Genomic DNA, 65,618 nt, shown 5'->3' with positions numbered 1-65,618 from the left:
TAACTTTACCCAAGTAGCTCCTGAACTGAAGGTCTATTTATTTTACAATCGACAATGGGCTTGTAAATGTTTTCTAGCTAAGCCACAATGCTCCACAGTTGTTTTCTGATTCCTGCAAGGCCGAAAAAAAAAAACAAAGAAAATGGGTTGAAATGTCATCAAGGGAAATCCATCTTACATATGAAAAAATTTCTGGATTGAGCATAATTAAAAACTTCAACAGGTGACCAAGGGATATTATGGTCTTTCCACCACTCAAGATGTGTGCGTATGTATGTATACATCTATAGGTGTGAAGTTATGGGTGTGTATATGTGTCTACATAGACAAATAGTTGGATAAATTAAGAACTCTCAGTCTTGATCAAGAACAGGTACCATGAGACTTAGCTCATTTTCTTTTTTGAGAGCACGACTAAACCAGTGGATGAGGGGAATGCTGCAAATGTAGTTTAACTTTGATTTTAGTGTCACTTATGATGAAGGATTTCTAACTAGAATATGGAGAGATATGAACTAGATGATGCAAATCAGATGGATTCAGATATAGATATTTGCCTTCTATGTAGGTAGTATAGAAATATCCTAATTGGATTCCAGATGACCAGACTCCAAGAGCAATTGATAATGTTTCATTGCCCATGCGACAAGAAGCGACTTGCAGATTTGTGCTTGGCCCCGTGATTCCTAGCATTTTGATCAATATCTTGGATAAAAGCATAGATGGTAAGCTTATTAATTTTCAGATGACTCAAAGCTGGAAGGGATAGCAAACACACTAGAAGACAGAGTCAGATCCAGAAGGATACAGCACTGGGCTAAATCTCATAGAATGAAATTCAATATAGATAAATGTTAAGTCTTGTCCTTGGATACAAAAAAATCAGCACCACTAGCATAAAATGGGGGAAGCATGAATAGACCACACTTGCTCTGAAAGATATCTGGGGGTTTAGTGGACTGGAAGCTCCAGGTGAATCAGCAGTGTGATGTGGCAACCAGAAAAGCAAAGGCCATCTTGGGTTGTTTTAAGAGGAGCAGGGCACAGCTTCCAGCAATAGGGAGATGATGCTCCCACTGTGGGCAGCTAGGTGTCTGGAGTCAGGAAGATCTAAGTTCAAATCCAGCCCTGGACACTTATTAGATGTATCATGCTGGACAAGATATTTACCCCTATTTGCCTCAGTTTCCTCATCTGTAAAATGAGCTAGAGAAGCAAATGGTAAACCACTCCAGTATCTTTGCCAAGAAAACCCCAAATGGTATCACAAAGAGTTGGGCATGACTGAGAACAACTGAACAACAACATATGTCCACTGTACTTTGCCCTCATTCAACTTCATTTGAAATATTGTTCTCAGTTTGGAGCACTATGGTTTAAGAAAGACATTGAGAAGCTGGAGGATATCTAGAGGAGGGCACCAGAATGTTGATGGGCCTTGACTCCATGAGTATCAGTTGAAGGAACTAGGTATGTTTAGCCTGAGAAAGAGAAGACTCCAGGGGGAAATGACAGCTGTCTTCAGCTATCAGAAGGATTGTCATGTTGCAAAGGGATTAGACGCATCCTGTTCTGCTTTGGGGGGCAGACTCGGTAGCAATCAGTGGAAATTGTAGAGACCAATTTCGGCTTGATGTAAAAAGAAAAAAATGCTTCTTCACACTGATAAATGCCTCAAAGTAGAATGGGCCGCTTCGAGAGATGCTGGTTTCCTCCTCCTCATAGGTCTTTAAGTGAAGACTGAATAATCACTCATCAAATATGTTATGATGGAGATTCCTTCTGTGTATTAGTTGGACAAGGTGGATATGGAGATCCTTTCCAACTCTGATGTTCTAGAATTCTAGGATCTCTTGATTTTGTCCACATGATGGCCTCCAAATAAATCAAAGGTAGAAAGACCAGTCAGAAAAAGGAGCCACAACCCCCAGAGGAAGGATCCAGAGACTAAAGGGATACCACGTTAACACCAGGGAGCACTGGAGAAAGGTTGTTTGTGCTTTAAGCCTGGCCAAAGTTTACTGAGGAATGTCATGCTGCCCCTGTGAATTACTGTATGTGGAGCTTTTGCCCCTGAAATTCTATTACACTCAATAAAGTTTGGCTGTACAGCTGAACAGACTTCGTATATGTGATTGAAGTGGGCCAGATGCAAGAAAGGACCTGTGCCTGAGACATGACAGTAGGGAAACACCAGGAGTCTTTGATAGGAAAGATGATCGAATAAGGTCTCTGCTAAGTGACCTGAGTTTGAATCCTGCCTCAGGCAAGATACTAGGAGATGTATGATCCTGGCCAAGTTGCTTTAATCCCTCTGAACCTCAGTTTCTTGATCTGTAAAACAGGAATAAACATAGCACCTACCTTGTTGTTGTTGTGAGAATCAAATGGGATAGATAACATGTATAGAGCACTTTATAAACCTTGAAGTATTATCATATAAATGTTATCAGCATCCATCATCATCATCGTCATCCAGGTCAACGCTGGCATTTTGCAGATGGGGAAAATGAAGTCCAGAGAGGTAGAAGAAGCAAAACTTTGCCATGTTTTGCTCAAGGAATTATAGCATCTCAAACTCTGAAGGTGCATTAAAGGTCATCTACTAGATGGCACAAACTGAGAAAAACACTGGGGCTTCCAAGAAGCAGAGTTAGGAAGGAGAACATTGCAGGCTGGGGAAGAGCTCACGCAAAGGCACAAAGCAGGAGATGGAATAATGTGTGTGGGGAATGATAATTAGGAAATTTGACAGGAATTCAGAACATGTGTGGGGAGGAGCAACATGTAATTAAGCTGGGAAGATAGGTTAGAACCAGATTGGAATGAGTTTTAAAGTAGTGAACTAAACACTTTGTATTTTATCTGTCACAATTGCAATTTAACAAAAGAGTAAACTGAGGCAGATCTCCAGGCAAGATAACAATTTATTAGCAGGGGCATGCTACCTGTCGATAAATGGATCAATGACTTGCCTCCATTTATAGCAAAGACTCCCTAGTAAGAGCACACTTCTCCTTATATAGGCTTTGGGGAGTACTGAACAAAGAACAGAACAGAGTAGATGATGTCATGGACTTAAGCACAACATGACTGGTTACAGAACTGAGATGAGGGGAACAACCTAATTGTTTGGAAGTTCGGTAATGGGGGCCAACAACAACTCCCCTTCTCTCATGAGACTAAGAAGTGGTTATTATTTGAGTCCAGGTGCAAGATAGCATCCCAGACTTTTGGACAGCAAACCAGACATCCTTAAGGATAGCTCAGTGGAGTAAAGATATCAGGCCTGGCTCTCTTTCTGTAACACATATTCCCCAAGGACAGCAAAATTCCTTGAGGCAAGAAGGGCTGAATTTTTAAACTTAACTCATTGGAGGCCAGCTAAACTCTAAACTAAATTCAAAGACAAAGAATTATGACTTAAGCAGTTACAGGACAAAATCGATTAATTATAAGTATGATTAATAAGAAAATGATACTGGATCAATCTTAATCTTTGCATATCCTAGAGGCAATAGGGAGCTATCAAAATTTCTTGATCAGAAGAGTTACATGGTCAGGTCTATGCTTTAGTAATATCAGTCTGGCAGTTGTAGAGAATGTAGAATGGATGGATAAATGATATAGAAAGGAAGAAGCTGGATAAAGAGAGACTGGTTAGGAGGCTGCTTCAAAAGTACATAGGTGAGAACTATTTAAGGCCTGAACTTAAGCTGTGTAAACAGGAGGAAGGTGACAATTTGAGAGATGATGTAGAAGTAAAATCAACAAGTCTTGATGCCTGGATTTAGGGGAATGATGGGGAGGGAGGAGTTAAAGATGGCTTAGAGATTATAGACCAAGGTGCTGGGAAGAATGGTGGCACCTTCAACAGAAATAAGAAAGTTAGAAAAAGAGTAGTTTTAGGGGGAAATATGAGTTCTTTTTGAAAAAAAAAACATTGAATTTGAAATGCCTCTGGAATATCCAGATGGAGATGTCTGGCAGGCAATTGGTGAGGAAACATAGTACAGCAGAAGGATCTCCAGATTTGGAGTCAGAGGACATGGGTTTGAATCCTAACTTTGCTACTTACCATCTGTGTGGTCTTGAGTAAATTACTCCCATTGGGCCTCAATTCCTCTAAATTAGAAAGTTGGGCCATATGGCCACCAAGGTCCCTTCCATGACTATGATTTGGGACAATAGCTCAGGAAAGATGGTAACTGAATATGTAGATTTAGGAGTCATCTGTATAAAGATGATAGTGGGATCCATAGGAGCTGATGTGATCACCAAAAAGAGAGTGACTACAGAAAGAGAAAAGGGTCCAGGAGAGAGCCTTGGTATGCACTCACACGTAGGCCAGGGCATGGATAACAATTCTGTAAAGGAGATTGAGAAGGATTGGTCAGACAGAGTGCAGTCACGAAAACCAAAGGAGAAGAGAATATTCAGAAGGAAGAGGTAGTCAGTGGTTTCAACAGCATCAAACAAAGGAGTGAGGTCAAGAAGACCAAGATTCCACTTTTGTCATCATCTTCCAATCCTGGCCTACTTCCTATCTCATCTGCACTTGAACCTATGACAAGGCCCTTCAGTTTTCCAGACCATGAGGTCACTAGGTAACATATATTAAGGTGCATCTAGATGGCCTATGATTGGGTTGGGGACCCAGGTCTCTGAAATCAAGCTTGTTCATTATAATTACAACATTCATGTTTTTTTACATGAAATTATAGTTTTGTGTTTTTTCTTTGTTTTTCCCATTTACATCGCCATAGTCATTGCTTTATTTTCTTTATTCTGATATTTTACTCTGTATCTATTTATAGAAGACTTCTCATACCATACTTCTTATTTTTTCATATTCCTTATTTCTTTTTCTTTTTTAAAATCTCTACCAATGTGTCTATTTTCCTAGATTATCAAGAAGAAGGTCTAGTTCAAAGCAAAAGACATTCAGTCTAATTTAGTTGTTCAGTCATGTCTGAACCCTTGTAACCCCATTTAGGGTTTTCTTGGCTAAGATACTAGAGTAGTTTGCCATTTCCTTTTCTAACTCACTTTACAGGTGAGGAAACTGAGGCAAACAGGTTAAGTGACTTGCCCAGGGTCACATAGCTAGTAATATCTGAGGCCAGATTTAAACTCATAAAGTGGAATCTTCCTTACTCCAGGTCTAGCACTCTATCCACTGCACCACACAGCTGCCCTATCAATCTAATAGCATAGCAAAATAAGTGACAGGAGTGTTCTCTCCCCCTGCCCATAAAAAAATGGGAAACACTTTCCCACAGATTACCAAATGACCGATGGGAGAGGGGACACATCCAAGGAACATGCCACACTAAGTAACATACACATAGAAGGACACTCAGAAATGTGGCCAGGGAGTATGTATTGCTGGCTAGTTCGTGCTGCTGATGCTGCAGAGATGCAGAAGTCCTGGAGGCATGTCATTGCACTGTCCTCTTTGGGGTATCTCCAGTCAGCTACTCTCCTTAAGGCGTCTCCTTCTTTGGGGGACATCTTCCCTGAGTTGATGCTGCTCTCTGATGCCACCTGCTGATGTTCAGTTATATTGTGGCTTCCCCAGGGGAAGGACCCGCCAGCTTTTAAAATGCAGGTTTTAATTTCAGAGAAATCTTAGGGGTATAGACTTCAGCTGGCTAGTTCAAGAAGCCCATAAGCATCTTAATCCATCTTATTTCTATTCTATTTTTATTTTTCTCCTGCTTCCCCTTCAAATCTTTAAATCTAAATGCTTGTTTGACTTCGGGCGAGAAAATCTCCTTGTTACCTTTGGCTGTTAAGGACGAAGACTTTAAGAGGCTAACATAATTATCCTACTCCCCCTCTGCCAACAAAATCGCTACTACACTCCCTACACTTTCTGCACGCCACGAAATGTATATAGAATTAGCTCTGTTACAACTGTTAAATAAAATAACCCTAAACTCTGTTCATTCAACTACAACTTCAATTGGTGGCAATCTACTCTGTTTTCAAAAATTAAATGGAATTTTGACCTTCAGTAGACTGTTATATGACCTCCTGTTTTCAATGTAAGCTTTGTAAAACAAAACTGAATTCTGTGTAACGACAATGACCAAGCTTGGTTCTAGAAAAGGCTCCTCATTTCTGGTGAGTGGGGAAGAGAGGATATGGGTGCAGAACAGTGCAGATACACTCAGGCTTGGTTGGTGTCAGTTTCCCTGAGATGTTTTTTTTTCCTTCCTTTTTTTGTTACAAGTTGTTGTTGCTCGTCCAATGACATCACGAAGGTGATGTCTTGACTTGCACATGAAATGGATATGAGTGGGGTAGAGCTACACACTCTCTCCTCCAAAGTCATCTAAGGCCAGTGGCAAAAGAAAGGATAAGATGACTTGGTGATGGCCCAGGATGCAGTGGGTGACCTTGGTCTTTCTAAATTAAGGTCTTTCCCAGGTCTCAGTTTGTCTGAGGCCACACCTTGTCAATAGGAAGCGGTGAGAGATATTTTCAGAAATCAAGGTGATATAAAGGCAAAAGGTTTAAAATATATTTAGACCTGGCTACAAATATGTGGGCTCTGTACAGACGTTTCTCCTACTTTTTTGGATCAGTCAGTCAATAAGCACTTATTAAGCACCTGGGGATACAAAGAAAAGCAAAACAAATGAACAAACCCCTTGCTCCCCAGGAGCTCACCAGTTTGCTAACCAGTCCTTGCTCTCAAGGAGCTCACTGCTTAATGAGGAAGACAACAGGCAAACAACTATACACATCAAGATATATATGGGATAAACTGGGGGTAGATGTTTAAGGGAAGTTTCTAAGACTAAGGAGACTGAGAAAGGCTTTTGCAGAATGTGGAATTTTAGCTAAGACTTGAAGGGAGCTAAAGAAGCTGGGAGGTGGAAATGAGGAAGGAGACAATCCCAGGCATGGGGCAGTCAGTGAAAACCTTCACAATCTGGAGATGGAGTGTCTTGTGTAAGGAACAGCAAGGTGGGGGTGGTGTTACTGGATCTCAATGTACATGGAGGGAGGAAAGGGAGAGAAGACTGGAAAGGCAAGAAGAGGCTAGGTTATGAAGTGCTTTGAATGCCTGAGGGTTTTATATTTGCTCCTGGAGGGAATCGGGAGCCACCGGAGTATTATTAACACTGGAATATTATTATTGAGTAGGTAGAACAACATGGTCAGATCTGAGATTTAGGAAAATGACTTAGGTGACTGAAGGGAGGCTGGACTGGAGTAGAGAGAGACTTTAGAGAGGCAGAGTCGCCAGAAAACTATCCCAATAGGAGGTTATTAGGGCTTGCACCAGAATGTTTCAGCATCAGAAGAGAAAAGGGGGCATGTCTGAAAGATGTCATGAAGGTAGAAAGAATAGGCCTTGACAACTGATCAGATGGGGGCAGGGCAGAGAGATCTGTGCTTGCATTGGTGTAAGGAACTCCAAGAGTGGAAATTCTCTTTACTAATGCAGCCATAACTCATCTGTCATTCACAGTCTTCGAAAACCTCCTGGTACCCTAGTTGATTGACTTACCCAGTAATCACATTCCTAGTATTTGTCTGAAGCAGGCCAGCCCTCTACCTACTACTCCTTGTGCTTAATATGCAAACTTGGGTGCTTTGTAGAAGTGATAAGACAAGAAGCATTGGGTGTAACCTGAACCCCTGTAGGTGAGGAATGGGACCTGAAGGACGTGTTCCAAGAACACCACCCCTGGGTGACATGAGTCAGCCCAATTGTATTAAACATTATAAATAATGACATCAAGGAAAGAAGAGAATAAAAATTCCTGGAAACAAATGAGTGTGGAACCAGGGGTATACAGGTGCAGGAAAAAATCATAGAGTCCTAGGGCAGGTGGGAAGGTAGAGGAGAGAAGTCCCCAGAGTCACAGTCCTGAAAGTGCTTCCAAAGAAAACTGAACTGCTATACCACCTAATGGGGCTTACAATCTCCACCCAGGAAAGCACCATGGGTGCTGCCACATGCGCAGCGTGCCAGTGGGCATGGGAACCTCCATGTTTACTTGCTCAAACAGCCCCTAACTTTCTCTGCAACATCCGTAACAACAGTTATCTTGCCAGCCTCCCCTTGACCTCTGGTGATAGAAGAAGGGGAAAGATATACACTCCACTGAGATGTTATTCCTATACATGAGAACACTGTTGTGATTTGTATAACATAAGCCAATAGAATGATTAGATTCATTTTTCATAAAGTCACTTTGACACAAACTTTTCCTATAATGCTGGACTTGGAGCTAGGAGGACCCGAGTTCAAATCCTGTCTCGGACACCTACTAGCTATGTGACCCTGGGCAAATCACTTTGTCTCTCTTAGCTTCAGTTTCCTCATCTGTAAAAATAAGGATTATAATAATACCTGCCTTGTGGGATTATTGTGAGGATCAAATGCGGTCATATATGTTGATCACATCAATTACTCCACCTAACTTAGCCCTCTGCAAACCTGAAAGCATTGCATAAATGCTAGCTATTAGTTTCCAGTGTAGATGCATGGAAATTAGAGGGTTTTAGAGTCAGAAGGGACCTTAGCTATTATTACCTGTTCTCCCATATCCCTCAACTTACCCCATTTTGGTAGCTCTTAGTTTCTGGAGCACTGTGATCAGTTGCTCTGATGTTTGTGTGTGTTGAAGGTTAGCTTTGTTCTCAATGAGCATAACTGCTCCCCATCCCCACCCCCACCCCCAAAAAGGAAAATATAAAATAAATTCAGGCCATCCACGTCAGGTTTAGTTTATTGAGTTAGTTGTTCAAGGAGGGAGGTATCTCCCTACAGCAGCAAAGTACAGGTGTTAACAGTGTGAGATCTGGAAGTGCAGGCAGATGTGGGGTGTGAAGGGGGCTTGTACTGAACCAAGGTCTCCTTTATGCCCCCGCTTGACCTTGGTGACTAGGTAGCATGCAGGAACCTCTTGGAGAAGCTGCGGGATCGGGATTCTGTCAGCCAAATGGTGGGGGAAACTCCACTCACACGATTTGATTTTCTCTGAGAAAAAGAGGGAGAGGAAAAATGTTCCTTGAGACAGTATTGATGAGTTCTCAGACAGCCCTGCAGATAACTAACTTCCTTTAACTGAGGAGGAACAAGTGAGTTCCCCTAGGCGAGATAGGGTTCCACTAACTGGGAAAGTGCTAAGCAACTTACAGCACAAGAAATAGTGGAATATTAGTGCACCCGAAGAATGGATCAATAGGAAGAATTCAGGGACACACGGGAGACTCACATATGAGCTGCTACGGAGTGAACTAAGTGACAGACGCAATGATTCCAAAACCCCAGCTGAACACTAGGTAATTAGAATGGCCAAGCCTGGCCTGGGAGAAAAGATGAGAAAATGCACTTAACTGTCCTTCTTTGCAGGTATATAATATTGCGCATGTTTTTAGGCTTATTGATGGGTCTATTGGTTTTTACTAACCTTCCTTTCCACCCCCACCCCACCCCCACCTTTTATACCCTATTCTTTGCTACAGGAGATGACTTTCTGGGGGGAGTTGGGGTGTGGGAATAATTCATCTGGAAGTGAAGGTAATGTAAACATTAATATATAGTATTATTAATAAAACATTTTAAAGAAAAATACATTAAAAAAGGAAAGTCTCTTTATGACTTTAGCTAGCAAGTAAAAGGGAAAAGGATGGTAAATTTTTCTTGGTTTCTAGATTGCGCTAAGGGACCTCCACAGAACAGCAAATCTCATAAATGGTGGTACCCCACTTTTGTCTGAGATGGCATGGTGGAGAGGAAAGGGCACTGGATTCAGAATCAGAGGTCCTGAGTCCAAATCTCAGTACTTACTACCTGTCTTGCCTTGGGCAAGTCACTCTTTGATCCTGTTTCCTCATCTCTAAAATTAAGGGATGGGACGAAGTGACCTCTTTCAACTCTAAATATATGGTGCTATGATCCAGGCTAACAACAGGCCATCAATGGCCACAGGAATGGTACCCTCTGACCACTTGACTCACAGATTCTTCTTTTTGTATTGCTTAAGGGCTTCATCCGCCACTATCTCCATGAACTTGGGGTCATCCCAGGAGATTTCCGCAGGCACAGTCAGCGTGATTGGTTCGGAGTCAAAGAGCTGCACAACCACTTCTGTGTCAGAGGGTTTGGACGGGTCCTCTGGGTTTGAAGATCTGGAGTACACCTAGGGAGAGGGAGAGTCCAAGGGAGAGCATTGGAAGCTTTTCATTTCTAAGGACAGAAGGATTTCCTGGAAGATCTCAGATCTAAAATGGGCCTTAGAGGTTGTCTGGTCCAGCCTCTACTGAAAGTATAAACTTGCTCTGCAACCTCCATGACAGCAGTTTTCTAACAAGGCTCTCCTTGACCTCTGGTGATAGGAGAAGGGGGGAAGAAAATAAGCATTGATAGTGTACCTACTATGTGCCAAGCACTGAGCTGAGCACTGGACAGATATCATCTCATGTGCTAACTCTCTACCTCCTGAAGCACCTCCTTTCATTTTGGGGGCAGCTCTAATCATTCAGAAGCTCTTTCTTTCATTGAGTCAAAAATCTGCCTTCCTCAATAATTTCCAGCCTCTGGTCCTCTAGGACTAAGCAGAGTAAGTCTCTTCCAAATTTAGCAGCACTTCAAATACTTAAAGACAGTAATCAAGCCCCTATGAAAACATTTAGGTAATTAGATGAAGAGGTGACTGGCATGAAGGGCTTGGAGTCAGGCAGACCTGAGTTCCAACACTGCCTCAGATGTTCCATACCTGTGTGACTCCAGGCAAGTCACTTAACCTCTCTGTGCCCCAGGGTTATTTTGGGGATCAAATGAGTAAGCATATTTAATAATCAATTATTGAATTAGAAAAAGGATTTTTTCAGATGCCTGTAGGTTGTTCAGTCTCTGAAGGACATTGTTAATGGATGATATTGCCCAAATCCCAAGGTACATGCCTTTCAATCCTAGGTGGGAGACTCCACTCAACTAGAGAACTTTTCAAAGAATTTAATCTAATCTGGGCAAAATCCAGCCCATTGTGTTCTAGCCAGACAGGTCTGAGTGATCAAAGTCACATCCTCCATGCCCTCATTAGAATATAGGTCCACCTCTCACTATAATATTCATTCTTTCATTACTTGTGAACCAATCAGAGTCAAATGCCACCCTGAGGAATACCCCTCTTCCAAGGGCATATAAGCATTGAGTGGGTTCTATGAGGGGTCTTGGCCATTTGAGAGTGCCACTGACCTCTTTTTATTAATTATCTGTTAGCATGATTAATAAAATGAATAATTACCCAGAAATTGTCTCTCGAACTCTTTAAACATAACAATATATAAAGCATTTTGCAAACCTTAAAATATTATGTAAATGCTAGCTATAATAATCAATATCAATAATTATATCTAATTATATTATATAAAATATGTCTAATAATTATACCTATATCATTAATTAGATAGTGTGCTTGTAAAAAAATAAGATCTTAGAGTGGTATCATAGATAACAGTCAGCTTTGGAATCAGAAGGAACTGGCTTCAAGTCCTGCCATATTGACTGTGTAATCCTGGTAAGTCACAGAACCTCTCAGCTTTGAGCCCTCTCCACCATCTTAACTGTCCTTCTCTGGACTCATTTCAGGTTGTCAGTGGCCCTCATGAAGGATGGCCCCAGGAGTGAAGCCAATGCTCCAGACTAGGTAGACTGAGGCAATTATTCAATGCATTGCTCTTCATCCCTCTCTAGGGTGCACTCCTGACTCATCTCCACAGGACTTTCTCTACTAAGCCATAGAAACCTCTTAACCCTAGAAGCTCATTCACTCCACTCCTGATCTACATCTCATGTTGGAGTCAGCAAGACTCATCTTCCTGAGTTCAAATACACTTATTCAGATACTTATTAGCTGTGTGACCCTGGGCAAGTCACTTAACCCTGTCTGCCTTGGTTTCCTCATCTGTAAAATGAGCTGGAGAAGGAAATGGCAAACCATTCCAATATCTTTGCCAAGAAAACCCCAAATGAGATTGTAAAGAGTTGGACACAACTGAAATGACCAAACAACAACAACACAACAACAGCAACTGTGCTGACTGACCATTGCAAGTTCTCCTAAGGGCCCCTAGCATCAGCACAGGAAATATATTTTATACCAGAAAATCCTCCATCCCCCATTCCCACCCGCTATCTGATTGAGGTTCAGAAAAATCTAGAGAGGGGGATAGGGTGGATCACAGTCTTATGAAAGGCTTAAAATATTCATCCTTTTCATTTGAGGAAACCAAAGCTGAAGAAAAAGGATCGAATTCTATTAAATTGACAAAACTATGACTAGGATGAACCTGGCCTTATTTACCAAATCCTAAAACCAAGGTGGTACCACCTGGAAATTGGAAAGAAACACATTTTGGATGACCCCAGCTCTGTCACTTGCTCCATATGTGACCTTGGGTAGATCAATTAAACTCCTGAGTAAATTCCTGGGCCTCAGTTTCCTCACCTGTTAAAAAATGAGGGCATTGAACTAAAAGACTTTGAGCTCAAAATCTTAGCATGATATTTAATCACTATTGACCTAGAACTGGAAGAGATCTCAGTGCAACCCCCTCATTTTACAGTGGAGGAAGTATAATCCCATGACAAATCTCAGGAAGCCCATAGCAATCTGTAAGTTTTGAAGCAGGTTGACTATAGAAAGAACATCACAAAAGGTTCTACTAAATAACCCAAATGAGCTCTCAGGAAAAAATAAATACTTGAGAAATATCCCCAAACTTTTAAGATTGTCATTAAAAACAATAAGAAGAAAAAGAAAAAAAAACACCTCTGCCCTTCTCCATCCTGGGCTGGGTGGAATACTGTCAGTTCTGAGCCATTGAAACATCCACTTAGAGACATCTCCCAAGCCAGTGGGAACTCTGGCTATTACAGATGTACCAATCAGCATATTGGAGAAATAGACAAAAATAGGGAGAACTCATCTAGTCTGAGGACACAAGGCTAGGACATGTGGCAAACACTTTATCTGTTTCATTTGCTCACGGAGAAGGAACTTACAGTGGAGACCTGGAGATAGTCACCGTTCTTGCTCTGGGTGAGGTTGGCCAGCCGGGACACCCAGCCAAACTGCTGGTTCAGTTGGTCCAGGAGGGAGGAGGTGTTCAGCATCTTCAGCTGGTACATCTGGAGGAGGTCTTCATACTCTCTGTCAAATTTTTCTACTATCCGAAGAGCATCTTCATACTTCTCCCTCAGCTGGCTCTGATTCGGGTCTGTGTCGGAGCAGTCTTTCCGCAGTGAAGAGAAAGGTACAGAACAGAGACATGAGGTGAATAGATGAGAATTCAGACTTGGGCCTCCATGGAACCAGAGGTCGGTTTGGGGGATTCAAGCTAGGAAGGATGATTTAGTGGCAAGAGCACTGGATTTCAAAAGACCAGGGGTTGAGCTCTGATCCCGATGTTTACCAATTGTAGGACTCCAAGCAAATCAATGACCCTCTTAGTCTCCTTGTCTTCATTTGTAAAATGATAATACCCGCACTACCTACCGCACAGGGTTCTTGTGTGGAAAGCACTTTGTAAGCTGTGCTCACGTATACGGGAACTATCACTGTCATTATTTTCATTACTATGCATTACTCGCTCCTTCAGCAGCTAGGTGGTCCAGCGGATAGAGCACCAGGCTTGGAATCAGGAAAACTCCTATTCATGACCCTGTGCTAGTTGCTTAACTTTGTTTGCCTCAGTTTCCTCATCTGTAAAATGAGCTGGAGAAGGAGATGACAAACCCCTCCAGTGCCCTTGCAAAGAAAACCTCAAATGGGGTCAGGAAGAGTCAGATTCAATAACAGCTACATTTTACTTCTTATTGAAAAGTCCCGGAAATTGCCTGAAAATTGGCTATTCTCTCTAGTCTCTTGAGTTTATACAAATGGTCCTGTGTTTTTTTCCACACTTGATCTTTGGGCATCAGAATCAGGGATTGGTTTTCCTACTTAGGTTAGCCATAGGCTAGTCCTTCAGAGGCAATACAGCAGCAAAAAGCGTGCAGGATATTCTATTCTTGCACTCATCAGTTGGTGTCCTTTGTCTATTCCCCTTTGATGAGTAACAAAATATGCCAGGAGAGTGATAAGAAGGATATGGATTTCAAGCACTCTGCTACCAGTGAATGTGAGCTCCTGGCTAGTGATGTCTTGGGGAGAGAATCACCATAAAACTCTGTTTTATGAGGGTGCCATTTTGTTCCATGGTGTCTTAAACTACTCAGAACAATAAAATACTTTGGATCCTTTTATTAAACCTCTGGCAAGAAACTAGGTTTTAAAAAAAATGTTTTCTAAAGCCTGTTGGGAGTTATTAAGCTAAGTTTTTGTTTTGGTAGAGAAAGGAAATGAAGCAAACTCAGGGTAGTTGAGAATGCTGCCAAGAGCAGGGGCTGATTCCCCTCATAAAAAGGTAATGCTTTCTACTGAAAAGGAACTAAAGAGATATTTTTTTAAAAAATCGCAGAGGCTACAAAGAGCTATGCCAAAGAAACAAATTAATAGCATTTTTGGTATAATATACAGTATCATTTATCTCTAAAAACACCATGTTGTTGAGTCACTTCAGTCATGTCTGATTTTTCAAGATCCCATTTGGGGTTTTCTTGGCAAAGATATTGGAGTGGCTTGCCATTTCCTTCTTCAGCTTATTTTACATATGAGGAAACTGAGGCAAATGGTATCAAGTGACTTGCCCAGGGTCACACAGCTAGTAGTAGCTGAGGCTGGATTTGAACTCAGGTCCTCCTGTCTCCAGGGCTGGTGCTTTATTCACTACACCACCTGGCTGCCCTTAAAAAATAAACAAACCAAAAACCCCATATATGTGAGAAAATGAAATTCTTTCCTTGAAGCAACAATTTAGTTAATTAGTGATTGATAACAGTTGAATTAGTTGGCAAAAGCCTTTGCCTGGGTGTTTGTATGTCTTTAAATCTTACTCGAACATATATCACTTTCTTATCTTTCAGTTCTACCAGGAGTTGTAATTTCAACAGTGTAGGGACTTCTCCCACCCATGAGGACTACAATCTCTTCACATTTTTACTCCCTGTAAAAACAGAAAGGCCAAAGACCTCTCACTGGATGGTCTTCATGAGCTATTATGGCAAAAAAAAAAAAATTCACTACCCAGTGACGAACCTTTTTCTGGCGATGAGCCACTTCAAAATGAATTAGGTTGGTCCTTTAACAGCAGACACAGTTCATTCCTAGGTCCACACTCAAATGTTTCCAGCAACCTCAAGGCTCTCCCCACTCTTCCTCCCCACCCCCCATTCACCTCATGCCAACTACTAGAATTGCAGGTGTGAAATCTAAGAGTAACCTGTTACAATGGGGCTAATTGTGCAGAACCTAAACCAGTGAAGCCACGTCAGTCACTGAACTGACAGACCTTGGAAAAGCCTTGGGCACCACTGAAAAGACTACTGTTTCAGGATTATCCACACAATGGGAAGAGGAAGAAAAGCAAGTTTCTAGATTCCTGGTGGACTTCACAGCACCCATGAAGGGAAAGATATTTCTTTTGCCTTTACAAAGAAAACAGTGGTAAAGTACTGAGATGTTATTTAAAGTGGCATTCTGACCCTAGAAGCCAATGGTTGTCAAACCTTCTTATTATCGTTCTATGCTTTCTGCATCTGGAAAGGAGAGAGAAAAATAGAACATGCTCTCTGTCCTTACCTCATAAAATCTCAAGTTTTGCTTTGTTAGGATCCCCATGCCAAGACCACCTCTCTCTTTCTACTCCTCTCTATTTACTATTAGAAGACACCCTATTTTCCAGAGCTAAGGTCCAGCAAATAAGCCGTGCCCCGAGCCTGGCATAACAACAATCCTTTGCGCTCAGCCTCTGGATGATCTCAGCCACAGCAAAATCATGGAATCGTTTCATACCAGCACCAGGTGGCCCCTGAGCTTGAACAAGCAGTGGTAGTACCCATGTTCTGGTCATGAAGTTCTGCTACAACTCAAACTTGTCTCATTGTTGCTGTCACCCCTCACTATCAGGGTTACAGCCCACTGAATAGAGATTGCAAGTATTGAGATTTGCCCACACTACAGTGGGTCTCCTAAGAGAGGGGACCCTGGCAAATATGTCTAGTTTCCCTCCTTCGTCAGAACAAAGAAAGCTTTTTTGCTTATGACCACTGTTCTTTCTTTGGTTTTATTTTTGTTTTATTTTATGTTTTAGAGTTAACTATGGTTTTGATGACCTATGTGAGCTCTTTGGTATTTTTAGAGTTAGCAGCAGTTGCAGAGCTTCTGTGGCTCTTTGGTCATTTGTTATTAGGGTTGATAGAGTCAAAGTCTAGTTTAAGTATTACTGAGGGCCTTCCTAATCCACCAGGTTACTTTTCATATGCTTTCCATCTACTTATCTGTGTACATGCCGTATCTCCCAAGTAGAATGGAAGTTCCTTGGGGGCAGAAAGGAAGCTTGAACCAAAGCAGCGTGTGGAGCAGGGAGCCCAGTGCTTGGGCTGAACCACTGCCTTCAAAGGAACAAACTGCCTGCTTGTTTCGAAGCCCTAACAGGTCAGCCCAGGGCCCCACCTCAACAGCAGGTTCATATAAAACTGTGACATAATGCAGAGACACTAAAAGTAAAAAGGTGTGGGTCTGGGTAAACAAACAGGGTTGATGGTGAATGATCATAGGATTGTAAATTTAAAGCTGGTAGAGACCTTAGAAGTCATCTTGTCCAATGCCCTCTCATTTTACAGATATGGAGACCAAGGCCCAGTTAGGTTAAGTGACTTATCCAAGGTCACACAGGAAGTAAATGACAGAGCTGGGCTTTGAATCTAGGTCTTCTGGTTCTAAATTCAGTGTTCTTTCCATGGTACTACTGGTATGGTGAATGGTATCAAAGGATACATATGCTCTTTGAGCAATTAGTCATTATGAATAATGTTGTACCCATGAAAAATACTTTCCCCATGCTTCCTTACCTACTGACAAAATCTCCCGGCACTTCTCACATTGATCCTTCATCTTCAAGCATCCTGCTGAGTTGCGGCGGATCTCCCGGCATACCATGCGATCATTAGTGCCATTGTCTAGGGACAAAGGAAGAAGAAAATTGCATCTTGTCACTGTTTGACTGTTGGTCAGCCATCAGAGGAAAGACTGTTCCTATCGTCCATATATATCCTTCTCCTCTGAAAACACATTTCTTCATTCCTACTTCTCTTCCTTACCTCCTCACCTTTCTAACCCAATGTTTTGTACAAATATAGAGACTGAAGTTTATAGGAAGAAACAAAATTGGTAACTAAAGCATCATTCTTCTAGGATAGAAACATAAGATTATAGAGCTTGAAGGCATCTTTGAAATCATTAAGGAACATATTCAAATACAGAGGCTACTTTCTCTTCACTCATTTAATTTATTCATATCCACTGGTGTTGCCTTGGAGGCTAGCCAAAAACCCAACTAGGAAAGGAATCAGATATTCAGTTCTGTATTAAGTACCTACTATGTGCCAGGCACTGTGCTGTATGTGAGGGATTGTGGTTGTGGTTTGTCCTTCGTTCTCGAAGAGGACCATGGCATCAGGGGAATGATGACATGACTCGCAGTTGATTTTGATTTGGGTGACGGAGGGCTGTGCAAGGTCACCAGCCTCACTTTCTCCTCCAGAGCCATCTGGGTCCAAGTGGCCTGATATTGATCAGGACAACTGGAGATGGCCCAGGATACAATGGGAGACCTTGCCCTTTTAGTCTAAAATCTTTTCAGGTTCTCACCTTGAATGAGGCAAAGACCATTCAGTGAACAGGCCTCTTTAAGAAGTGAGTCAAGGGATGGCCTCTTTAATAAAAACAAAAATCAAATTTGGAGGGTAAGACCCTCATGGTTTCTGGCCAAAAGAGAAACAGTTACTATTTACATTCACTCTGAGTTAGGAGAGCCCAAAAAATAACCATTAAATGATGTTTAGGCAGGGATCATTGTCCAAACCACAGGATCCAGAGTAAATTGGGTTTAAGGCTAGGTCTTTGAGAAAGAAATAATCCTTGATTTTAAGGCATTTCCATTCATGATAACCAGCAAAGTGGAAACCAGTACAGAACCCCAGCTTTCCCTCACCTTTAACCTCCAGCTCCAGAAAAGGGGAATCACTACAATTAAGCTGGGGAAGGAGACAGGAAATCTGTCTAACTGTCAAGGTCCAAGAAAAATCCAGGGCTCTGGCATTGGGGAAACTAGAACAGGGTTACGTGGGCAAAGAAAGCTGGGGACGGTCACAATGCCGGGTGCCCATAGCGCCAGTCTGTCCTCACCCTCTGCTGTTTCCTATCTGTGTGACACTGAGCGGGGCGCTTTATTTCATTTTCTCAGCTTTAAAATAAGGGGGTTGGACTGAGAGGCCTCTGAGGTGCCAGCTGGCTTTAAATCTATGACCTTATCTATTCAGCCCTGCTGGGATTTATAATGGGAATGGTTTGAAGAGAAAGGTATGATGTATCCAAAACTACCGCTGCTGTTGTTATCTCTCCCTAGACACCTAAGTAACCCTGACAGCAGACAAAGCCAAAAGCTTCCATTCTAAGCTCCAAAGAGTCCTGCCCTTCTTGACAATGATACTTTCCTGCCACCCACTGGAAAAGGCTCTCCCAAGGCAGAGCTCTGCCAAACACTTCACCCTGACCAAATTTATTTTGCTTAAAAAATATAGATTCCTGGATCCCTCTCCGACTCTAACAAGTGAGCAGTAGTCTTTGGTACAAAACAGAAAAAAAAAAAGACTATAGATTTAGCATAGGTTCCCAAAATGGGTGGTACCCCCCAGAGGGCACTGGAAAGATGGAAGCAGGGCGGTACTAGCCTCATGAGTAATTGGAGGACACTGAATAAAAATAAGGGGGCTGTGGAAACATAAGGAAAGAAGAGAAGAAAATTTTGAAAAACTGTTCATACATATTTTATCTGTTGTGTAACAGAGTTAGAGTCGCAGTGATTATGTTATTTTCCACATAAACACACAAAATGCAAGTTATAATCAATCAGTGGTCAAGTCTGCCAACGGGTCTTAACAAGCAAGTGTTGGCAGGCAAGTATGTGTATTGTCAGGAAGTCCAGCATGTATCAGCAGGAATACATGCATGTAATGACTTGTATACAATACTATGTGGCTATATGATACAATATTGCATCATCAAAATTTCTATATGGAAAAAACCCCACAAATTTACAATAAATTATTAAATTTAAGATGCGCCATTTCAAAAAATATATTTTATATATTTTTCGAATTGACACAAATTTGTAAAAAAGAATTATTAAAGGGTAAAGAAAGCAGATTTACAGGAGGGCACTGAGTAAATTTTTTTTAAAGGGGGCAGTAAGCCAAATAAGTTTGGGAACTTCTGATTTAGAGCCAGAGGGGAACTTAGGGGCCATTTTACATTCTCGTTGTACAGATAAAGAAACTGAGGTCCCTAAAGGTTAAGTGACTTGCCCAAGGTCACATGAGTGACTGAGGCAATATTTGAAGCTAGGTCCTCTGACTCCAAATCCAGTGTTCTCTTTCTCTGCAGTGGAATCCATTTTAGCTTAACCTCATCACATGGCTTCAGCACAAAAACATGCTTTTGCTGGTGATCTTGTACAGACCTATGTTTTTGGGGGAAAAAAGTATTCTGAACTTAAGCACACACACATGCACAAAGAGCAATTTCCACAAAGCAGAAGACACACGATTCTTGTTGTATCTATTCATGTAGAAATTCTTTCCCCAATTAGAGCTCCTTGAAGGCCAGCATGGTTTTTCCTTTTTCTTTGTAGCCCTAGTGTTCATTACAGTGTCTGGCACGTAGAAAGTACCTAATAAATGCTTGCTGATTGATCAATCCTAGCTCCCTTATCTATAATAAGAATGAGATGATCTCATTTGTTCTGAATACGTAGACATGTGGGTTTTAGGCACAAGGCACTCTAAGTTCCTGGGAAAAATGTTAGGAGCAGGGAAGAAGAGGAGGCGAAGGAAAAGAAAGGAAGGAAGGAAGGAAGGAAGGAAGAAAGGAAGGAAGGAAGGAAGGAAGGAAGGAAGGAAGGAAGGAAGGAAGGAAAGAAAGAAAGAAAGAAAGAAAGAAAGAAAGAAAGAAAGAAAGAAAGAAAGAAAGAAAGAAAGAAAGAAAGGAAGAGAAGGAAGGAAGGAAAAAAAGAAAGAATTAACTAATCTAAGAAAAAAGAATGAATGAATAGTTCTGATTTACTGAGTACCTACCTGAAGAGTGATAGGCGCTGAGATTCCAGTGTTTTTCCCTTTCCATAGCCCTGTGGGCACTCTCTATAAGCCTCTGGGACATTTCAAAGAGGGGCTGGAACAGATGCTGGAAACCTACTGGATGTTGGGAGAAGAATGGTGGAATGTCTCGGACCACCCTCTGCTTCTGGAGAAACCATGGTCTGAATGGGGGCCTTGGAGAGTCGTCGAATACCCCCCTAAAGGGGCTGAGGAGGAAAGGGTGCGGGTTCTCAGGGAACAGGAGGCTGCCCTGGAATAATTCATCAATGTTGTGCTGAACCAAGCTGTAATTCTCTTCCAGGTTCATCAGCCTCCGTTTTTGTTCCTGATCATCTTTCAACAGGGTGTCCATGCGGTCCCCATTTATCCAGATAGAGAAAGGTGAGGACTGGTTCAGGAACTCCTCTAACTGGGAAAGTAAAGAAGCCACACCTGAGTGCCAAACTCCCCTGCATCATTCACTCTTTGTGTCGGAGCTGAGCCAAACTGGGGGTGTAGTTATTCTACAGGCCAAGTGCCGATGGGGGTGAGTGCTAAAGGTATCATTGTAGGGAACGGTTTTTATTTGTTTTAATAAGTATAAAGGAATCTCAGTGGGATTCTAGTTAAAAGTATTTTTAAAAACATCTCCTCCCACCCCCACACTAAAATGCCTTAAGTATTGGGTTTATACTGGATTTGCAAGGGGCTTACGTTTCTTAGAACCAATAAGGTTTATATACCCAAGTATTTTTGTTTATTTCAATTTACTAAAAACTCATCATTTCCATATATTCCCTCATCTATAGCCATTGATAGGCCTTGCTGCTGGGATGACTCATCCAGCTGGGCTTTCCCTTTCACACAATGGGAAACTATATTTGAACGCCAATCACTCCTCAGAATCAGACATAATGAGGAAAGGTTAAAAGTCATCATTTCAGGGGAGGGAACTGGCTATTTTTAAGTAAGAGCAATTTTCTCTCTCGGATCCCACATATGACTTTTTCCTCAATTTTGTTGTCTTGACTCTTGACTCTTATTGGATCTTTTTGGGGTTTTCTTAACAAAAATACTTAAGTGGTTTGCCATTTCCTTCTCCAGTTCATTTTACATATGAGGAAACTGAGGCAAATAGGATTAAGTGACTTGCCTAGGGTCACACAGCTAGTAAGGGTCTGAAGCCAGATTTAATTCAGGAAGATGACTATTCCTGACTCCAGGTCCCACACTTCATCCATCGTACCACCTCTGCCCTCTATATTCCAATGCAATTTTTATGTGTCATAGTTGTCTGTATCTTGTGTTGTATTCAAGGCCTGATGAATTTTAAGTTCCATGAGGGCAAGGATCATGGATTATCTAAATATTTGCTGACGTGTTCAGCAAGGCAGACTCCACGGATCTCTGTATTAGCTCCCAATCAATTGTTGGCTGAAAATAGGCTAGACCATTGGCCTCCATTCCCTAGTCAAAAACAGGCAAACACAGAGCAGAGAAACTGAGAACAGGGAAGCTTTTCAGGTGAGGGAAATGAAGAAGGAAACCTGGGTCTAGAAGTACCTCCCATATACCCCTCACCACCCAAAGATCCAGAAATTCATCACCAATTCTGAAGAGGTAGTTGCCCCCATCCCCATCATTCACTTCAGTCTGGATTTTTTGGGGACAAGAAAAGAGAAAAATAAGAAAAGGGGCTCCACATAGCTTTAAGATAAAAGGGCTATTTTTGGTAATGTGCAAATCCTTGTTGTAGGTAGGTGTTTTTGGCTTTTGGTGGGTTTTTGGTTTTTTATTTTATTTTATTTTTGAAGCACTATCTATCTTAGCTTCTTCTCAGGCTTTAGGGTTTCAAAATCCTATAGAATTCCAATCTAGATCATGGGGAGGAAAGATAGGGAATCATTGGCCTAAAACCAGAACGGGTTTTTTTGGTACTCAGGAAATACTCCATACATTTCCCTGGGCATATCTGCTTGGGTTTGACTCACCAAAGAAGCAATGATCTGTGATTACATCAGTGTAAGCATTCCCTCTAACTGTGCATGACTGCCCATTCCATAAATATGCCATAGGGACAACCACCCAGCCATGCTAGGGACCCTCTCCCATTCTCTTGACATTAACAATTTCACTAAAGCACATGGGCTGTCCATTAGTTACCTCGTGCCCTTATTGAATGACCAGTCCATCTTTCCCATCGCCCCCAGTCGTATATTTTTCTGTGCTTAGCTCACAGAAGGAAACATCTCCTTATTCTTTATCTAGAATGTAGCCAAGTGGATAATAGGTAGGAGTGGTAGACACAGTGGCTACAAAAATAACTTTGGCAAAAAAAGGCAAAGCTATGGAAGCAGCCTTCTCAACAGAAAGAGCCTAGTTTGGAAGTCTTAAGTCTAAGGCTGGCTTAATTAGGAGAATTAGCATCCTAGAAGCTTAGGGTGCTATTATGACCATTTTTCCTAGTTGGACTATGATGTCAGCAGGCCCTTCTGCTTTTGCTTTATTTCTAGCCTGAGTTTACCACTCCTAAAAATAAGAATTTTCAGCCCTCATCAGTTTGGGCTACCAACCACCTACTGGCCTGAGACTCTGGTCAGCTCACGAAGTCCATTTATCTGTGATTCATGGCTACTGCTACCTTAACAAGTCCCCTTTCTTAAGTCCCTGTGGGATAAAGGAGGAGGCTGCTGTTTCCTCACCTGGCGGCCCACAAGGCCCGAGCCACTTCTGCAGACCTTTGTGTAGAACTTCATGCAGGTTTGTTTCAGACAAGGCTTGCACTCCTCCCACAGAGCCAGCATGGTATCGTTGCACACCTCTGGCTTCTCAACCATCTGCTTCTCTAGGTTCTTGGCCTCTCGGATGGCTTCCTAAAGATGAGGCAAAGCAATACCAACAAATCATCCACAGAGCCACTGCATGCTTGATGCCTCAGGCTTATTCCTGATTCTGACATGGGAGTCTGATCACCACCTCATCCCCAAACCTGTGCTTTCATGTCCCCAGAAAAGCCTATGTGGTTCCTTCCTGATGGCTTTCCTTGGAGGAGTACCAAGGTGGCACATGCATCTGATCCCACCCTGTCCTGCTCCCTATGCCCCAACTACAAGGGATATTCAAGCATCTGGATTTTTTTTGCGTTGGTATCACCACAGGTATATAACAGTAATTCTTTCAGCCCCCAAGGAGAGTCAATTCTCATTCTCAGGGAGTAGGGTCCCTCCAGATCATGCTCTGAGAGCCCAGAGCAACTCCATTCCTTTATACTAAACCTGAGCAGGCCCAAGGGAACTATAGCCCCCAAGAATATACACTTTCATGACCCCTGGATAGACAGCCCAGGTCAAGGCTTCCCTTGCCCACCCTCTTGGAGTATTTTTTCATTGGAAGACAAGGGGAAGATAATGAAAATTCCTCCACAGGTCACTAGGAAATGTCAGGAGGGTTCTGGATACTACCTACTACTTGGTACTTTAGTAGAAAGCCTAGAAAAGACATCCATGGATCCCCAAGATCATCCCATGATGAGTCTTATGTTCCTAGGATGATTTCAGCAGGAGCAGGAAGGTTCAGGTGAATGGGTCCTATCAGAAAGAGGGTGCCCTTGGGTCCATGCCATATAAGTTGTCACTCTCTCAGCCAAGGCCACCCTTGTTCCTTTTTTTTAGAGGGGGGAAGGCAGGACAATTGAGGTTAAGTGACTTGCCCAAGGTCACACAGCTAGTAAGTGTATCAAGTGTCCGAGGCCGGATTGTGAACTCAGGTCCTCCAGACACTAGGGCTAGTGTTCTACTCACTGTGCCACCTAGCTGCCCCGAACTTTCAGTTTCAAAAAGCTTCATGTGATGTAGTCAGAGTCCCTACAGTGGCAGCCGAGCCCACAGGGCTTCCAACCTTTCCATCTAGAAGCAGTCATGTCACAGCAACTATAAAGAGGTTTCTTTTGTGGTAGTGACCTTAGCAGCTCCCTCCAAAGGGCATAAAAGAAACCTAGCAGGGACTTGTACTTTCCTAGGTTTGGCAAGTTTGTCAAAGAATTACATTCTAGTAATTGCTAGTATTTATATACTATTTTTATATTTTATTTTTATATTATATTTTATATACTATATTTATATACTATTACTATGTGCCAGGCACTGGTTAAGCACTTTCCAACTATTTCCTCATGTGATCCTAACACCCACCCTGGGAGGTTGGTACTATTATGATCTCCATTTCACCAATGATGAAATCAAAGCAAACAGAGATTAGGTGATTTGCTCAGGGTCACACTAGCACTAGTAAGTGTCTGAGGCCGGATTTGAACTCAGATCCTCCAGACCCGGTGCTCTATCCACTGCTCCACCCAGCTGTACAAAAGTGCCTCTGAATGGGGAAAGTACAATTAAGTTCGTATTTGAGCCAAGGTACTCTACCCCAGCTATGGCTGGTGACCAAGTCTATGTTGTTAGCATGAGTGTTTCCTGCCAGGATACCTAGAAAAATACAGGTCCTGGCTAGCTCTGTGTATGTCCGCTGGAGGAGGCTGCTAAAACGTAAGTGTGCCTATGGATGCTCATGTTGCCAGGACAATGACCAGTGATGAGAACTCTGGGTAGACTAGTAACTAAAACTGTAGCCATGAGGCCCAATTAACAGGAGGGGTGGTGCTTGAACAGGGAAAGGATACTCACAACAGTGGCCTGCCCTTTGGTACACTTATTCCCCAACATACACCTCATTTAGCCTCCAAGGGTCAAGTAGAGGAAGGGGATTCTAAAATATTAGACAAGTCTTTTTATGAGACTGTATGGCCTACAGGATCCAGCTAAGGCCTTGGAACTAGAAGTGCCAAGTTCAAATCACAGCTCTGTCAGCATCTCTGGGTAGAGTACAAGAGAATAACTATCCCCTCATTTGCCCCATTAGCAAAATGGGCATCATAAAATGTCAAGTCTAATAAAATCTCGTGTGATCAGCTTGCAGTTACCCATGCTAATGTGACACCAAAATGCTACAATGCCAGGAACTGCTCAGAAAAATTTACTGTGGAGAGTCCAAAACTCATTTCTACTTGATTCCTCCTACCCAATGGCCTTAGGAGACTCAGCAAATGGAAAAGGAAAGGGATCACCAGACTCTTGACTACCAATCCACCATTGGCTCTGGCATTCCAGGCTTGTCTCATAATGAAGAATCTTCAATAAACTGTAGGCTTCAAGAAGGCAGAGACTACATTTTCTGTTTTCATCCCCATTTCCACCCACGCTCTCTCCAGCTCAGTTTGCTACGCATGTTAGAGACCAATAAATATTTGCTGAAAAAAAATCAATGAAAGACGGTGGATGTAGTAGAAAGGTCTAGACTCTAGCAATTTGGAAATATCCCCTGGACCAGGATCAGTACCACAAACTGGAGTCCAAAAGGCTTGACAGATCCTCTTGGCTAATCCTAGCAGGCCTCAAAACAAACAGACCTTCCCTGTGACTCACTGCTTACTCAACTACTACATTTTTAAAGAAAAATAATAACAACCAAAAACCCTTAAAAAACAAAAACAAAAAACCCCCACAACAGCTAGTTAAGACACTCTCCTGGGAGAATTAGAGGCTGCAGTATTAATTGAACCAAGAAAATCAGAGTTCTGGCTCAGTGGCCAGCGAAGGCAAGATTGATTACTCTTCTCTCATCTTCATGGCAGAGTCCACCAGAGGCACTGGGGCATGGGGCTGTCCATTCTCACCTCCTTCTGTTTCTTGGTTTCTTCTAGGTTGTCAAGCAGCATTCTGCGGTCCTTTCCTGTCTTGTCCATTAGGCTTTTCATCTGTTTTACGCCATTGAGAGCATTTTCAAATTCGTTGCCTATGTATTTACTCCCCTGGGCAGACAAGTCTGCAACAGAAGGAAAGAGTGAGGCCAAGAGACAATCACAGAACATTAGCGCTGGTGGGGACCCCAGGGACCATGGAGTCCAAGCCCCTGCAGCCTAGCAATGCCCCACCCCACCCCACCCCCCCACCTCCAGCACCAGTGCATAAACCGCTCCCACCCTCATTTTACAAATGAGTCAAGGGAAGCCTTAAATAAGAGTTTGGAAGCCACAGCTCATAGTCAGTATTTACAAAAAGGGAATTTAGGGTGGAGAAAGCCTACACCTAAATCCTAAGCTTGGTTTGGTAGTCTAGAAAGATGTGGCTGATCCAGCTAGTGATAAGGTGAGACAAATGTGTCTCCTGTTTGTGGTGACTCAGTGTTGTGAGACATGGCCAGATTTCTTCACTCACCACTCAGACCATTAAATCTACCCACCTTCTTTGGTGCTGAAAAAGGCATTCATTCGTCCATCTACCCATCCATCCATCCATCCATCCACCCATCCATCCATTCACTCCTTCATTCAACAAGCTTTCATTAAGCACTTAGGTGGTATAGTAGATAGAGTACTGGACCTGGAGTCAGGAAGACTCCTTCATGAGTTCAAATCCAGCCTCAGACATTTACCAGCTGCATGACCCTGGGCAAGTCACTTAACTGTTTGCCTCAGTTCCTCATCTATAAAATGAGCTGGAGAAGGAAATTCCAAGGTGAATAAAAACCAGTCAACAACAAAAGCTTTAGGCACTGAGGAACACAAAGACAGAATTGAAACCATTCCTGCCCTCAAAAAGGCCTATATTCTATCCAGAGGAAAAAAAACATAAGGAAATATGTTAAGCACTTATGTAAGTGGCAAAGAATGTAAATAAATATAAAACACACACAAAGCAAGTACAAAGGCATCACAGGAGGAGCACAGTGGCAGCAGGTGTTAAGGTGACTCTAGACAGGCCTTATGTAGGAGGTGGCACTTTTGAATTGAGCCTTGGTGGGGGGTGGTGTGTAGAAAAAGCTCACTTGAGATTTTAAGGAAGCAGAAGTAAAGAAGGAGTGCATTCCAGGCAGGGGGAACAGCCTGGGCAAAGGCATGAAGGCAAGAGATGGAACACCATGTACAGAAAACAGCAAGTAGTCATTTCCTTTTTGGGTGTAAAAGTCTGGGTAGAGGTAATTGTTATTATGATGCAGAAAAAACACTTTATAACTCTTTTTAAAACTGCCATTAAGCTCAGTTTAGGAGTGTTGTTGTGGTTGTTGTGGCTGTGGTTGTTGTGGTTGTGGTTGTTATTTTTAAACGATGTTCAGGGAAGATGTTTTTATTTTTGGTGACTCTCACAGCCTTAAAGAAAAGCAGCCACTCCCTAGGTCATTTGCCCTCTTCTCCTGCCCTTGGAGTTGGCTGATGAGCGGACTAAGTGGCTAGAAGTGAGGCAGAAAACAATTCAGAGAAGCAGCCATGGCCACCTTTCTGTCCATCCTTTCCTCCCCTATCTGGGAGTTGTTGTTATTCTGTCATTCAGTCATGTCCAACTCTTCATGAACCCATGGACTTATCCATGGGATTTCCTTAGCAAAGATATTGGAGTGCTTGCCATTTCCCTCTCCAGGGTGTCCCCATTTTACAGAAGAGGAACTGAGACAAGTAGGGGTTAAGTGACTTGCCCAGGGTCACACAGCTAGTAAGTGTCTGAGACCAGATTTGAACTCAGATGTTCCTAATTCCAGGTGGGGTGCACCCCCTCAATGACCCTAGGTAGGGGTGGTTGCCATTGTGTTGTTTCAGTCATGCCTGACTCTTCATGACCCCATTTAGGGTTTTCTTGACAAAGATACCGGAGTGGTTTGCCATTTCCTTCTCCAGTTCATTTTACAGACGAGGAAACAGAAGCAAACAGGGTTAAGTGACTTGCCCAGGGTCATATAGCTAGTAAGTGTCTGAGGTCATATTTGAACTCAGTAAGATGAGTCTTCCTGATTCTAGGCCTGGCACTCTATCTACTGCCCCACCTAGTTGCCCAGGTTGGGGTTGCATACCAGCAATAGTGGATGGATAGACATGCACTCTCTTTTTCTTCCACATAATCAGAAAAGATCCAGCAACTGTTTGTGCCAAGAAAACTGGTCCAAAATGAGGTGAAGGCAATCTAAAGCTCTTTCTGGGACTTACAGGAAACAATCATAAGACTCAGAAGGTAGCCGCTAAGGAAGCTGGTGGGGAAGGGTACAGGCTCTGAGCATTTCATGAGAGCCCCTCCTTGGTGCCACCTTCTGGTCCGCTCAGTGTCCTTTTGGGTTTACTTTCAGGTTTTCAAATGTGCCCAAGGTCATTGAGACTGATGGATAAGTGACCTCTGGAGAAGGGAGGTGTTCTTGTACCCTGAAGCCCCCAGATCCAGGAGCATGCTAGAAGCAGCTGTACTAGCTCAAGAGGGCTTCCATTTTTAGCATAAGCATCGATGCCTCAAAAATCCATAGCTGCAAATCAGGGCTGGATTTATTGTTCTGACTGTTTAGACTTAAAAAAGTCTTAATTAAATAAAAGTGTATGTTGTTGTTGTTGTTGTTGCTGGTCAGGCATATCCAACTCTTCGTGATCTCATTTGGGGTTTTCTTGGAAGAGATACTGGGGTGGTTTGCCATTTCCTTCTCCAGTTTATTTTACAGATGAGGAAACTGATGTAAACAAGATTAAGTGACTTGCCCTGGTCACACAGCGAGTAAATGTCTAAGGCCAGATTTGAACTCAGAAAGAAGAGTCTTCCTGATTCCAGACCTGGAGGTCTATCCACTGTGCTACCTAGCTGCTAGATACTCTAACCCCTCCCACAGAGACCCCAATTGTTAAACATTTATCAGTGCACTCCTGGATTGCCCTATTTTCCTTGAGCTCCACAGGACTATTAAAAAAGGCTTAGAGAGATATGTAGGGAATGGGGCATAGAAATCTATCCTGCCCTACAAGAAAGGTGGATGGGGTGGGAGTTGGGTGACAGAAGGGAGGGCTGACTGGGGAACAGGGCAACCAGAATATACGCCATCTTGGAGTTGGGGGAGGGTAGAAATGGGGAGAAAATTTGTAATTCAAAATCTTGTGGAAATCAATGTTGAAAACTAAAAGTGTTAAATAATAAAATATGAAAAAAAGAAAGTACCACCCTGTCAAACTCACAGTAGGCACTTAATAAACACTCAATGGCTTAACAAAAAAAAAAAAAGGCTTAGAGAATGAAATCATTCCTGGGCTAAAGACCCAGTGACTCAGGCAGCAAGGTGGCTCAGTAGATAAAGAGTGTTCGAGATAGAGTCAGGAAGAACTGACTCTAAATCTTCACTTATTAGCTTTGTGATCCTGGGCAAGTCATTTAACCTCTATTTCCTCATCTGTAAAGCTGGGATAATAATAGCATATACCTCCCAGAGTTGGAGATAAGAAGACTCATCTTTATGAGTCCAAATCCAGCCTCAGACACTTACTACTTAGCACATAATATATCGGCATCTAATAGGCACTGCATAAAATATTAGCTATTAATTAATTAATTAAAATATTAATAGTAACTGGCATCATATTGAGTTTTAAGGTTTGCAAAATATTTTGTGTACATTATCTCATTTGAGCCTCCCAACACCCCTGCTTAGACCCCAACCCATCTTTGTTAAAACCACATCACTGCCCCACAATATCAAAAATGTACTCGGCTCCCTTGATAATAGAACAGGTTTAAGCTAACCCAGTGCCCAATGTGCAATCCCTCTAGAATAAACGGTTTTTTCCTCCCACGCAGCTGACTTCCGTATGCTGAGCAGGTGCCCTTTGCAGATAATAGCACCCTTGTTCTCAAACCACCTTTCTGAGCAAGGGCTGCCATTACTCAATTTAGGTCATGTTTCTCTATGATGGGTGGACACATATGGAGGCAGCTGTGATGAAGAGTCCTCTGGCTTTGGCATCTGAGGATCTGGATTTCATTCTCAGCTCTGCTACTTAAGACTTGGGCAAATCATCTACATTCCCTGGGCCTCGTTTGGCTTCTGAGGTCCCTTCTAGCTCTATATTGGGGATCATATGATCTGTCCCTTCTAGCTTCAAAGTGTATAATTCTATGATTTGTTGAACCCCACTGGCATTCAACATCAAGGTTACAAGAAGTTTGAGACCTGGTCCCTACCCCAAAGGTAATAATCTGGCTGAGAATATGATATTAATACACATCAGTCAGAGAATAATACAAAACAGTATATAATTGAGGGTTAAATAGACTATATGTTAAAGGAGTTCGGATATAGGCTACTGAACGGTGGTCAGGGAAGCCTTCCTGGTGGAGGTGGTGGTCCTTTTCAAAAGATGACTAGGCTTTGGAAGGGCAGCTAAGTGGGGCAGAGGAGAGAGCACAAGTCCTGGAGTCGGGAAGACCCATCTGGGTGAGTTCAAATACAGCCTCAGACATTTACTATCTGAGTGACCCTGGGGAAGCCACTTAACCCTATTTGCCTCAGTTTCCTCATCTTCAAAAGAGCTGGAGAAGGAAATGGCAAACCACTCCAGCATCTTTGCCAAGAAAACTCCAAATGGGGCCATGAAAAGTTGGGCAGGACTGAAAAACGACAACAAAAAGGCTTTGAGAGGTAGAAAGCAATGAGAACCACCCCAAGTTGAGGAACCAGAGGGAGTGAATGTAGGGCAACCAGAATGAGCAGGGCATGCTCGAGGCATAGTAGAAAGACTGGACTGACAGGACCGGAATCATGGTAGATAAGCTAAGTAGGTAGGGTGGGGTCAGACTATGGGAGGCTTTGAAAGCCAGACAGAGGCATTAGGGCTGGCGGCCTAAGAAAAAAATAAGGAGGGAGTATGGGAGACACAGTAGGAAGCTCATTCCTTTATGTCACAAATGTTTAGGGAGGAGACATCATATACAAAGCACAGTGCCAGCTGCTGGGGGGGGGGGGGGGTGCGGAATTCAGAGGATGCATAGGACAGCTCATTGATTGGCTTTTTGTACAAACTGTGCCCCATGCCTGGAACACACTCCTTCTTTAATCTCTTTCACTTAGAATATCCCTGCTTTTGTCAAGACTCTACAGGAAGCCATCTTCCCAGCTGCTAGAGCCTTCTTCCACTGAAATAAAATGACCCTGCATTTACTCTTTACATATTTGTATGTAAGTATATATGTGTATATATGTATGTGTGTATATGTATATATGTGTATGTGAACATATTCATGGTTTTCCTAGGAGTAATGTCATTAAAAAGATGCATTATCACCAGCTTTGCTGCTGAACCCTAAGGACCATGAGCCCTTTCCCTCTGACTTGCAACTGACATCTTCTCTGGGTGTTGTCTCCCCCATCAGAATGTGGGTCCCTTCAAAGCAGGGCCTTTCTTATTTTTCTATTTATATGGCCAGCACTTTGCACTTAATAAATGCTTTTTCATTTATTCCTTTATTTATTTGTTTATGTTTCCCCCCCAAAGAGAAGATAAGTTCCCTGGGGGCAGGGATTCTTTCATTTTTGCCTCGGTATGCCTAGCACTTGGCACCATGCCTAGAACATTGTAGAGCTTCATAAATGATTGCTGCTTGTTTGATGTTTGACTTTGTGTCTGGCTTCGTGCATGTGTGTTTAATCCTTCCCTTCCCTAACTAGATTGTAAATTTTATGAGAGTCGGAACCTACTCTTATGTAATCTTTCCATCTTTCTGAGTGCCTGGAATATAATGGGTATTAGTGCGCTTAATCAAATGGGAGAATATCTGAAAAGCTCCTGGCGCATAGTAGGGGCTTAATAAATGTCTGTCCCTTCTCTGTACCTCATCCTCTCATTAGTGATTTCTTGGAATCCCTGGTCTCCTCCACCTTTCCACTCAAATACCATCTTCTGCCTTAGGACTTTCCTGGTCCCCTCCCCCTCAGCAGCCAATGCCTTCCTCCCTAAGGTTCCCTAATAGATATCTGTGTTGTATATACTTATATGTGTATATGTTGCCTCTCCCATTAGAGTGTAAGCTCTTTGAAGGCAAGGACTGTTTGACTTTGTGTCCCCAGTGCCCAGTCCATGGCTGTGCACATTGGAGGCATGTAATAATTGCTTGTTGATGGGTTGGGTCATATCGACAACCTGGTCCCTAAAATAGTTTGAAATCTGTAGAGAAATAGGACATCACTAACTTACCCTGGAGGTCATTGGGAGAAACCAGTGCCTCTCCTCTCTTCCAGTTTAGCGAAAGCCCAAGGAACAAAAGTAGCAACAGGGACTTCATTTTCCTTTGGTTTTTGGTTCCAGAATCTTAAGGCAAGGAGGCTGCATGAAGAAAAAGGAGGAGATGGGTCAAAGTAACCGTGGAGACAGAGCTTGCTGGCATCCACAGCCCAGCAGGCTGCCTTCCGGCCTACTGGGAAAACAGCAGCTGCATATGGCACTCAAATCCAAGTTTATAGGCACAGGATGCAAACAGATTCAGGGGCAGAGTCAATCACTCCTTGACACTGGGTTCCAGTTACCCTGGTAATAAAATAAAGCAGAGGTCTTGGCCATCCCCAACGAAGAAAAGGACGGCGAAGCCCACTGATACAGATGACCTACAACGAAGACCAAGCATTATTCCTGCGCCAGCTCCAGGGAGTGAAGGGGCCACATCTCTCTGAAGCCTTTCTGAGGATTACAATGTAAATCTGCAGGTAATGAAGAAATTTTATTTAAACAGAACAAAACAAACAAAAAGCCCCTCTACTATGCACATGATGCAAACTGATCATCTTGAAAACACTCCTCTTGCTAGAAACTCTGTTTTTAGTAATAATATGTATATAGTGCTTTTAAGGTTTGCAAACTGCTATTTGATCCTCACAAGAGCCCTGAGAGGGTGATGCTATTATTATCCCCCATTTCACAGATGAGGACACTAAGGCACAGAGAGAGATCAAGTGACCTGTCCAGGGTCACATAGACGGTGTCTGAGATAGGATTCCAATTTGGTTCTTCCTCACCATCCATAGAGCTACCTAGCTGCCTCACTTGGTATGGAGAGAATTTTTAATATACTTAATCTCATCTATTTACAAGTTCTTTTGAGTTTTTGTAGCTATAATGGCCTTTTTGATTGCACTTTGTTCAAAATAACGTAATGATGTCTAAAATGGAATGATAGTTGTAATATAACAGAAAGAGCCCCTGCCTAGAAGTTTGGAGATCTGAGCTGGAGTTCGAGGTCTACTGCTAACTGACTATGTAACCCTAAGCAAGTCACCTAGCATCTTCTCTTGGGCCTTGTCTCCTCATCTATAAAATGGAGTATTTGGAGGAGATGGTTCCTAAGGTTCCTCCTTGACATTCTGTGGCTGCTGCCTTGAGGAAATCCTGCAGGGAAGACAATTTCCCCTCTGGTCTCTTAGGCCTCCACCAGACAGTGTTTGGGAACGACCACCAGCCTGGTTTTGTTTTGTTTTGTTTTTTCTTTTAAAGGGAACTCCTCCCTTCATTATTCTCCAAGCCAGTATAACCTGCCACAGTGTGACCATAGCCTTGGGGCCAGAAAACCTGGCCCAGGGCCTCTCTCTTATGCAATAGATACTTTCCCAGAAGCTAAGGGAGGTGTTGCACAAGACCTGAAACCCCCTCTGCCAGCTGAAGGCCACTCATTTCCCATAACCCACTCGGGTGGAGGTGGGGTCCCTTTTTCCTAGAATTGTTCATTATCTATCCATCAAAAGGGAAGAGGAGCATTCCAAGGACTGGGGAAACAAATGGGTAAACTTGGGGTGGGGGCCAGGCAAAGTTGGACAAGGGCAAATACCACCTCAAAGATCTGTTTTTGGTTGAGCGGCTCCCTTCCTAACACTTACAGAAACATTAATGAAAAGGCGCCTCAAAGAAATTGCACAACTAATGAATTGCCTGAGCTGTCTTTCCAGAACCGGATGGGCAAGGATGGGACAGCAAACTGGGCCGAAGAGGCACTGAGCCAGGAGTGCCCATCCACACGGCTTGTGGCTGGGAACAGCCTGTGATTTTAACAGCCTGTGATTTTTTTTCCCCAGATACCCCTTCCTACAAACACTGTCCAAAATATTGTGCCAACCTGCTTAGGATCAGGGATTTCGAGCTGGAGGGGGAATTTGGAGACCATCTAGTAGTCCAACTCCCTCAGAGACAGCTGGTGGTTCAGTGGGTAGAGCCATTGGCCTGGAATCAGGAAGCCCTGAGTACAAATGCAGCCTCAAACACTTACTAGCTGTGTGACACTGGGAAAAAATCTGTCTGCCTTGGTTTCCCCAATTCTAAAATGGGGATGATAGCAAATAGCATCTATCTCCCAGAGTTGTGAGCATCAACTGGGATAATATTTGTAAAACCCTTAGAACAGAACCCAGCATGTAGTAGGCACTTAATAAATGCTTTCCATTCCATTTTGCAGGGGAAAGAATTGGGCCTTAGAGAGGCAAAGAGACTTGATCAAAGTCATACAGGTAGCCAGAAACAGACAGGTTTCAAATTCAGGCCTGCAAAATCAAAATCCCATATTTTTCTATTATATCTTTATTTTACTCTATCTTTATTCCCTAAAGAAAACAAAGGCTTAAGACACAGATACTGTTATAGTACAGTGGAGAGAATAACGGATTTGTGTCAGAGGACTTATATTTTAATAATAACAATGGTAATAAACATTTATATAGTGCTTTATGGGGGCAGCTAGGCGGCACAGTGGAGAGAGTGGAGTCAGGAAGACTCACATTCCTGAGTTCAAATCTGCCTCAGACACTTCCTAGCTGTGTGACCCTGGTTAAGTCAGTTAACCCTGTTTGCCTCAGTTTCCTCATCTGTAAAATGAGCTGGAGAAGGAAATGACAAACCACTCCAGTATCTTCACCAAGAAAACCCCCAAATGGGGTCACGAAGAGTCGGGCATGATTGGAACAACTCAACAACAACAAAAATAGTACTTTATGGTTATATAGTACTTTGTAAAGAACTTGGAAAGTGCTTTGTAAATATTATTTCAGCTAATAAGTGATTGAGGCCAGATTTGAATTCCTGACCTGCAGTCACGTTCCATCCGCTCTATCCCAGTTCCCTCAAGCTCTGGCACTTACTACCTATGTGACCTTGGGCAAATCAACTTACCTCACTGGGTCTGAATTTCCTATGATGTTATAAAATTAATAGTGACTTCAATATGTACTACTGGTCTCAGAGTCTGGCTTCCTTCAGGATTCAGCTCAAAGCCCACCTTCCGAGGGCTTTTCCCAGTCTCCCATCCCCCCGCCCTTACTGCCTTCCCTCTGAGATTACTTTCTATCTACTTTGTATATATCTTGTATATACGTCGCTGTTTGCATGTTGTCTCCCTCCTTAGGATGTAAGTTCATTGAGGGGAGGGACTGGTTTTTAGCTTTCTTTGTGTCCCAGAGCTTAGCATATAGTAAGCATTTAATAAATATCCCTTGACAGAAGAAGTCTTGGGTGCCTAAGAAAAAAGTACATCTACTTTCAGTTTTGCATAATATTTGGCATTAGGAATGGGGGTGAGCTGGAACTCAGCTCTGTAAGCTGATGGACTGAGGTATGCATGAATGAGCATTACTCAGACCCTATTCAAAAATAGCTTGGTCCTGTTCGGCCTAATCTATCAGTTACTTCCTTGCTTTCCAAAGCTCTGCCTAAATGTCATTTTATTTGCCTGACCTTGCTCTGTATTGATTCAATTTCCCCAACATCTTCTAGTTTGTCAGCTAGCTCCTGCTGGGTGGGAAGCGGGTGCGATGCCTCCCAGCTGTTCCCATTGGGTGATCTTCACCCCTCCCCTCCCTGCATTCCCCAGGCATATCGATCCAGGGCTATATCTCTGAGACCAGATGACTTGAAATGACCTTGCAGGTATTCTGTTTTCTGTCAAGGCTGGTGTCACAAACTCAGACAGGCCTAGAGCCTTACGGCTGGGTGTGAATGGGCTTAGGGGGTATGGCATGAAGAGAAAAGGAGACGGAGAAAGAAAATGCCAAAAGGGCTGGTCCAGACAGTGGCTTTTTTTAACCTTCCCCCCTTGGGATCAAAGCATGTGCATAGTTGATAGGATAGATGTAATTCATCTCCCCTAAAAGTACTCCAAACCCTTATTCTGCAACATGTTTAGCAAGGAGAGGGTAGAGAGGTTCACAGAGAGCAGCTAGGCAAATGCAAAGAGGTAGAAGATGGAAGAATATACGTAAGGAAAAGTAAAAAGTCAATTTGGCCTCACCACTGTGTGTGTGTGTATGTGTGTGAGTGTGTGTGTGTAATCAGAGGAGGAAAGGGACAAGGTTATGAAAGACTTTAAATGCCAAAATGAGCAGTTTATATTTGATCCTGGAGGCCACAGGGAGAATGGAGAGGTGTGGGGTTGGGGGGAAGGGAAGAGGAAGAGGTAGATAGTTTCAGGCACTCCAAGTTTCCCTTTTGATCCAAACTAAGCATTTGGATCAAATGAAAGCTTTTTGCCTTTATCAGAAATTCCTTCCTCTCCCCACCTCACCAATCACCATTCAACTCCGTTCCATTCAGTAAGCATCCAAATCAATAAACATTTATTTAGCTCCTGTTATATGCCAAGCACTGTACCTACAATACCCACTTGCAGTTTTTTTTTTTAACAATCTTATAGGACAGACTCCCCCACCCCATCCCTCACACATTTGCAGAATCTTAAGAAAGGAAGGAAACTTGGAAGTCACCTAGCCCAGCCCCTCATCACTCAGCCTCTCAGATGAGGCATTTAGAGCAGAGAGGATGCAGGAAGTTGGTCTAATCAATACCCTGCTGTTCAAGGATACCTATTCTTAGATGATTAACTGTAAAGGTTTGGGGGACATCAGAGAAAGGGAAGGATAATTTTAGAGACTTTTAGAGGTCTTGAATGATGCCTAAAGGCTCCTGGGGGTCCAAATTAAATAGTAAACTCCTGAAGCTCTGTGGATATGGTTCAAGATGCTAAGAAAAGACCCTCGATTGACCCTAAGTTCACCTGGAAATCTCCACAAGGCAGCAAACCATCCCCTAAAATCCTCTGGCTTGGATTGACAGCCCTGTATTAGTCCCAGAGGCTTTTAGGATTTGATATTCCGGGCAGGGGAATTCCAGAAACATGACAACACTTCAAGCACTGATAGTCGGTCAGTCAACAGTCAACAAGCCTACTATGTGCCAGGTGGCACATTACAGCATTTGGACTATGGGTAGAGACAAAACTGAACTAGAGGTCAGAGGACCCAGGTTCAAATCCCTCCCTTCTACTTCCTAGTCATGCTGACCTTAGGCAAATCACTCTACTTCTCTCCAGTCTCAGTTTCCTTTACTTATAAAACAGGAAGGATATTATCTGACCTCTACCTTTTCAGGTGTTTTGAAGATGAAGTAAGGCAATGGAAAGAAAGGACTTTGAAAACTATAAAGGTTACAAATGTAAGCTATTGTCCTTAACATTTCTGGGATCAAGTGATAAATAACCCTTATGCTGAAAAAGAAGAGGGAGAGAGTTGAGGGAAGCTACTCAGAGTCTCAGGCTGCTAGGTGGCCCTAGGTGGCAGAGTGGGCCAGGAGTCAGAAAGTCCTCAGGCTTAGACAATTATTAGTTATGTGACCCTGGGCAAGTCATGTCTTCCTCAGTTTCCTTATCTGTAAAATGGGGATGATAGGTTGTCATAAGGATAAAATGGGATAATAATTTGTAAAGCACTTGGCACACAGTGCCTGGCACATAGTAGACACTTAATAAATGTTCATTAAATCTAAATCCTAATATGATAGGGATTCAGTAATAACCTCTGTGCTGAAAAGTAGCGGTGAGAGAACCTAGTCAGGGGTTGCTAGATACCTTGATAGGGACAAGAAGCGATCTATTATCTATACGTTCTACTTTTTCCATTTCTTTAGCTGATAAGGTTCTTCCAGCTTAATTCCTTTATGAAGCTATCAGTATTCTTCAGTGTGTTCTTGGCCACCCACCCCTCCTCACCCCCACACTGGAATTTTAAGCCTTGAGCCAATGTATCCAGGGATAGGTGAATACCTGCTGCAGTTGGGTGGAACCCTCGAATGCTCAGTCACTAAGCCTGTTTGACTTTATTCAGCAAACATTCTGCCTACAAAACTGCTCTGTGGTTTAAAAAAAAAAGATAAAATAGACATTATCCCCACCCTCAATGAGGCAGCCAGGTAGGGAGTAACCTCAGATAACTCAGGTAGCTAAGTGATTCTGGGTAAGTCACTTACCTTGTCTGCCTGGGTTACCTCAACTGTAAAGTGGAGATCATAGCAGCACCTACCTGCTAGGGCTGTTGTAAGGATAAAATGAGATATTATTTGTAAAGTGCTTATCACAGTGCTTGGCACATAGCAGACAATATATACTTCTTCCTTTCTTTCTCCCTTCCTTGCTCCCTCCCTTCTTTCTCCTTCCCTTGTTTCCTTCTTTCCTTCTTTCCTTCCTTCCTTTTCTTTCCTTCCTTCCTTCCTCCCTCCCTTCTTCCTTTTCTTCCTCCCTTTTACTCTTCCTTCCTTTGTTCCTCCCTTTCTTCTTTCTTCCTTCTTTCCCTCTCTTCCTTCTTTCCTCTCTCCCTTCCTTTCTTTCTTCATTCTTTTCTCCCTTCCATCCTTCCTTCCTCCCTCCCTTGCTTAAAATCTATGAACCTAACTTGAGTTTTAGGGATTTGGAAAGAAATCTCCACAGTGAAGGCCCTTGTTTCTTCTGTTCTCTCTACTGTCAGTCAGATCATCAGCTCTGATCACCATTCTCCTTAGCGACACATCCAAACATCTTACAGAACAGTGCCATAGAAAATGACAAAGCTGAAAGACAATTGGCTTGCATTCTGGTTCCAGCCCATCACTAACAAGCCATTTGACTTTGGGAAGACGTTTGCTTCCCTGAGCTTCCATTTCCTTCTCTGTCAGACGAGGATGTTCGATGATCTCTAAGGTCCTTTCCTGTTCCAATAGTCTATCTGCTCATGCAACTGGAGAAGGGAAGGCTGAGGTGGCTCTGACTCATCAGGAAGAAGACAGCTTAATGTGGAGAAAAAGGGAAAGCAGTAAGCATTTATAGAACTCCTACTCTGTGCCAGGCACTTTACAAATATTATCTCATTCAATCCTCACGACAACCGTAGCAGCCTGCCAGGCAGGTACTGTTATTATCCCTATTTTTCAGTAGGGAAGACTAAGGCACACAGAGGTTACACGACTTACCCAGGATTATTCAGCTAGTATCTGAGGCTGGTTTTGAATTTAGGTTTTTCTGACTCTAGGCCCGGCACTCTATCCGTTGAGCCACCTAACTGCCTAAAGGAGGTAGTAGGATCATGGATAAAGAAGTGGATACAGAGTTAGGAAGATGGGTCCCCTAGTGTGACCCAGGACAAGATTCTCTCAAGGTCCTCAGTTTCCTCACCTGTAAAATGGGAAAAATACTTCCCAAGGTTGCTGTGAGGGTCAAACAAGATTTTATACACACACATGCACACACACACGTATATTATATATATATATATATATATATATATATATACACACAATACATATATATTACATATAGATGACAATTATATATATATATATACTTATGTTGTATATTATATATAGTGATTTGCACATTTTAAAGCAAATGTTAGCTAATTTTAGCTTTAAATCTTACAATAAGTTACATTATCACAGAGCTCAAAGTACTTCACAGGAAAGGATAGGAAGAACAAGCCGATTTTGGGCTTGCCTATGGGCTCTGGGTAGCCTCCACCAGTGGTAGCCAAGAAGGCACGGATAGGGGTGATTACTTAGAGCATTAGAGGCTTATGTGGAAGCTTCATCCCTACACAATATTATCCCCCTGCCTCTAGGCTCACCTTTTGTCTTTGATCGGGTAATCATAAGCCCCAGGATTTCAAAGCCTACCTTTCATTGCTTACTGTCTGGGTAAAGCCACTTCTCATAACTGGGCCTCAGTTTCTTCATCCATTAAATGGCGGAGATGGACTAGATGCCCACTGCATTTGCTGCCAGCTCTAGAGCTGCTGTAGTATGAACTGCTGATGCTACCAAGTCCTGACTCTTCTAGGTGATTTGGAGATAATGACACACCAAAAAGACTCTGAGTCTAGCTATGAGTTATGGCCAGAATGCACCTCAGAGATGATCTAGCATCTCCCTTCCCCCTCTTTTTGCAAGTGGGTTACTGGAACCCAGAAAAGTACAATGATTTGCCCAGGGTCACACAGGGAGTTAGTGGCATAGGTCAGGACTGCAGCCCAAAGATCTAGACACCAAAACTTTCCTAGAGTCACAAAGCTGCTTTACTATCAGTTCCAAGAAGATTTAACTACTTGTCTGAAAAGCATGGAGGAAGGAAAGACCCTGAGGGAAATCTTCCTTGTTCCAAGACTTACAACCAAGGGAGAATGTTTGGCCTCAGTCAATTAACTAAAAAGGGCGTGCCTTTCTTCTCTGGCAGCAATCTGCCTTGTTCCAGTTGACCAGTTGTAAGGAATATGAAGCAGGGACCCCGCATTTTACATTTACATTGTACTTTCTTGTTTGCCCCCAATGCAGGTCATAGTGACCTCCCCTGGCAGAAAGACAGAAAATCTTCCCAGTTGCTGCCAACACCCATTTCTATCAAGCCATATGGGAGTTTCCACTACTCCTGGGGTTAGGAGATCTCTCTGTAATTTACTGGTTGGGAGGTGGGGTGGGGAGCGGGAGGAAAGGTGGCAGGAAAAATGAGAATCTTGACTAATTTTATAAGCAGTAAAGGGTTAACAACATCATGGGATTATCAGTTTGGAACTGGGAGGAGCCTCATGGGTCAACTAGTCTCATTTTGCATATCAGAAACCCGGGGCTCAGGAAGGTGAAAATGATTCACCTGAGGTAACACAGGTGGGGCATACCATCGCCAGGATTCAAACCTGGGTCCTCTGACTGCCAAGTTCAGGGTTCTCCCCACTGAAGAGAAAGGATAGCTATAGGAATGGGTGGACCCAGAGAGTTCTTTATAAATCATCCTCTCAGCTCTCTTCACAAAGGTTACTTCTCATTCATTCTTCATCCCATGGGGAAAGAGGGAAGGAAAGAAGAGAGGGTAAAAGTCAAATATAATTGTCATCTAGTCACTAGACACCTGGATACCCCTTACCTGGGCAGAGGAGGAGCCAAAGACTATGCCAAGGTATAATAACAATAGGAACGAATGATATAAAGATAATAACTTGTCCAAGAACCATTTCTCTCTAGCCCATTGAAGATCAGAATGAGAAAATTATAATGATACCAGCAATAACAGCAGTGCCTGATCTTTACATAGCACTTTAAGGGGCAGAAAACATCTGAAATATATTATCTCATTCGATCCTCCAACCTTCCTAGGAGATGTGTTCTGTCACTAGGACCATTTTCCAGGTGAGGAATCGAAGGCTCAGAATGACTTTGAGCCTAAAACATAGTGATAGAAATAATAATAATAGCTGGCATTTCTATCACAATTTAAAGTTTACAAAGCCCTCGACTTCCATTATTTGCTCATCTAAGCCTCCCAGACCTCCCTGTCAGGTAGGTATTGCCTCACAGATTTCATCTCTGATTTAGAAACCTCACAGCCCAAGTAGAATCATCAAATGTTAAGGAAACAAAGAAAAAGAAGAAAAAGAAAAGGAAAGAAAGAAAAGAAAGAAAGAAAGAAAGAAAGAAAGAAAGAAAGAAAGAAAGAAAGAAAGAAAGAAAGGAAGGAAGGAAGGAAGGAAGGAAGGAAGGAAGGAAGGAAGAAAGAAAGAAAGAAAAAGAAAGTGAGGGAGAGAGGGAGGGAGGGAGAGAGGTAGGGAGGGAGGAAGAAGGAAAGAAAGGAAAGAGAAAGAAAAAGAAAAGAATTCTGAAGTTATCTTGTCTAATTATCTTGCCTGATTTTTTACAGATGGGGAAACTGAGGCCCAGGAAAGGAAAATGACTTGCCTAGGAACTCATGCAGATAATTAGAGGCAGTTAGTATTACAAGCCAAGTTTCCCAACTCCCAGTTCAGGGCCCTCTCCAGTCTCTCAGAATGCAATCTACCTGAGCCCACAGACGCCCCTTGAGCACAGTCACAGACATCCCTTCCCTCCTGTAAGAAACTGTATCTCCCCAGTTCTGGTAACGCTAAAAGCAGATGATTCCTGAGACAGGTGCATAGCCCCCAGCAAGTCCTCCCCATCTATTTCTTTGCCAAATCTTTGCAGTTGAGAGGGATTTTACAAAGCATCTCACCCTGTCAAGAGGATGCCGGGAGGCCCAGCTCTGCTCCTCTCCTCTCCACTCCTTCCTTCCCTGCGCCCTTGATGATGTCTGATGGCTGGCGCTGTAGGCAGTATTTATAACCCTCTGCGCACGCACCCCTGCCTCTCTCACTCCCGTCTGCAAACCTTAATGAGTCATACACAAAGAATGCCCTGGAAACGTTCAGGGAGCGTTCTGGAAGCTGGCAGCTCGAGTCAAGGCAGGCTGCGGCGGGAGAAGGAGTGGCAGCAGGGGGCACCTGCGCTCTGTGGATGGAGGAAGAAAAGGACTGCGGCTTACCAGGGCGCCAGCCGCTGACCTGCAGCAAGGCAGCGAAGGAGAGGCGTGGGGAGAGCGAGCGTTGTGGCATCACTCGTCTTTGCGCAAGGGCAGAGAAAGGCAAAAGGGACAAGATTTAGGGGAGCGGGGATTAATGCAAAAGTTGGGAAAGTGACCCCCGCACCCAGAGGGAGGTGTCTTTCTTACAGCAGTACATACGTTGTATACCCCCAAAGTCATTCAACCCGGGGAGGGCATTTTCCAAGAGCCTGCCTGCGAGGGGGAGGGTTTTGTTTTTCATTCTAGAGACAATGGGGGAAGCTACTGAAGATTTTTGAGTCAGGGAGTGACGCGGTCAGACCTATGCTTCAGGAATATTAATTTGGTAGCTGTTTAGAGAAAGGTCTGGAAAGAAGAAGGCCTAGAAATAAGGAAATCAATCGGGATGCCTCTCCTCCCTCACCCCAGCACTGGGGCTCACTGAAATGCAGCTGTAGAGAGATCCCAAATCCCCTAACTATATACCACCACTCATGGCCTAATGCCCAATTCCCCAGGCTAAATTGTTCAGTCAAAATGATTCTTCATCAAGAGAACGGCTGTACACAGTAACAGCAATATTGTTCTAATAATAACTTTGAAACGATATTTTGAGTATAGTCAAAATCAGCTGCAAAGAACCTATGAAGGAAGATGCTATCCTCGAGGAGAAAAAAAATAAAAAGTGAACAGCAGAGAAGAAAAGAAAACTTGGAAGCACAAAAAAAGCAGGGTAGCTTTAAAAACAATGTGTAGGGGCAGCTAGGTGATGTGAATACAGCACCCCACTTGGGACCCCGATTGCCTCAAAATAAGAAGTGGTGTAGTATTTATTACATAGTTTTCAAAAACAAAATTTACAATGAGAAATGAAAATTCATGGTGCTATATTGAATCCTCTTTTTATGTTGTGCCATGTACATGGAAATGTTCTCTTTTTTGTATTTAAATTCAAAATGAATCAAAAAAATTTTTAAATGATTCTTCACGTTGGACCTATTACCTATTATCCCATCTCAATGGGAAAAAGTCAGAATGGGGGGGGGGGGTCAGAGTGAGAGAGGCAGCTATGGGGCCATGGAGAGAGCATTGGGTTTGAAGTCAGAGGCATTAAGCAGGAATCCCTGGAGGTGATGAGGAGCCAGTCATATGCCCTCTTTGGGTCTCTGTTCCTTCGGATGTAAAAGAGAGAAAGTGAAACCTACATTATGGAGTTGTGGGGATCAAATGAAATTAATGTATGTTTAAGGCTTTACAAATTATGAAGTCAATGTCAGTTTTTAATTATTCAGTCCAATCTTAGTAGGAATCTGGTAACTATGCTTCATTTCCCAGAAATGCCAAGAAACCCTTCTGAATCCAGGACCTAAACTGAGACCTTTCCATGGGAAAGCGTAGTCCAGAAAGCCATTAGCTGGCACATGTGGTCCAATTCCGGAGAGACAGTCCTGGAGAAATGTTAAAGAAATCTCCCTTAGGAATACTAATGAGCCATTTTGGTCAGAGTCATAGATCTAGAGTTAGAAGGGAGGCCATGCAGTCCAACACCTTTATTTTACAGGATGAAGCAATTTGCCCAGGGTCGCGTAAGGATCAGGACCACTAGGATGAATTACCATGTTTCTTCTCAGTAGGAAAAAATGCCATGATGAAGTTGAAGGCTATGCTTGCCTTGGGTCTTTGAGGAGCTGGTAATGGTAGGGTCATTCCTTGGGGCTTCTTGTCCAGGATAATACAACTAGTAAGCATTAAGAGTGGGATTCAAACCCAGGTGTTCTTGCCTCTAAGACCCATACACTATCTGCCATACTATACCACACTTCACCTCGGGTTCTACAACTTCAGGGACCCTTATTTTTTCATCTCTACCTAGGAAATAATGCCACCTGTTCTGTTCTGCCTTCTGAGGTTGTGAGGTTAAAACAAGATAATAAAAATATTTTTTGAAAATGTAAGTTCATCCTATAAATATTTCCATAAATTTCTTAATAATTGTAATAATTATAAAAAATGGATTGGGTGTCCTTGGGATTTAAACCATCATGAGAGAGCTTCAAACAGAGAGACACTGGGAATGTTGCAGGAAAGTTTCTTTTCAGATGGGTGTTGGATTAGCTGGTAATGGAAGAGTTACTGTAAATCCTGCATATCTTCCCATGAGAAATCTGACTCACCCCCACCGACTAGGGTCCCTCATGTATGCACTGGCCAAGCTAGAAAGAAACAAAGTATGTACTGGCAACATTAAATTTACTGTTGTTGTACTCTGACAATTATTGTCTTGTTCTTTTGGCAAGGGATGATGAGGGCAGGAGAAGGAGAATGTCTCAGTGAAAGCTGATAACAGATATTCTTTACTATTTTTATTATCTGTTGGTTTGTTTGGAAATGATCTAACCAACAATTATGCTGCTTAATTATTATCTCTATGTACATAACATCCACTTCTTTATATTCAGCTGTAATCTTATTCCTGAATTCCAATCCCTTATCTTCAAATGCCTGCTAGACATCTCTGGTGGATGTCCCATTGGCGTCTCCAACCCTGCATGTCTAAGACAAAATTCATCATATGTTCTCTCTGCCCCCCCAAAAAACTTATCCCTCTTCCAAAATTCCATTTGTTGTTCCACCTAGGCAGCTAGGTATCACAATGGATAGAGCCCAAGACCTGGGAGTGAGGAAGACCCGAGTTTGAAACCTGCCTCAGACACTAGTTGAGGGACCCCGGGCAAGTCACTTAATCACTCTGTGCCTCAGTTTCCTCGATCGTAAAATGGGAATAATAATAAAACTGATCACATAATGTTGTGAGGATCAAATAAGTTAATACATGTTAAGTGTTTTACAAACTTTAAAGCACCATGTAAATAATAATAACCGTTATTATTTGTATTGAAAACATCACTCTCCTTCTAGTCACCAGGCAAAATTATTCTTAACTCTTTCCTCTCTCTCCATGCCCATATCCCGTCAGCTGCCAAGTCTTATCCATTCCACCTACATGATATTTCTTCTATTCAACAGTTTCTCTCTATTCATAAACCCACCCCCTTGCGCCCCATCACCACTTCCTGGTCTATCACAGTAGGCTCTTGATTGGTTTCTCTTCTTCCAGTATTTCTCTTCTCTAGTCCATTCTCTGAAGCTGCCAAAGTGACCATTCAAACCTAGGTCTGACCACTTTATTCCTACTCAGAAATCTGCAGTGTATTGCCTAGAGGATAAAATGGAGAGTCCTAAGCCTAGCATTTAAAGACTTCCACCATGTGGCTGTCACTCACCTTCTGAGACTAAGTGAATGGAATAGCTGCTCCCCAAGTGAAACAAGTCACGTCCTCTCTCAGGGCATCTGCACTTGAAATATAACCACTCTCTATATTCCTCTTGGAATTCCTGGTTTTGTTCAAAGCTCAGCTCAGATATCACCCCTGAAACACAGCCAGTTTTTCCTGATTCTTTCACTCCTTAATGCTTTGTCCCTCCTAAAACCACTTTGTATTTACTTTTCTTGATACAGTGGAAAGAACAGGGCCCTAGGAGCCTAAAGACCTTGGTTCATATCTTGCTTCTGTCATTTACTAGCTGCGTGACTCTAGGCAAGTCACTTAACCTCCCTGGGCCTCAGTTTCCTTAAACTGCAAAATAAGAGACTGGAGTAACTGACCTCTGAGATATCTTCCAATTCTAATTCTTTGATCTTGTGTTCTGTGTGTGTTGCACATACTTCCCTAACTCCAGAAGGTTAGTCCCTTGAGGGTAGGGACTGTAATATGGGGAATACTATGCATAATAAGTATCTGCCTTATAGGATTGATGTTTGTCTTTGCATCACTGTGATTTAGCCTAGTTCCTGGCACACACAGTGTTGTCGAGTATTGTAAAGACGATCGACTTTGAAAGATTTCCTAACTCTGATCAACACAATAATCAACCACAATTCCAAAGGACTCATGATGAAAAATACCAGGATGCAGATTGAAGCATATTTATATTTTAGCTTTTCTTTTCTTTTTTAGATATGGCTAAGGCAGGAATTTTTTGCATAATTATACATATTTGTAATAAGTTTTGTTTTTCTTACTGAATAGGTAGAGGAGGAAGAGAAGGGAGAAAAGGAGAATTCAGAAGTGAAAATAAAATAAAATTGAATTTAAAAAGAAATCTTTGTTGACTCAAAGTAAAAACAAGGTTTCTGGCTTTTTCTTTACCATTATTAATAAATAAAAAATCCTACTAATGTGGAAGATTCAAGGTTTAGCTTTCATCACATAAGATACCTGAGGTTGGTTATAATTCTTCATTACAACTGGACTATTATGTAAATAAGTTCAATGGGAAGGTATATGTAGAACCTACATTGGATTATATGCCGTCTCGGGGGGAGGGAGGAGGAGAGGGAGAGAGAGAAAATTTGGACCCCAAATACTTGTGGAACTGAGTGTTGTAAACTAAAAATAAAAAAAAGAAATTTAAAAAAAGAAAAAAGAAAGAAAGATCTACCTGAGGAGTCTGCAAATGCTCCCCAAAGTCAATGACTAATGCTTAATATTGTATTGCATACGTAAAAAGCATATTGGATGTGAGTGATAGCTCAAGTAGGGGACACCTCCCAAGGAAAGGGAAAATAGATTCATTAAATCTTATTTTAGGTGAGAAAACGTATGTGGAAGGAGGGGAGGGGGTTAGAAATGGGACTGGCAACCAGAAGCCCAACTCATCCTCTCAGTACTCTTGAACCCCTCTCCCTTCATAAAAACCTGCTCTATAGAACTGGCCTGATATCAGCCTTGTACACCTTAGTATGAATAAGTTCAAGTTCCATATGACACTTTTCAAAGGTATTTACATTTCAGAGGCAACCTGGTACAATAGAAGGGAACAAGATTCTTTGATGCATAGTGGTTGTATGATCAACTGAAGCTCTCTGAGGATGTTCTCTTCTCTTTACAATAAGGGGATAATGGGGACATGAGGATAATACTATCTATAACACTACCCATAGTATATATCTACCTTATAGAATTGCTGTAGGATCAAATGAGATAAATTATGTGAATCACTTTGCAAAACTGAGAGTTTTACATAAATCCCAATTATTACTGCTATGAGATAAAAAGGTCACAAAAGTGTAGAATTAGAACCAGAAGGGAGCACCATCCAGTCCAACCTCCTCATTTTAAAGATGAAAAAACTGAGTCCCAGAGAATTAAAGGGACTTACCCAAGATCAGAATGTAGTAAGTGGCACAGATTGGGCTTGAACCCTCTGATTCCCTCAGAGGAACATTAAGCATCAGCCTAAGAATTAGTGTAATGGCAGGTAAAGTGGGACTTTTTGTTGTCTTTTGTTTTAGAGTGCTTTTCAGCACTAAGGAAGGCAATCAAGTGCCTTTGAGTCTTGCCTTTGTTTCGATCAAGAGTCTTTGATTGAATCAGGAGTCTTTGATGACCTGCTTCAGCATGGGAAGGCTTAGGTTTGAGTCTCATGGTTGTGACTCCCTCCAACCCTGAAGAAATGTATATGTACTCTGAGATTAGCATTTTGCTTGGGACTCACTCATTGGATGAGTGTCGTTTGATTTGACCAGACGAGACTCAAGGTAGCATTAAGGAGCTCCCCCCTCCCCTCCTGCTTTGAAAAACCCAGATGTTGGCGCTTCTCTCTCTAGTAACTATGTATGTAATGTCTTGTTCAGACAGCTAGAAGCCTGTCTGTTGTGTTGCTTTGTGTTATTTTGCTCTGTTTATATAACTCGTGCTTGTGATTTCTGTTTGTGTTTTCTCTGAAGTTCAAGGTGTTGACTTTTCCCCCTAAACTAAGTGAATGATATATCTATGTTTAATTAAAATAAGATTGTTATTCCTTACATGTTTTCCTTAGAAAAGCAGATCAAAGGACCTGTGCTAGTAGCCCTCCTGTGTGCTGGGGTTATTGGCCTTATACAGCCATAGAAGCAGCAAGTAGTGTTGTTGTTACAATTAGGAGAGATATTTTTGAGTCAGAGGGCTTTTCATGCCTAGAAGCAGCAGGTAGGCACTCATCTATTTCAAATTTCTGGGAGTAATGGGGTTCTTGTGTTTGGGCTCTAGGCCTAAGATCATGTCTCTGGAAGCCACCCAGTTTCTCCATAGGCCTCAGTGAGAAAATATTTTTTTGCTGCAAGCACATGCAGGCCTAACCCTGGGAATTCCTTTGATAAAAGCTATCTCAGGGGCACCTGGCCCAAGGACTCTTCCCCTGATGCCGGATCCCCAAGGACCATGCTCTGACAACCCTTCTATCTTGTCCTCTCCCCATTGTCTGGTGAAACAGAGCTATCTCTGCTGACTCCCTGAATTGTCCCATCCATAGATCACTGGTGCCTTCTTTCAAGGCACCTGGACCCCTTGAATATTCCTCTGAAGTCCCTAGGTTCCCTAATTAGCATCTGTGACATTCTTTTCCCAGTCCCTTTTCCACATAAGCCCTAGCACCTTCCTCATTAATTTACAGGTTCCCTAAGAACCCTTGCCCACTTTATTAAGCATTACACTAAATTTTACCACTTGGCTAAGAGACAGCTTGTGTGTGTGAATTTGTTCAAGGCAACTCCACCTTGTACCCTGACATTTTGGGGTCCCAGCACCCCTAAGCCATGTCAGCACCCCTAAACTGTGTCAAGAGTGCTTATACCAATTGAATATTTCTTCATACAAAGGGGAGAGGAAGGGAAAGCAACTTATTTCTGGAATATCTTTGGCTGGGGATAATGAATTAGGTGCTAGAGAAATGGGAGTTACCTTCTTTACTAACTTCTTGTGACAATGAGGATACTAGTAAAGTTATCAGCCTTAGTTATCAAGCCTTCCAAAATTTAGATGCCTCCTGGAAAGGCATCTGACTGATTTCCAGCCCTAGCATATTTGAGCACCATGAAATAGAAGGAGATGGAAGTAAACAGAACAACCAAGAAATGTTGTTGGTAGAAATGTATACAAAAATCAGGTTTGCTGATGACTGATAACAATTGTCCAGGTTTCTTCACCTAGCTTTTTTTCTTGTTTTTAACTTTCTTTGCAAGCCAATTGAAGATCTTAACAGTGGAGCTAAGCTCAGCACCCTAGCCTTCTATACTTTGGGGTTTTTTGGTTAAGCTAGGTCTCTCACATAAGGTTTGGGGACATGGGATTCAACCAGGAATTTAACAGAAATTATGAAGAACTTTCTAATTCCAAGTCAGAGAGTTGTCTGAGACCAAGGACCTGGAGTCAGCACCAAACAAAGCAAGTCAAAAGACTGCTTAGTCTTAGCCTGGGGGGGGGGGGGCATTTAATCCTTGCCTCTCTCTCCCCTACCTCTCCCACATACCCCAGATAATTAGTTAGTGTTCTGTGGCCGAAAAGCCCATCCCTAAGAGGGTAAGCTGGCACTCTTTTAGAACCTAGCAGAGATTATGAGGCACCATGCAAAGCTAGGACAGCCAACTGGAGCTCTCTTTTTTTCTTTCTAGCTACTGCACTTTAATTAATTATCTGGGATGTGTAGGGTGGAGGAGGGGATGAATTAAACCTACTCTTTTTAAATATAGATACTAGTTGTTGTTTATCCTTTGTTTATGAAGAGGACAAATGACATCACAGGGTGACGTCTTGACTTGCATGTGAATTAGATTTAAATGAGGCAGAATTGCACAGAGTCATCAGTCTTACTCTCTGTTCCAGAGTCATCAAAGTCCAGTGGCAAGACAAATATCGATATGACTGGCAATAGCCCAGGATGTGATGGATGACCTTGGCATCTTTAGTCTCTGACCAAGCTTTAAGCATTCCACAGAGCCTGCTTCAGACACCTGCATGGCTGTTGGAACAAAATGTTTTCATCTGCAGATTCTGATAAGGGCAGTCCTCACATCCTTGTGTAGACACCCCCCCCCAATTCACTGACAGGTTTGAGGCCCATCAGTTACCTTTAACCTGGTTTAACCTGTGTGCAATGATACTTTTACTGGGGTGTGGCCTCTTCTTGGAGCCATGGTTGAGAGTTGGGTGACAAGTGAACCAGAGTACCATGGTGGATGAACAACCCTAAAAAGGGCTTGGCAAGCCCTCACACCAGAGGTACTAGTCTGCCCTGAACACCCATACACCCTTTAGACACTAGTAGCCTGAATCTGGAGTGGTATGCTTTAGAAGTACATAGGTCCACTTGTCAATTTGCTGTTCCCCACCATGAAGAAGAAAGCTCAGGACTTCCTAACCACTCAAGATCCAGATACTACCAAGGATTCACCCCTTTCCCTGCCACTGCCCCCACCCCTGACCAAAGCAGAGCCCCACTTTCAAGAGCACTGATGGGCTGAAGTGAGCCTCTCAGAAAGAAGTGAGCCCATCCAAAAGCCTCTCACAAAGAAACCTAGTGAGACCCTGCAACAATGCTCCCCCGCCCCGAAGGAATGTTTCAATTTATTTTATTCAGTAGCTTCTAAAGATATCTAATAACAAAATTTGATTGTTAATAACAATTATTTTGATACAAATTACTCCCTTTTTATTTATAAATGTTCAGGGTCAGGATCCTCCCTTGTAAACATTCTTTCTAAATTTCCCATTATTTGTAAGTCTCCCAGGGTCTGGCATATGAGCATGGACACAAGATTATGATAGAAAATATGACCTTGGAAGAGAGACACAGAGACCTGGCCTATCTTGTTGAAAAAAATGGGAAAATGGATGAGCATAGGAGAAAGAAAACAATCAGTTCTCAGCTATGTAAAACGTGGGTGGAAAATGTGGTCCCTGAGGAATAGAGACACTTAAGAAACAACTGATTTAAGGAAAAGTTTGGATTAAAAGTTAGGAGTGGAAAGAAAGCCAACAGCATCCCATTGACACCCTCCAGCCCAGACAAAAAAAAAAGTTAGGAGTGGAAAATTGCCAGTGGTTCATCAAAACACTGCACCTAAGGAGACTGAGGAGTCCCTCTCCTGGCTGGTCTCTTATGCAGCATCACTGGAAGAATGAGCTGCTTCATGTTAAATGACTTTGCTTTTTCTTTTTTTTAAGTGACTTTTCCAACTATCTAAGACCAAGAAAAGTTGGCTGGCAGATATGTATACGAAAGGCGGGATCGTAGATGACTGACAACAACTGCCTAAGTATTTCTTTCTCTTTAAACATACCAACTTTAAAAAAACTCCCCATTTTTTTGTGGAAACCTTTCAGTGAAATCACACTTTGCTGCTTCTTTAAACAGTATACTGAAAATGATCTAACTCTTTCTTTTTGAACTTCTCAGGGTCATTTTGGACATCAATCAGTGTAATAATGATAAATTTTTTTAAAGTAGTCTTATAAACATGTTATCTCATTGGTGTGGGTATTTCCTTTGTTCATATTACAACTCCTTCAGATCTTCTCATTCTGTGATTCTTACCCATGTTTTCTTGTATTAGGTAGCTCAAAGAGGACTGTTGCTGTATATATACATATATGTGTACGTATGTATATGTGCATATACACATACATATATATATATATATATATACACACACACACACATATCATAAAGACAAGAATGTGGGACAATAGTAAGCTGATGATCTTGCCTTCTTAGCTCAGCTTTTGTGCTTTCTCAGACTCATTTTCATGATAGTACCACAAGGATTTTGTGGGGCCTGAGGAAAAGTTCAATAACTAAGATCCAGACCTCCCTTTGTAATTCATTACAAGAGAGCCCCCTAAATAATGTCAGGGAGGTACAGGGGTTCAAAGGAACTGAAACGAGTTAAACTGGACTTTTTAACCCTAAGTCAGAGAGAGTCACTATATAGAGATATTAATTCTGTTAGCAGAAGGAAGTGAACCAAAGACAGACTAAATCCTAAGCACTCTACTGTTCCAAAATAAAATGAAAAATAAACCCTAGTTCTTGACGGCAAAGACTCTGGGAGCCAACAATTTCTACTCCTCATGGGAGGAAAGCACCTAGTTTTTCTTTTACATTTCTAGTCTAATGACTGGGTTAAGAGGGCCCTTGAATTTCTAAGCAAGCTGAAGCAGGTTCTGGGAATTAAACTAAAAAGAAGATTAAAGAACAGACTCTCCTTTCAGAGACAAGGCAGCCTCTTAGCTGAGATTTTCTGTCTAGGACAGAAAAAGAGAATGGGGGAGGGGCAGAGACAAGCCCCCAACAGGGGACCGTGAAACACAATGGGTCGAACAGATAAAGGCTCAGCAGAGAGCAACTGACCATGAGGACCAGGTATAGCATGAGCAGCACAATGACAGCCCCAGACCTTGGAGGACTTACAATTTCTGAGATTTTCATTGCCCCTCTGGTACATGTCCTTGCAACATATTTTTTTTCACAAATGTGTCCGCCATATATATGATCTCTTTTTTGAAAAGAGATCCTCTTCTCATTGAGGCTGTATCTACTTGTGAAAGGGTAGGCTCTATGTTTATGGGGTGGGAGGGAGGAGGAGGAGATTTTTTTTGCTACTCTTCTTGCTCCTCTGCTTCATTACAGATCTTTGCCTTCAACCAATTGCATCCTCTGGCTAATATATAGAAGTAAATGCATTGGTGTACCTTTGGAATTCTCCATCATGACCTAAGAACTTCTTTGTCCTGTAAGAGAACCTCAGCCCTTGCACTCACACCTCATCAGTACTCTCTGCCCCTGGGGACCCTCCCACAGTTTGGAGGGCAGAAAGCAGAGAGCTCCTCCCAGAGCTTCCATTTAAGGAGAGCACCCTGGCCAGCCATCTCTTCATTCCCCATGTGACTATATCTTTTGGACTCCATTTGCCCTTCCCCTCCTGCAGGGTAGCTTCCCTTCACCACTCTTTTCAGTTGCCTTTTGTTTTTTGTCTTCCTCAATTCAATTTTAAGCTCCTTGAGGGCAGACACTGTTCTTTTTCAAATATTTGCTTTTCCAGCCTTAGCACAGTGCCTAGCACTTAGCAGGTGCTGAATAAATGTTTATCGATCCACTGGTGGGAGGACTTGTGAGTTATAGTTCTGAGTATGTGTTGATCAACAAAGTCTCTTGGATCTAGAGCAGCTTTTCTGGAGTATCCATGATGATAAGGGAGGTATCTTAGGTGCTACACTTAGAAATCCTCTGTAGAGGATCAGCCCAGTGTGCTGTAGACCATCCTTTCATTCCTTCAGTACAAATATAATGAGAGACAGTGTGGCTAAGTGAATAGAAATCTGGGTTCAAGTTTTACTTCTAACAAACATAGGTTATGTAACCCTGGTCAAGTCACTCATCCTCTGATTTAGGAAACACTCTAAGAATGTAAGTATTCCTTTTTCCCACTCTTTCCATTCTTCTCTTAAGATCATTAAGACATAACAGAATGATTCCCAGCTCTTCCTTCTATTCAGACTCCTATGACCTCTGATGACAATAGAGTTCAGAGTAGACGCATGTATCATCTCCCCATATTAGAATATAAACATTTTATTCTTGTTTAGAAGTTTATCATCATTTTTTGTTTTTTTTTATTTTTTATTTTTTTTATTTAAATTTATTTATTTAACATATTTGGTTTTCAGCATTGCTTTTCACAACAGTTTGAATTACAAAATTTCTCCCCATTTCTACCCTCCCCCCCACTCCAAGATGGCATATATTCTGGTTGCCCTGTTCCCCAGTCAGCCCTCCCCTGTATCACCCCCCTCCCCTCTCATCCCCTTTTCCCTTCCTTTCTTGTAGGGCAAGATAAATTTCTACGCCCCATTGCCTGTATTTTTTTAGTTGCATGCAAAAACTTTTTTTTTGTTTTTGAACATCTGTTTTTAAAACTTTGAGTTCCAAATTCTCTTCCCCTCTTCCCTTCCCACCCACCCTCCCTAAGAAGTCGAGCAATTCAACCTAGGTCACACATGTATCATTATGTATAACCCTTCCACAATACTCATGTTGTGAAAGGCTAACTACATTTTGCTCCTTCCCAACCCATCCCCCTTTATTGAATTTTCTCCCTTGACCCTGTCCCCTTTCCAAAGTGTTTGTTTTGATTACCTCCACCCCCATCTGCCCTCCCCTCCATCATCCCCCCCCTTTATTTTTTTTTATCTTCCTCCCTCTTCTTTCCTGTGGGGTAAGATACCCAGCTGAGTATGTATGGTATTCCCTCCTCAGGCCAAATCTGATGAGAGCAAGGTTCACTCATTCCCCCCTCACCTGCCCTCTCCCCTCCTCCCACAGAACTGCTTCCTCTTGACACCTTTATGGGAGATAATCCACCCCATTCTATCTCTCCCTATCTCCCTCTCTCAGTATGTTGCTCTCTCATCCCATAATTTCATTTTATTTCTTTTAGATATCTTCCCTTTATCTTCAACTCACCCTGTGTCTGCTCTCTCTCTTTTACATATATATATAGATATAAACACATATATACATACATATACACATAGATATATACATACATACACATTCACTTATATATATACATAAACATATATATATATGCATATATTCCCTTCAACTACCCTAATACTGAGGTCTCATGAATCATACACAACATCTTTCTATGTAGGAATGTAAACAAAACAGTTCAACTTTAGTAAGTCCCTTGCAATTTCCGTTTCTTGATTACCTTTTCATGCTTCTCTTGATTCTTGTGTTTGAAAGTCAAATTTTCTATTCAGTTCTGGTCTTTTCACTGAGAAAGCTTGAAAGTCCTCTATTTTATTGAAAATCAATATTTCGCCTTGGAACATGATACTCAGTTTTGCTGAGTAGGTGATTCTAGGTTTTAATCCTAGCTCCATTGACCTCCGGAATATCGCATTCCAAGCCCTTCGGTCTCTTAATGTAGAAGCTACCAGATCTTGGGTTATTCTGATTGGGTTTCCACAATACTCAAATTGTTTCTTTCTGGCTGCTTGCAGTATTTTCTCCTTGATCTGGGAGCTCTGGAATTTGGCGACAATATTCCTAGGAGATTTCTTTTTGGGATCTATTTGAGGAGGCAATCGATAGATTCTTTCAATTTCTATTTTGCCCTGTGGCTCTAGAATATCAGGGCAGTTCTCCTTGATAATTTCTTGAAAAATGATATCTAGGCTCTTTTTTTGATCATGGCTTTCAGGTAGTCCAATAATTTTTAAATTATCTCTCCTGGATCTATTTTCCAGGTCAGTGGTTTTTCCAATGAGATATTTCACATTGTCTTCCATTTTTTCATTCCTTTGGTTCTGTTTTATAATATCCTGATTTCTCATAAAGTCACTAGTCTCCACTTGCTCCAATCTAATTTTTAAAGTGGTATTTTCTTCAGTGGTCTTTTGGACCTCCTTTTCCATTTGGCTAATTCTGCCTTTCAAGGCATTCTTCTCCTCATTGGCTTTTTGGAGCTCTTTTGCCATTTGAGTTAGTCTGTTTTTTAAGGTGTTGTTTTCTTCAGTGTATTTTTCAGTTTTTTTTTTTGGGTCATTGACTTGTTTTTCATGGTTTTCTCACATCCTTCTCATTTCTCTTCCCAATTTTTCCTCTACTTCTCTAACTTGCTTTTCCAAATCCTTTTTGAGTTCTTCTATGGCCTGGGGCCAGTTCATGTTTTTCTTGGAGGCTTTTGTTGTAGGCTCTATGACTTTGTTGTCTTCTTTAGGCTGTATGTTTTGGTCTTCTTTGTCACCAAAGAAAGAATCCAAAGTCTGAGACTTAATCTGGGTGTGCTTTCGCTGCCTGGCCATATTCCCAACCAACTAACTTGACCCTTGAGTTTTTCAGTGGGGTATGACTGCTTGTAGACCAACGAGTTCTATGTTCCACGTTTGGTGGGGAGGTGCCAGCTCTATCTCACCAGCACTGCTCCTTTCCCAAGAACCCCCAACCCAGACTGGGCTTAGATCTTCAGCAGGCTGTGTACTCCTGCTCTGATCCGCCACTTAATTCCTCCCACCAGGTGGGCCTGGGGCCAGAAGCAGCAGCAACTGTAGCTGCCCCACCTCCGCTGCCCCTGGGGCTGAAAGCTGAACGGCGAACTCCTTCCACTCCCGCAGCTTTTCCCACTAACCTTCTCTGCAGTCTTGGTGTTTGTGCGTAGATGGGTCTGGTAACTGCCGCAGCTCACATATTTAGGGCGCTAGGGGCCCCATCCGCCTGACTCCAAGTTTGATTGCTCCACGCCTCTCAGGCTGGGCTCTGCTCCACTCCGTTCCCAGCTCCCAGCTCCCAGCTCCCAGCTCCGTGTGGAATAGACCTCACTCAGAGACCATCCAGGCTGTCCTGGGCTGGAGCCCTGCTTCCCTCTGCTGTTCTGTGGGTTCTGCCATTCTAGAATTGGTTCAGAGCCATTTTTTATAGGTTTTTGGAGGGACTCTGTACGGAGCTCACTCTAGTCCCTGGTTACCAGCCGCCATCTTCTTATCATCATTTTTTATGTTTGTTTTTGTTGGTTTGTTTGTTCTCTTAACTCCTGTGTTTGAACTTCAAAGTTTCTACACAGTTCTGGTCTTTTCATCAGGAATACTTGGAAGTCCTCTATTTCGTTAAAGGGATATTTTCCCTTCTGTAGCATTATAGTCAGTATTGCTAGGTAGATTATTCTTGGCTATATGCTTATATACTAATTAATTCTGAGGTAGATTCTGATTTTTTTGAATTCATGCCCAATTCTGCCTGTGAAGCCAATAAAAAAAGGCTTTTCCTAACTGCATGGTTAATAGACTAGAACTAGTTACAGAATTTCAACACATGATCCACAATTTCTTCAAGGCATTCCTATTCCATATTCTCCCAGAAGCAGCCTGCCTCCCCATGTAGGGAGGTACTATCAGAGATATTCTGCAAATGTACCAGACTCCTGTTACAGATAAAATAAGAGTAAGTGGGGTCTGCGATGGCACTATGGGGTTCTCCTATGAGTAAAGGGCATGCTCTTCTATGCATAGTTATTATGTCTTTGACCTTTCAGCTACTCAAAGACTTTTTTCTTTGTTTATATTCTTGGTATCTCATTGCATTCAAGAGAGTTGTTTTGTTTTTTTTCTCTAACTGGACCCTAAGTTAGTTAAGTGCTGCTCTATGGACCTTTTGGAAATGGGCACCTTTCCTCATACAGTCTCCAGAAATCTGCCATTTGAGAAGCTTAGCCCTAACAGGGGTTACTAAGATAAAGAGTTAAGTTAAGAAATGCAAGGTCAAGAGAGACCAGCCAAGATGGTGGAGTAGGAGGAAACCATACAGCCCAGCTATCCCTCGTAACTACTCCACAAACATCTAGAAAATGCACCAAATTAAGTTACGATAGAGAAATGCAAGGAAAAATCAAAATGTGTCATTTTTCCAGGCCAGGTCTGCATAATAAGAAAGAAGTTTTGGACAGTAGGGATGGAGTTCAGTGAGAAGAGAAACACACATAATCTTCCAGCATAGGGACTGAACTAGGGCCTGGGGCCTGGGGCCATGAACTTGGAAAAAAAGAGGTTCTAGATCCAATGTGGAGGGGCCTGATGCTGGATAGGGAGCAGAGATTGGTGCCAACCAGCAGTTCTGTTACTTATACTCAAGAATTGGGTCATGGGCCCAGTGCAAACTGAGGAGAAAAGTCTGTGCCTAAGAATGGTCATACAGGACAGGCAGTGGTTGTAAGACGGGGAGATGATATAAATGGCCCCTCAGAGTCCTCATTGGAGATCATAGAAGAAGTCAAATAAGACAAGAGGGCCTGGGAGTGATTTTGTTTTGATGATCTTTAAAGAAAGGAGAAATGAGGTAAAATTATACCTTTCAAATCTTGGTTGTTCTCTCAGCCTTGCATTTCTTAACTCTTAATCCCAACAAAAATACCCATTTAAGCAAACATAAATGGAAAATAATTTTTAAAAGAAGCATATGCTCTAAATAAAATCCCCCTCCCAATATTGTTTTCTAAGTGGCACAGTTTGAGGCTGTTAAACTTTTGAAACAAAAAGATTTCTGGAGACAAATTCAGGACACTGAAGGGCTGCCTGAAGGAAGAAGGAGAAGAAGAACATGAAGAACAAGAACAAGAAGAAAGAAGGGGATGAAGAGGAGAAAGAAATGAGAAAATGAACATACTGGGGAGAAGGGAGATGAAGGTTGGGAGAAATTATCTCATATAATCAGGGTGTGCAAGTCAAAGTCCATACACACAAGGACAAAGAGGTGTAAGGTCAGGCAACACTTGAAGCTGGTCAAAGGAAGGAAGAATCCACACATACATATAGTTGGGAACAGAAATACATTTTGTGGAGAGTGCCTGACACCCAGAGCTGCACCAGACCACACCAAAGCTAAGCCAGTGATCCAGGCTGGGCACACAAAACTGGTGGTGGTCTCCAGGTCTCCCAGCCCAGGACAGGAGTCTGTTGGAGCTACAGGAGGCAGCAGCACAGTGCTTGTGGCAGCAAGAACAACTGCTCCTGAGGCTTGCAGTCCGCAATCTAAAGGTTTGAAACTCGCCTTCTTGAACTTCTGGGAGACATGATGACACAATAAAATGTCTCTCATTCCTCCTTTTCACCCAGATAGTACTCTCAGGAGAAATCTTGAAATAGAGGAGCCAGAAGTCGGGCTTCAGTAGCCAAACAGCGGGAATTCCTGAGGCCCAGAGGGGCGGAGCCAGCAAGGGTCAACACCAGGAACTCAGAGGTGCCTTCACACAGCCAGGGAAGTGGCAGACACCAGAAAAGACAATGGCTGAGACCACCCCTCCCCCACACCTCACCAAACCACAGGCCATAGCACACAAAGCCAGTAACTAGGCCCACAATTCCCAGAACAAGAAGCCTGGGACAGAGCTCCCTGAGCCCCAGAAGCAGAAATCCACTTTAAAGCCAGGAAAAAGTTAACCAACATGAAGAAGCGCTCAAGGAAACCAAGAACTATTGATTCTTTTTATGGAGACACATATCAAAATACCAGTTTGGAAGAGGATAGCATGGATACTATACCCACATCTGAAAACTCAAAAGAGAATGTGAATTGGACTCAAGCCCAAAAAGCATTCCTGGAAGAGCTCAAAGAGAACTTTAAAAACCAAATTAGAGAAGTAAAAGAAAAAAAGGAAAAAAAAATCACTGATGAGAACAAATTTTTAAAAAGTAAAATTGGAGAAATGGCTAAGGAGATTCAGTATCTATTTAAAGAGAATGATGCCTTGAAAAGTAAAATTAACCAAATGGGAAAGGAAACTCAGAAGCAAAAGGAAGATAACAATTCATCAAAAATTAGAATTGAGCAAAAAGAAGCTAATGACTCTATGAGGCATCAAGAATCAGTCAAACAAAATCTAAAGAACGAAAAAATAGAAGAAAACATGAAATATCTGATTGGAAAAACAAATGACCCAGAAAATAGATCCAGGAGAGACAATCTAAGAATTATTAGTCTATCAGAAAGCCATGATGAAAAAAAGAGCCTGGACAGTATCTTCCAAAAAATAATCAAGGATAATTACCCCAAGGTCTTAAAACCAGAGGGTAAAGTAGTCATCGAGCTGGTTTTATGAAAAAAACAATAAAACTGATAAACCTTTGGTCAATTAGATTAAAAAAAAAGAAAGAAGATTTTCTCCCAATTTTCTGCTTCCCTCCTAATTCTTGTTGCATTGGCTTTTTTTGTACAAAAACATTTCAATTTGACATAATCAAAATTATCCATTTTGCATTTTGTAATGCTCTCTATCTCTTGTTGGGTCATGAATTCTTTACTTTTCCACAAATCTGATAAGTAAACTATTCCTTGCTTTCCCAAATTACTTAGAGTATCAACTTTTACTCCTAAATCATGAATCCATTTTGACTTTATTTTGGTATATGGTGTAAGATATTGGTCTATGCCCAGTTTTTGCCCTACCATTTTCCAATTTTCCCAACAGTTTTGTGAAATAGTGAATTATTAGCCCAGAAACTGGCTTCTTTGGGTTTATCAAAGAGTAGATTGCTAAACTTGTTGATTTCACCTACTTGTGTACCTATCCTATTCCACTGATCCACACCCCTGTTTCTTAACCAGTACCAGGCAGTTTTGATGACTGCTGCTGTGTAGTACAGTTTAATATCTGGTGTGGCTAAACCACCATCCCTAGCATGTCTTTTCATTAATATCCTAGATACTCTAGACCTCTTGTTTTTCCAAATGAATTTTGTTATTATTTTGTCCAGCTCAGTAAAAAAATTTTTTGGTAGTTCGATTGGTATGGCACTGAATAGATAGATTAATTTAGGTAGAATTGTCATTTTTATTATATTAGCTCGGCCTAACCATGAGCAACTGATATTTCTCCATTTATTTAGATCTGATTTTATTCGCGTGAAAAGTGTTTCATAGTTATGTTCATATAGGCCCTGGGTTTGTCTTGGCAAATAGACTCCAAAATATTTTATAGTGCCTTCAGTAACTTTGAATGGAATTTCTCTTTCTATCTCTTGCTGTTGGGCTTTGTCAGTAATGTATAGGAATGCTGAGGATTTATGTGGGTTTATTTTATATCCTGCAACTTTGCTAAAGTTGTTTATTATTTCAAGTAGTTTTTTACTTGATTCTCTAGGATTCTCTAGATAAATCATCATATCATCTGCAAAAAGTGATAATTTAGTTTCTTCTTTTCCTATTCTAATTCCTTCAATTTCTTTTTCTTCTCTTATTGCTACAGCTAATGTTTCTAGAACCAAATTGAATAATAGGGGTGATAATGGACATCCTTGTTTCACCCCTGATCTTATTGGGAATGCATCTAGTTTATCCCCATTACAAATAATGCTTGTTGAAATCTTTGCAACTAGTATCTCTGATAAAGGCCTCATCTCTAAAATATACAGGGAGCTAAGCCAAATATATAGGAATACAAGCCATTCCCCAATTGAGAAATGGTCAAAGGATATGAACAGGCAGTTTTCAGAGGAAGAAATTAAAGCTATCTACAGGCATATGGAAAAATGCTCTGGATCACTGCTGATTAGAGAAATGCAAATCAAAACAACTCTTAGATACCACATCTCTCCTGTCAGATTGGCTAAAATAACAAATCAGGAGAATGATAAATGCTGGAAAGGATGTGGGGAAATTGGAACATTGTTGCATTGCTGGTGGAGTTGCGAGCTGATCCAGCCATTTTGGAGGGCGGTGTGGAACTATGCCCAAAGGGCTATAGAAATGTTCATACCCTTTGACCCAGTAATACCACTTCTAGGGTTGTATCCCAAAGAAATCACGCAAGCGGGAAAAGGACCCATATGTACAAGAATATTTATAGCAGCTCTCTTTGTGGTAGCCAAGAACTGGAAAGCAAAGGGATGCCCATCAATTGGGGAATGGCTGAACAAGCTGTGGTATATGAAGGTGATGGAATACTATTGTGCCATAAGAAATGGGGATGATGCAGACTTCATAACAACCTGGAAAAACCTACACGACATAATGCTGAGTGAGCGGAGCAGAGCCAGGAGAACGTTGTGCACAGCCACAGATATGTGGATTCCGTGAGGACCAACCCTGACATACTGCGCTTCTCTCAGCAACCTAAAGGGGCAAGGACAACCCCAGGGGACTCACGATGGAGAATGCTATCTTCATTCAGAGAAAGAACTGCGAAGTTTGAATACAGACTGAGGCACACTACGTGCTCGCCTTTTCTGCTTCTCTTTTGTTTTTGTTTTTGGGGTTTTTTTTTTGGTTCTGTTTCTTCTTTCTCATGATTCATTCCATTGGTCAAAATTCTTCTCCACGACTTGACTAGAGCATAAATTAATTCAATGCGAAGTTATACATGACAGTTATATGAGACTTCATGCCGTCTTGGGGAGGGAGGGGGGAGGGAGGGGAGAAAAACTGGAACTCAAAACTATGTAGAACCGTGTGTGGTAAACTAAAAATAAATAAAGAAAAAATAAATAAATAAAAAAAAGAGAAAGAAGAAAACCAAATTACCAGTGTCAAAAATGAAAAGGGTGAATTCACCTCCAATTAAGAGGAAATTAAAACAATAATTGGGAATTATTTTGCCCAATTGTATTCCCACAAATTTGACAACCTTAGGGAAATGGATGAATATTTACAAAAATATAAATTGCCCAGGTTAACAACAGAGGAAGTAAAATACCTAAATAACCCCATCTCAGAAAAAGAAATTGAGCAAGCCATCAATGAACTCCCTAGGAAAAAATCTCCAGGGCCAGATGGTTTTACATGTGAATTCTATTAAACATTTAAAGAACAATTAATTCCTATACTTTATAGACTATTTGGGAAAATAGGTAAAGAAGGAGTCCTACCAAATTCTTTTTATGACACAAATATGGTACTATTACCCAAACCAGGAAAAGTCAAAACAGAGAAAGAAAATTATAGACTAATTTCCTTAATGAATATGGATGGAAAAAATTTAAATATTAGCAAAAATATTGCAGCAACTTATCATGAGAATAATACACTGTGACCAGTTAGGATTTATTCCAGGAATGCAAGGCATGTTCGATATTAGGAAAGCTATTAGCGTAATTGATCATATCAACAACAAAACTAGCAAACCATATGATCATCTCAATAGATGCAGAAAAAGCCTTTGACAAAATGCAACACCCATCCTATTAAAAAAACACTAGAAAGCATAAGAATAAATGGAGCCTTCCTTAAAATTATAAATAGCATCTATGTAAAACCATCAGCAAGCATTATATGTAACGGGGATAAGCTAGATGCATTCCCAATAAGATCAGGGGTGAAATAAGGATGCCCATTATCACCCCTATTATTCAATTTGGTACTAGAAATGTTAATTGTAGCAATAAGAGAAGAAAAAGAAATTGAAGGAATTAGGCAAAGAAGAAATTAAACTATCACTTTTTGCAGATGATAGATATGATTATTTACTTAGAGAATCCTAGAGAATCAAGCAATAAACTACTTGAAATAATAAACAATTTTAGCAAAGTTGCAGGATATAAAATAAACCCACATAAATCCCCAGCATTCCTATACAGTACTAACAAAGCCCATCAGCAAGAAATAGAAAGAGAAATTCCACTTAAAGTTACTGTAAACACTATAAAATATTTGGAAGTCTACCTGCCAAGACAAACCCAGGGTCTATATGAACATAATCACGAAACACTTTCCACACAAATAAAGTCAGATCTAAATAAATGGAAAAACATCAGTTGCTCATGGTTGGGCCAAGCTAATATAACAAAAATGATAATTTTACCTAAATTAATTTACTTTTTCAGTGCCATACCAATCAAACTACCAAAAAATATTTTACAGAGCTGGATAAAATAATAACAAAATTCATCTGGAAGAACAAGAGGTCCAGAATATCTAGGGAGTTAATGAAAAGAAATGCTAGGGAAGGTGGCCTAGCCATACCAGATATTAAACTGTACTATAAAGCAGCAGTCATCAAAACTACTTGGCACTAGCTAAGAAACAGAGTGGTGGATCAGTGGAATAGGTTAGGTACACAAGATGCAGTAGTCATTGACTATAGCAATCTACTCTTTGATAAACCCAAAGAATCCAGCTTCTTTACTAAATGGTATGGCAGAACCTGGGCATAACCAATATCATATACTGTATACCAAAATAAGTCAAAATGGGTTCATCATTTAGGAATAAAGGCTGATACCATAAGCAATTTGGGAGAGCAAGGAATAGCTTACCTATCAGATTTCTGGCAAAGGGAAGAATTCATGACATAACAAGAGATAGAGAACATTACAAAATGCAAAATGGATAATTTTGATTATGTTAAATTGAAAAGTTTTTGTGTGAAAAAAAGCCAATGAAACAAAGATTAGGAGGAAGCAGAAAATTGAGAGAAAATCTTTACAATCAGCATCTCTGATAAAGGCCTCATCTCTAAAATATACAGGGAACTGAGCCAAATTTATAGGAATACAAGTCATTTCCCAATTGAGATATGGTCAGCAGATATGAGCAGGCAGTTTTCAGAGGAAGAAATCAAAGATATCTATAGGTATATGAAAAAATGCTCTAAATCACTATTGATTAGAGAAATGCAAATCAAAACAACTCTCAGGTACCACGTCTCTCCTGTCAGATTGGCTAACATGACAAAACAGGAAAATGATAAATTCTGGAGAACATGTGGGAAAATTGGAACACTGTTACATTGTTGGTGGAGTTGTGACCTGAGCCAGCCATTCTGGAGAGCAATTTGGAACTATAAAAATACCCTTTGACCCAGCAATACCACTTCTAGGGCTGTATCCCAAAGAGATTACACAAGTGGAAAAGGGACTCATATGTAAAAAAAATATTTATAGCAGCTTTTCTTGTGGTAGCAAAGAACTGGAAATCAAGAGGATACCCATTAATTGGGGAATGGCTAAAAAAGTTGTGGTACATGAATGTAATGGGGAAGATATGGACTTCATAATAACCTAGAAACACCTGCATGCTATGATGCTGAGTGAGTGGAGCAGAACCAGGAGAACATTGTACACAACTACAGATATATTGATTCTGTGATGACTAACTTTGATAGACTTGGCTCTTCTCAGCAATACAAGGTTCAAAGACAACTCCAAAGGACTAATAATGGAAAGAGTGATCTACATCCAGAGAAAGAACTTTGGAATCTGAGTGCAGATTGAGGCAAACTATTTGCTCTCTTTTTTTCTCTTTTTTTTTGTTTTGTTTCTTCTTTCTCATGATTCATTCCACTGGTCATAATTCTTCTTTACAACTTGACTATTGTGTAAATAAGTTTAATGTGAATGTATATGTAGAACATATATCAGATTCCATGCTGTCTTGGGGGCTAGGGGGGAGGTGAGGGAGGGGAAGAAAATCTAGAGCTCAAAAACTTGTGGAGCTGAGTGTTGTAAACTAAAAATAAAAAATCTTAATTAAAAAAAGAAATATATTTTGTTCAACAGGAAGCAGAAGGGAAAGGAGAGAAGAGA

General features: G+C 41.8%; 1 protein-coding gene across 1 annotated transcript; it reads right to left on the bottom strand.

Moving 5' to 3' along the window:
• Positions 1-8,726: 8,726 nt before the first annotated feature.
• CLU (clusterin) lies at positions 8,727-42,731 on the bottom strand. The gene is made up of 9 exons (XM_036751740.1): positions 42,397-42,731; positions 32,307-32,435; positions 25,995-26,143; positions 22,969-23,139; positions 20,267-20,696; positions 16,985-17,092; positions 13,037-13,266; positions 9,988-10,169; positions 8,727-9,004 (listed from the first exon to the last, which is right to left on the bottom strand). Exons 2-9 carry the CDS (start codon positions 32,392-32,394, stop codon positions 8,986-8,988), a joined length of 1,377 nt encoding a protein of 458 aa, XP_036607635.1. The 5' UTR covers positions 32,395-32,435; positions 42,397-42,731; the 3' UTR covers positions 8,727-8,985.
• Between the last annotated feature and the right edge of the window lie 22,887 nt (positions 42,732-65,618).

This window comes from Trichosurus vulpecula, chromosome 3 (genome assembly GCF_011100635.1).
Source record: "Trichosurus vulpecula isolate mTriVul1 chromosome 3, mTriVul1.pri, whole genome shotgun sequence".
NCBI classification, from domain to species: Eukaryota; Metazoa; Chordata; class Mammalia; order Diprotodontia; family Phalangeridae; genus Trichosurus; species Trichosurus vulpecula.
Note: the sequence above shows the minus strand (reverse complement) of the source record. Positions and strands in the feature narration are given on the sequence as shown.

Bases quoted from the DNA above. Each gene is read 5' to 3' on its own strand.
- CLU (XM_036751740.1), bottom strand. From the start codon at position 32,394: ATGAAGTCCCTGTTGCTACTTTTGTTCCTTGGGCTTTCGCTAAACTGG. The intron at 23,140-25,994 runs GTGAGAATGGAC...CCTCATCTTTAG, and splicing joins AAACCAAGAAACAGAAGGAG to GAAGCCATCCGAGAGGCCAA. The intron at 13,267-16,984 runs GTAAGGAAGCAT...CACTGCGGAAAG, and splicing joins CCGGGAGATTTTGTCAGTAG to ACTGCTCCGACACAGACCCG.